The 59,281-nt window shown below is 40.8% G+C and overlaps 2 protein-coding genes across 3 annotated transcripts; one reads left to right on the top strand and one right to left on the bottom strand.

Annotated features, from left to right (window-relative positions):
* The first annotated feature begins 1,613 nt into the window (after positions 1 to 1,613).
* On the top strand, positions 1,614 to 2,478 carry LOC119894132 (C-C motif chemokine 4-like). The gene is made up of 3 exons (XM_038706678.1): positions 1,614 to 1,891; positions 1,985 to 2,105; positions 2,265 to 2,478. The coding sequence occupies exons 1-3, from the start codon at positions 1,828 to 1,830 to the stop codon at positions 2,368 to 2,370; spliced, it is 291 nt and encodes a 96-aa protein (XP_038562606.1). The 5' UTR covers positions 1,614 to 1,827; the 3' UTR covers positions 2,371 to 2,478.
* A 4,295-nt stretch (positions 2,479 to 6,773) lies between these two features.
* On the bottom strand, positions 6,774 to 58,912 carry LOC119893432 (septin-7-like). Of its 2 annotated transcripts, XM_038705566.1 has the most exons (14): positions 58,577 to 58,912; positions 52,802 to 52,901; positions 38,353 to 38,459; positions 28,322 to 28,422; positions 27,647 to 27,781; positions 22,597 to 22,714; positions 22,122 to 22,214; positions 21,512 to 21,608; positions 19,495 to 19,506; positions 14,421 to 14,472; positions 13,005 to 13,130; positions 12,701 to 12,836; positions 11,059 to 11,204; positions 6,774 to 9,180 (listed from the first exon to the last, which is right to left on the bottom strand). In XM_038705566.1, exons 1-14 carry the CDS (start codon positions 58,613 to 58,615, stop codon positions 9,141 to 9,143), a joined length of 1,302 nt encoding a protein of 433 aa, XP_038561494.1. In that variant the 5' UTR covers positions 58,616 to 58,912; the 3' UTR covers positions 6,774 to 9,140. The 2 variants fall into 2 exon arrangements, with proteins under 2 accessions (XP_038561494.1, XP_038561495.1); XM_038705567.1 differs by lacking the exon at positions 19,495 to 19,506 and having other exon boundaries at positions 58,577 to 58,909.
* Positions 58,913 to 59,281: the final 369 nt, after the last annotated feature.

Here is a 59,281-nt window from a genome sequence, read left to right as displayed (position 1 = left end):
GGAAATTGATGAGGCTGCAAAAGCATGCACATAAGTGATCTAAATAGGTCACAGATGACAACATTTCTGAAAACAGCTGTGATAAGATCTTGTGAACATGAGGCCATCTCCATCACTTAGGTCTACACCAGACAGATTTGCATAAAGGGAAGAACTGACTAGTAATGTAGTTTACCCTGGAGGAGGCAGAAACCAGTATTTTTATGTTGGTATTTTGTGTTTGTATGTATAATCCCATGGCCTCTGATACATTACTAACAAACCCAGAACTTAAAATAACCAAAATAGTAGCCTACATGTATATTGACGGTTTCTGTACAGAGAGCCCGATGACACATAATCCTGCAATTTGAAACAAAGCAACATAGACAGACCTTCTTATATACAGTCTGTGAGACAGACCCTTTTATAGCAAACAATTAGAGTAGTTAGAATGTCACTTTGTAACAAGAGCTAGTTTGTCAAATTTCAGATGAAAAGAGATCATTTTGGCTTAAAATTGGCAGGCTCTTAGATTTCAGCTTGAGCAGTCCTCCAGGACAAAAAAATCCTACAGTACTTGTTGCATTTAAAAAGCCACTAACCTCTAAACTTACTTTGGCAGTTTAGTTTTTCTGACCCTGTTTTCTTTTGTTGGTAGAACCATGACCAGATTAAACCAATATGGGGAAAAAATATGCTGTTGGGCCACAATTTACCCAACATTCCAAGTATTCTTTCTTTTCTAGAAACATGGGCTGTAGTTTTTTTGCGGGATAACTTGATGAAAAACATTAATTTATGAGTATGCCACATATAAGCACTTAAAAGCACTAAACTTAAATAATGAACTGGATTTTGACACAGGTACAAATCAAATATTGAGCTGGACATATCTTAAGGCCCGTGTCATGTCAGTTGATAGTTGGCTTTAGGGGTGCATATTCCCAATTTTTATATATTATATATATATTATATTTGTATGAAAGAAATTCTTGTCAGCTAGTCAACTCCATTTAGAGAACCTTTATTGAAGCCCGGCGTCTCACAGGCTGTCACTTTAGCTCAGCAAATGATCCTAACATGACCTGGGGAAGCACTGTGTGAACTTGTGCAAACCAGAAAGGAAGATTGGACCCCTTGGGGCCATAGCACTCTTGGGCCCCTGGGCAGTTGGTTACTTTGCCCAGTTGATTCAGGTGTGGGTGGAATATACCATTTTACAATGTGAAATGTTCAAACTTTGAAGTCATATAAATCAGTCTCGTCTTGTCATTCTGTGGTTTGAAGCCCTGCTACCACCTGTGCTGGAAATGTAAAAGGAACAATTTTAAAACCTCATTTTATGATAAAACTCAGAACAAAATGACCTTTAAACTTGAGTATAGTCTAAATAAAAATGTGTTTCTGGTCTTTGCGTGTTCTTTGTACTTCTGTTAAAAACTTTCAGTACACGTAAATGAAGAACTTATGTTATGTTTCTGACAAACTAAATATGCACATAGATGTAAAGATAAATGCTGAACAGACACTTCCCTTTTCCGTGGTTCAGATGTTTTAATCTTTACAATCATTACTGTGGCCTGTCCCTTATTGGTACTTCCTTCCCCTAACTAGACTGCAGTTGTTGCAGTTGTTTGAGTGTGTCTCCACAGTGGAAAGCTGAGGAGGTGTGTGGAAATTCTGCCCTGATGTTTCGTGGTAGGATTCAATTTTTGGATGGAAAGGCTGAGATCATACACATTTCAGCTCCACAATAAACAGTATTTATATCAGACGTAGTGCTAAGAGTCGATCACAGCAAAGACAGAAGAAGAACATCGTCATCATCTTTTGGCCGACATCATCATGAAGACTCTCTACTTCACTCTGGGGCTGCTGCTGCTCACCGCCTGCTGCTGCAACGCCATGCGTGAGTGATCTCTGTTTGTGCCTCATCATTAATTGTTTTATGATTTCTCACTGACATGTTTATAATGAAATTATCCTTTTATCTTCCTCACAGCCAAAGGTCTGCAGTTAGCACCCGGAAACTGCTGCTTCAAGTTTTACACTCGGGGGTTACCATTAAATCTCGTATCGGGCATAACCAAGACCCACAGCTCCTGTCAGCAGAAGGCATTCATGTAAGTTTGGGTTTCATTCTTTTGCTATTCTTGTCTTTTAACTGGCGATGAAATTATTAATAAAAAGAAGGCATAATCACAGCATCCATAATAATGAATTCCACTTCCTTTAAAACACAAAGTAAATTAAGTGAGTTTTCTCTTCTGTATGTTTTGCAGAGTTCAGACTGTCAAAGAAAGACAGATCTGCTACACACAAACTTTCCAGTGGGCTCTGGATACCTACAATCAGCTCCACAACACTGAAAGAAGCAGTCAGCAGTAATGAAGATGTATTATTGTACAATAATTTATTAAATGAATTCCTGGTTTTGCAGGGCTTAAAGCATACTAAATATTTGTGTTTTAATAAAACGTGCATTTCTGTAATTTACTTTATTGCTGGCTATGTGTGTTGTTGGATGGGAATTTGAATGAATGATCAGATATGGAATAGTCATTAGCTGACTACAACTACAACACAGTCTGGATAACCACAGGAATTCATTTCACCCAAATGATTGTAACTAATTTATGTATTTTAAGATCTGCAACGTCTATGCTTAAGGTGTGGTTTACTTTGGTAGGCTAACTAAAAACATTAATGTCAAGAAACCCACATTAACTGAGTTATTGATACCGCTCTCATGGCTGGATGCAAATAATGAAGCCACGACCAGAAGATGTCTAGTTTAGCTTAGCACAAGTCAAGTCAATTTTATTTCTATAGATTTTTTACTGAAGGGGCTAGAAACAACCAAAAATGACACGTTATTGTTTTGTGTCAGTGTTATTTACGAGACTATTCCTCTTATGATTGTGAGCGACCAGCAGAAACCCCATCATCTAAAAACAAGTGTTTTTGCTGTGTTTGCTAACATTTGCCACCGTAACTGGCCATATCAATAGCAGCAAAGTCCCTGGGTTCATGAGCAGTGGTGACTTTTATTGATGATAAATTCAACTTTCAACATTATAAATGTTTAATTTTGTCTTTCAAAAGTGAGCTGGTCTTACTTTAAATCACTTTCCCCAGCCCTTTGCTAAATGTTGGACTGAGGTGGTTGCATTTTGTACCTGGGCCTGTAAAAATAAGTTGTACTTGTGCTGTACATTTGCTGAAGCTTTTTTTCTTTGGTCAGAGTATTTTTATTTCTGATGTTTTGGCATACACACACACACACACACACAAATACAACCAACAGGGATAGATTTGAAGTTTTTTCACAACTTACAAGTACAGTGTGAAGTGCTTTAATGAGCATTGTTGATCTGGAATTTGTTTTGATCAGACTTACAAATTTGCAGTGTGTTACATTTTATAGTTTCAAAGAGAAATTTGTAAATCAGAATCAGTTTTATTGGTACACATACAAGGAAATTTGACTCTTGCTTGATTTGCTCTCAATGGTCTCACACAGAAATAGACATAGCAGCTAAAAACAAGGACAATAATAATAAGCTTTATATTACACACACATACAGTATATATAATATAATAATAATATATAGATAATATGTAAACGTTAAAAACATTGCATTTTAAACTGTTGTACAGGGTTTTGACACCATATAACTAATTTAACTGTTCACCAGGGTGATGGCCTGTGGAAAGAAAGTGTTTTGGTGTACAGTGGTCTGTAGCGCCTACCAGAGGAAGGGAGTTGGGCCAGGTTGTGTCCAGATTGAAATAAGTCTGCAGTCATGTGTATGTCTACAATACACATGGACATATATATGGGAGGTAAATGGAGTCAGTCGTCTACAGTTAGATTTGCAGCAGTCTGGGAGTGTTCTTCTGCACAAAATGTTGTGATATAATCAGTGAGGTTCAATCTATTATCTTCTATCGTCGCTGTGTGACCACAGCATGAAACAAGTTTGAAAACACAAAACTAGCTGAACCTTTATCTGGAAAGCATCAATAAGGGTCGCTACACTGTGGTGCATTTGCTGTATGCAAATATTCTCCCACTTATGGCAAGCAGCTGAGCAACAACAACAACAACCACCACTGCCCTAATCGCGGTTACTGAAATGATGGTGAAATTTGACTGCAGAGTTTTTATTGTATGATCTTGTAAATAACCAATCACAATCACAATGTTTATTGCCAAGTAGGTTTTCACATACAGGATTGTTTGTATTTAACCATAAACATAGCCTTGTAAGAGAAAATAAAAAGGTAAAAAAAATAAAAAAAATATTACAAAAGTCAAAAATATGTAAATGAAAATTGCATGTTCATGTGACGCATCGACACAGATGTGGAGACTGTACCATAATGTAACGTCTGGTGCAGATGTTGTGGGTGAAAGTCAGCGTCAGTGGGGGTCCGGGGCCTTGCTGATGAGGCCAGCTGCAGATGGGAAGAAACTGTTCTTGTGACTCTCCAGCCTCCTGTTAGAGTGGGGTGTCTTTGTGTCCAGGGTGGGAGGGGTCAGCCACAACCTTTCCTGCATGCCTCAGGGTCCTGGAGGTTATTTTACAATACATTTACATGGTGCAGCAAGGTTTATATAGTGTAGTCTTGTATACAGCATTTAGAGGTTTGCATGATACAATGATTTAAAGATTTTTGTCACACACATACTGAAGGTTAATATTTAAATGAATTTTTAGCACAGGTGAATTTTGACAATTTGTAAGACAGCAACCACAACCAACACAGGGACTGGCGATTGGTGTACACAACAGATAAACACTGTTTTAAATGATAACCCATACTATTTTTGTTGAATCACTAATAAATCATTACAACAGACCACGTTGTGTTGGGATAAGGGGTTTGTGGTCTCTGTTGTCAGATGTGACTGTCCTCCTTGGTCTTTCTTCAGCTGTCTGCTGTCTCCTGGTCGATGACCTTTGATCTCGTCCCTGTCCATGCTGTGGCTGGTTTTGGTCTGGCCTTCACACACAGCTGATGTTCCAGTGTACATTCAGTCCTCTGTTCAGGGTCATTGCTGTTTCAGCAATGTAAAGTTCCCAAAAGCTGTTGCATATGACGGCCTTATTACATTTCCTTCCTAAATGAATGTGCAGCATTGATTCCTCCAGGGGAGTCTTGGGACAAGCTGCTTAACTTTAAGCAGAGAGATTCATGCTAAGGCTGCCCTGTGTCTGCTGGAAGTGCGTTAAACAATAGCTTGCTAACGTGTTAGCTATAACACCTTTATAAGGCGAAAACATGTCATCTGTCAGCTTGTTGTGAACTTTTTAGGCCACAACTCAAGTAATGCAGCTTTAAATCTCAATGTGGCAAAGATGGCACCTCTGGACAAAGTATGGCTCTCGTATGTATATGCCTGTTCTGTACCTTATTCTGGTAGCCTATGTAGTCTAGCATGGTTAGCTTGAGCTTATAAGGTAAATTAAACTAGCGGGCAAACAGATAATTTAGAATGGCTACATACTGTTACACAGCATTTCTTTAAATCAATTAGCACATGGAGGGGAATGAGGGGCAGGTGATGGGTAAAGGAGCACAAGTCCAACCTTGAGACTTGTAACTTCAGATTGATCTGAGGATCTTTATTGGAAATTGTACTTCCTGAGACCTGAAATGGCAACAACATCCACTCTATTAAGCATCTGCCAGTGACTTAAGTTGTTGTAATTATATTGGGATGTCTCTTAGCATTGCTATGAATACGCAGATGAGCCTGCAGAGAGCAATAACAGAAGAACATAATACAGTGAAGACATATATACTTTAATACCCTTTTTTATGATTATAAATATTGTTTTGATAAATCCCCATCCAGAAAAATTCAAAACGTTTAACTAAGTTTTTTTCTGTCCCTACGGTACTAGTCACACAAGTATGTAGTAATATTTCGCCCTGTCAAAACATAGTGCCAGGTTAACTTAAACAAACAAAGGTACAACAAAGCAACCAGCCGTGGAGCTGGGGACCAGGAAAAAGCAAGCGGTCAAGCCCCGCAACAATCAGGAAGGGGGTGGGTTTTATGCAATCTGGAGACAGTGGCCAGCTACCTCTGATCTGCCTGATGGCCTCAGCTCCACTCCACCAGGAAGTTCACCCTGCAACAAAACACAGACACAGAGACACATACAAACCCTGGAAGAGGCCGTTACATACATGTGTGAATTGTTTATTTTGCCTGATTCGGCATCACCACCCTGAAGTGTAAGATTTTTACTATATGTGGCATCAGTGGGATTCAAACCCACAACTTACCTTTAAAACGTCAGTCATTTAGAAACACGTGTTTTACATTGTTTTGTCTTAAAAGCGGTCATTATGCTCATTTTCAGATTCATAATTTTACCAGAACAGGTTTATATGGTTTAATTTTCAAAAAATACCATATTTTGCTGCTAGGCGAGCATTATGAGGCGTATGTCAAAGTGATACACAAAAAGCATAATATGAACTCTTTAAGTGATTGTTCCAATGACTTATGTTTAGCTGTACTTTTCACCTAAAATTTCATTTCATCAAAAAAAAAAAATATATGTTTACCAAATGAAAACTAAATCAGTTGTTTCGAATGTAAGATTTAATGATTTATAAGTAGGAGTTTATACTCTTGTACTCAAGAGTTTTGAAACACTGCGCCATACTATTAATATAATTGTAATTACATAATAGTGCCAAAACAACAGAAAATAAACTATAATGGATTACTGATTTCATGAATGGGTTAGAAAAGAATACTTGCACACTTTGGGAGTTAAACCATAACTTTGTCAACTTTAATATTAACCATGTACAGTTAGAGAGAGAACACAATAAAACAAAGGAGAGAAGCAGAAAACAGTGTACATATAAAAAAAAGAAGAAAATATTACAAAAAAATCCACCTAAACTTAAGTCAATGTCAACTTGTTGTTACTGGAAGGTGAGTGGTTCACAAGCATTTCAAAGAAAAATCAGTCCCTTCTTTTAACTTGTCGGACCACAGAACTGCTTTTCTCTGCGCATAAGGAGAAAAAATATCATAACAGAGCGGTCCTGAGAAGGTGTACTCATTGGCATAGATGTATACAGTATGTGTGTGTATAAATGTATGGAAATGTATTCATGGTTCTTAAGACAGGTTTTACATAACAGGTCCCGTTCTGTTGTTAATCCTGGCAATTAATAGTCTGAAAAAACAACAACAAAACAAACAAAAACAAATTAACCCAAGAAAAAAAAAAAAAGGCCACTGAGCAGCCTCCAGTATGTACACAATATATCAATTTCCATCATGAACAAATCCATACGTAAGATTTTCTGTGCTGAAGGTACGATGTGTACCTTTAGCATTTATGTTTGCAGGCAGTCTGAAAAACTATACTTGAAATAACAGATTAACCTACGAGTCATTTAAGAAAACTACAAGGGATTTAAGGAATTGTTCTTCAACCTTACATATACTATTATTAATATCATCATCATCATACGAAAATAAAACATGATAACTCTTGGAAAGGTATATTAAAGTTTTGAATGTGTCACAGCTCACTTCTTTCTAACTCTAAATTGAATTGAAAGTCCTGCACTCAAAATATTCTGTTTGAGAGAATAGCAGAGGAGTAATGTCTTGTTGTGTGTGGAAGCATTTATTTATGTATAATTAGGTGAAGTGGAGGGTCCGGGGAGAAAGGAAGGTCAAAGGAAAATCTCTGCCCCTTTGGTGGGAAAATCTCCCAAAAAGCTGGACATTGGGGTTCAGACCAATGACAACATCCATCACTTACATCACAATATAAAACATCTGGAATCACTGTCACCTGTAAAGTTGTAGACACCAATGAGGCTTTTGCATAATATCTTCCTATTTAAACAGGAAAACACACTGTTCCACACAAGTATCTTCTCCCCCCTCGTCTGTCTGTCTGCCTCAGATCAGACAGTATCTATGACGTCAAACGCAGCATTTCATAAAACACCACCTGCTCACACTCACGCACACACACAAACACACCACACCTGCCACTGCCCTGTAAATCCTGGTTAAAGGCCCGGCCACATCAACATTCAAAGTGGTGTATTGGGTTGGGAGGGCATTTCGTTCTCATTAGCTGTGTTGCACCATGCACTCCTATTTAACCTTCTCGGTCAGAGTATAAAATAAAAGAGGAATGGTTTGTAAACAGTTACGGGGAAGGAGTCGACTTTACAAATCTGTTTTTTTGAAATGGACATGTTTGCTTACAGAAAGTATGTGTTGTTAGTGACCTGATTGTCTTATTCAAAAGAATGAGCTAACGGATTTGCAAACTAACACTTAGCGAGCTCCTTCTCAGAGTTGTTTTCCACCTTCTGTAACTGTACTGAATGAAATGATGTACAATCCCAGAAATGAAACGTGGAGTAAACTCAGGACTGAGAAAATGGAAAGAAGTTCAAAAAGCTGCTGTGATTAAATAGCACTAGCGGTTAGCTCCACATGTTTCGCTAAGACTAACTGATTAATTTTGCTGTGCCACTTTCTGCTGTGACCGGGCCTCGATCCCTCCTGACTCCTCTCTCCTCAGCTGAATCCCGATTCAGTTACCTTCACTCACATACACGTTCCCGTCTCCTAACACCCTCAATGAGGTCTTTATGACTGAGTATCATAATGCGTATCCATCTGTGTTACACTTTTGAGAACAATAAAAGAAAGAGTGTCGAGGAGAGGGATAGTACGTCTATCTGCAGATCTATGGAATATCTAGAGAACATACAACTACTACATGTGTACTAAATGGCTATGCATGGTCCCTGCCATGTGTTAACTCCGTACTGTAGCTCAGAGGGACTCGGCCTTCCCCTCATTGTCAGGAAATATAGGAAAATATAATTTCACAAAAACATGCATTCCCCATGAAAAGAAAAGGTTTCAACAGACGGAGTGAAACCCTGCAGAGAGACTAGCACGTGGGCTGCGTGGGCATTTGCATGTGTTGATGTTTGTGTGTGTGTCCATGTCACATGTGGTGCATGTTTACATGTAACACAGATGGATGTTGTGGAATGCTATATCTGTTTATTTGTGTTCTCAAGGGATGAAGAAACAATTAGTTTGTGTAAAACTGAAGGAACATGTCGCGTGTCTCTCTTCAGAAGATTTTTCCTTTCTTCTTGTTCTTTTCCATCGTCCTGTGTGAGAAACAAGAGAAGTGAGAAGGTTATTTCACTAACTTGTACAATAACATGGAAAAATCATAATTGGGCTTTACAGGCACCTTGGTCTTGCAGCTATCTGAAAAGGGTTTGGTTTGTGAAGAAGTTTGGAGATTATTGCCTCTATGCCAATACTGTAGAGATGAATTTACTGAGTAAAGGCACTGACTTGATGACTCTTTTCTGCTTGTGCTATCTGTTAGCATCTAACATTACACTGTATTGTACCTTGTGGCCAAAGTTGTCGCTGTTCAGGAAAAGTTACATTGGCTCACTTCAAAGGTGCTTCAGGTGAGATTTGTTTATTGTGTGAAAGCAAAGTGGACTGACCACAAGATTTTATGATATAAGAAATGTGACTTTTGCCTGAATTCATTAGCTAGACGACAACTAAATCTAACTGCTGACTGTAAACTGTCAATGAAACTATCTGTCTAACTGATACTGCAGGATATCCATGATCGTTTTGGATCTTCAGAAGAGGGTTAGGGCCACAATTTATTTGAGTTTAAAGTCAGAAGCCAAATAAATTTTTCACTAATCCCTAAATCCTCTTCTGTGAGTAACCATGGGAACACCACAAGAGTGCAGGGATTGTCCCTGATACATCACAAAGTGACACTGCGTTAAAACAGCAGTGTGTTGAGCTTGTATTGTGCTTTAAATAGGACTTTGGGACCAAATGGAGACCGCACACCCTTATATTCATCCGTCCATCATTATCTGAGACACAGATTGGCCTTATAATGCTAAGTTTAATAATAGATTTCTTTGTAAAGGTTCTGGTTTATTCAAGTGCCACATAACTTGCTGTCAGTCACTACAATACGGTTTCTCCATGTGGGTCCATGTAGCACTGGCTGTGCCTCCAAAACTGTCCAATCAGTGAGTTTCCTGCCACTTCATATTTACTCCTCTTTGTTGGTTTGTAAAATTGTCAGTGTGAACATGAACTGGACCAGAGCTAAAAGGCCACCATGACATTTTTTTTCTCTCTCTCTTTGGTCTGAACACTGTACCCTCTCTCCTCCAGATAATCCACAGACCTCACTGAACAGTATTCACCAGCTATTGGAGACACGGTGCCTAAGTGTTTACAGTCAGAACTCTTAATTTTTAATGTTTTGAGCAACACACAGGAAATTCCATGTACCTTTTTTTCACATTTTTATCAAAACCAGAGATTTAGAGTTTTCATGCTTTATGGAATTGTCATATATCTATTGATTGTTACTACAGTAATGTGTCACGCTTCCTTCCAGGTATTTTTAATAGGCTATTAAACTTAATATGTGAAACAACAAAAAAAAGTAATATGTACTGATCAGAATGAAACAATAAACTTGTCATGTAAATAAAGGAGGCTGTCAGGTACTCTGGTGCAGAAATATTGAACACTGCATTAAAGGAGTAAAAGTAATCACAACTTAATTCACAGCATTACTTTTTAAAGTCTCACACATCCATTGTGTGTGTGTTTGATTCTGTGACAGCCAAAAACTCTAATAAATAGCAGAAAATATCTACCAAATGGTCATTTAAGATTTTTTGCCAAATGAAGTGACTGTTAATTGTTGCTGTTTGTGATTGTAACCTCTAGAGGTCAGTGAAGGTACCAGATAATGTACGTCCATATCCCAAACAGGAAAGAGAAATGTACTGAAACTGAAAATGTGTCCCAGCACTAACAAAATATAGTTAATGTCTTATTGTAGAAAAATCCAACGATGAAATCCAATCGATTGACAATGCCAACAATATTGTCAAAGGACATTTTGTATCAGTAGACATACAGCACACTTGAAAAAATGAACCAATAGCAAATTGGCAATCAGCTTTTTGAGTGTTACTGACTTGGAGGCGTCCAGTTTCTGCTGCTCGAGGATTCTCTGCTGAGCCTCCCAGTTGGCCTTCTCATCCTCAAACACTCGTCTTTTCTCCTCCAACTCTTTATATTGCGCCTCCAGGTTCCTTTTCATCTGTTCGTGGCGTCGCTCCAGCTGAGGGTCAAAACATTAGAAAGACTCACTCTCAAAGACAGGAAACTCAAATGTACACCCACTGTAAATGTCAAAACTCAACAAAACTAGAGCTGAAGTCTTTTGTAAGGGATAAGTATGTAAGATAATGAGCCGACAAGTCCCATGTTCCCTTCAATAGCACATGCGATCACCATCAGTCTTTTATTCACTTGTTTTTGATCTTGTTTTTCAGTTAGCCTGAAATATACTTCTTTCACCATTTCTCAAGGCTAGGCTAGGAGTTACGAAAATCCCGACCAGTTCTGTCCCCGTTCCCTCTGTCACAGAAAAAAAGATGTCTGCTCTTTATCGCTGTCTCTTTTGATTTTATACTACTTCTTGTGACTCCAGTTATTTTCGATGCAGTTCTGGTCACATTTTCTCTCTCCTTTCTGTCTAGCTGTTCATCAGCTACAGATCTGATGAGCTTTACTGAGGCTAACGCTGATTCAAACAGATTCATGCAAACAACAAAAGTGTGAAATAGTTCTTTTTTAAATCTGACAAAAAGAACTGTACTAGCTTTTCCCAGAGCTTTCCATCATGTCTCACTGTCTGTGTGTGTGTTCAGTTGTCACAGAACTTGTCTATGGTTATTTTATATGACAACTGAGAAACTTCCACTGATCAAGACTGATATATGTTAAAAGCTCCAGAAAAAGATAGTAACCTTTAACCTTGAGTTGAAGCTGGAGTGCGGGATTTTTACAAATGCCCATGCCAAACAAGTTGACACAATGCTGATTAAGCCCATCACTGCCAGGTAAATCTGGCAATGTACAGGACTTTTCAAATCTGGTGTCTGTGGCAAACCGGTAGTGATGTGTTTTATTCCAACGTAGTGTAGCAGTAGCAGCAGTTCAGTATGGCAGAGCCTATACGTCATATGCATGCGACCTCTGACAAATATAACAATTGTAAGTCGCTTCGGATAAAAGCGTCAGCTCAATGAATAAATGTAATGTAAAAAGTCTCTTGGCTCAGCTCACCTACAAGGCTCACAAGATTCTGAAAACACCGGCGCAGCGTCACTGATGGCCGAATAGCTGTTTTAGATTCACAGAGAGTTTAGAATCTAAGCACGGTTACATCTCTCATGTGCGACGGGATGTCACAGGGTTTTGACGTCATTTTTGGGCCTACATGGAACCATGGTCCATGCAGGCTTTGGTCGCCTTCATTGTTTCAACTGTGGCTTACCCCCTCGGTCATATGTGCGTAGACAGTATTGTGTAATTCCTCTCACTGTCAGACGGAGGAGACAAAAGTTCCATACTACAGGTTTTGGATTATTTTTTATCAAACTGCTATTTCAAGGTAATGGACACCTGCCAGCCAATCACAATCAAAAATGTCCCATGAAAAGCGACAGTAGAGAGCTGCGGGTGAGTAGTGATAATGTGATTTTGCTGGCCGCCCTGAATGGTGACAGTGCAAAAACTGTATCATCTTTTTTATCTCTCACACAAACCCACCTCCGCCTCCGAGTCCTTCAGTTTCTGCTTCTTCTCCTTAACCTTCATTTCGAAGACTTGCTCCATTTCGGCCTCCATCTTTTTCATTTTCATGACGTGTTCTCTGCGCTCCTCCTCCATCTGTGCCAGGGGACTCCTGTTGAAAGAAAGACAGCGAGTGACCTTTACTTTCTTGTGAGCATGCCTAAGGTCACCAATAAATAAATAAAAACACAAAAGGAAAGCTGGAACAACAGGCTGCATATTCAACAAGTAGTGTGTTCTCCGTCATTAAAATGAGAGAAGTTTAGTAACTGAAGCGTACTTAGTGAGCTGTCCCTTGGTTTTGGAAGTGTCCACTCCATTACAGGTGACGGCAGCAAGCTTCTTACTGCGGTAATTCTCATAGTGGACATTGTTGGTGACATCCTTTAGATCCTGCATATGGGTCCTTTGGAAGTGGGAGGACAAAGAAAACAAATCAGGTAAAGGTAAGCAAGAAGGAGGACGAGTGGGAAAGAATAGGTATAGATAAGGGAAGAAGCTAAGGCTACAAATTAATTTTACATTTAATAAACTTTGACTATAGCCACACTAGCGTCTGAGACAATATAATGCATGTACTGTAAACTAATGTGGCCATTAAAAGAAATGTGTCAGCCTCTAGTGGCCTCTCTGTGTAAAACAGTGTCATTCATCAAAAGGTTACACTCTGAAAAGTAATTTAGGGGACCTGTTACCACCACTTGATTAATATTATTTTTATGAGTTATGTTCAAATAATTATGTTGGTAATTTCATCAACTTAATTTTGCATGCAATTTGAACTCAAATGGGTTTACAACTACTTTAGGATTTCAAGTTCACTCCCCTACCCACTTAACATGCTTGGACAAATTAAGACAGTAAGACAGCGTTAGTGAGCGAACTTGTCGGCTGAAAAGACTTGATGTAAAGCACATTTCAAGGTCAGTAACACTTTTGTTAATGTGATTCTGCCAGGTGTATGTGTATCTACTTGACATTTAGACTTTGCGTCAACAGTTGACATATAGATACTCTGTCAATCTAAGACAATTTGTTAAGTTGGCCTATATTTAAAAAGAAATGGGCTGGGTGTGAAAATTATATAAATATGAAACCTCTACAAAAACAGGGTTGCTAAAACATTACAGGTTACGCCCATGGTCATGATGGGGAATGTGCCATGTCCTCACCAAGACTGTTTTTAATACTACAAAATATGGAGTGCCTTAGATCACATCTATTAAGAAATCACCCTCAGGAAACTCAGGAAAGAGTCAGATCTGCACAAAGTGTCGCTTTCACTTGCAGATGTTGTAGCACCAGCACAATCTCCACAGAGAGGGTTACAATTGTTTTCAACTTAAATAGTGTGTTCAAGATTATGCTAATTAAGTAAAATGACTTTAAAATAATGTGGAAAAACTAGTGGGGGCAACTTAATTATAATGAGTAATAAACTTAAACACCTGACTTTAAGCTACCAAAAATTAGGTAAGTGCCAATAAAAATTGTCTTTGATTGTAGAGGAAAAGCTAATTACCCTAACTCAATAGTAGTAGTAGTAGTTTGTTTGTTCAATATAATTTCACCAGAAGTTGTCATGACAAAAAGATTGATGCAAACTGATGCGTTTTCCATTGAGACTAAACATTTGTTTCTAGAGTGCAGAAATGAAGTAGCATTCGTGAGTGTGGGAAATTAACGCGGGTCTCACCTGATCAGCATGTTGCGCAGCACAGTGAAGTCGCAGTGTTCCCCATTCTCCACTGCAACACACAGGGAGGGAGAGAGAGATAGAGAGAGCGAGACAGAGAGGGGGTGGAGAGAGACATACATACTAAAATTACTATACACAAACACTTATCATGGCAGTAATCACAATGATCATTATCTGGTCTAAAGGAAAACTGAGCTAGAAATAAATTGCAAGCATGACTATCTGAGCTTTTACAGGTATTTTTACAGGCCGTCCTACAGGTGCTAAATAACTGCACTGAACTCTTTTTACTGCATAGATAACATAGATGAACTGCTACATCGAGAGGCAGTCCCAGCAGAAACACACGTTAACGTGTTTTTAGGTGAGTAAGTTCAACACAACTGTAGTGTGTGTTATTTACATGATTAAACGTACACAGTGAAGTGGTAATATAGAAAGGTTAAGATATAAGCAGAACACCACCAAGTTAAAATGAATGTTCCTACCTCATGGTACAAACACACACATATCACCGTATGTTCAGTTCATTCATTCGTCAGTTATAAAGGGAGGGGTACACGGAGAGAAAGGTATTTTCAGGTGTAGCCAGTGTTTAAAGTACGAGGAGGCATTGTACAGTGTCAGTTGTAGTAGCACAATAACACAAAACAAAGGGCAGAGGGACATCAGGCCATGATCACATAGGACGGTTTTAATATGAGCACATGGCTTTCATTCTCTCAGGCAGGGTTGCAGCAGGTTACTCAGACAAACGTGTCTTAGCTGAGTAACAGTTGGGACAGCTGAGATGTTCAGGTGCACCTTCAACAGCAAACAATGCCTGTGCAGTTTAATATCAGAATCATTTGTTTTGTATGATAGTGTGATTTCTATAGTGTAGAACATATTGAGAAATCTTCTAAATGGTTGCAAATGCAAAGTTAAAGTGGGGCTTTAACAGATGGCTATATTTTTCTGGAAACTCCGGCCTGCGTTATTTGGATGTGTGTGAAGTTTAGGTTTTATTGTGATATACTATATATAATTTCTAATCATATGCAACAACTTTTGACAAATGTATAAAATATCCTGTTGCACCTGTAATTTTATTTATCAAAACCCTCCATGTCCTTTATATATATATTATATGTTACTGTGATAGTTTGTTTGCTTTTAAATAGGCTGTGTCACTGTGCTTATTATGAAACAGTATCACCCCATCAGCGTAACTGCAGTTAAAAAGTCACAAAGTGCAACACTTGAGAGAAAACAGTGTTTTAACATGAACACACCTGTCCGAGTATTATCGTGAGGAGGGCTGAACGATTTGGGAAAATAATCTGATTGAGATATTTCTGTCAGATATTACGATTCGATTTGCGATTTTTTATTGAAGTTTTGCTAAACTGCCAGTCTACTTTTTGACAGAAGCAGCGTAAAGCAGCACAGAGCAGATGAACCAGGCAGGAAGTCAGACAAAGAACGACAGGGAGATTTTTTAAATAAAACTCCCATTGTAGACTCCAGATCGTACATCAACAATAAACACAGTTAACAAAAGAAAGAAACAGTTTAACTACGTAGCCTACCTAACCATTGTAGAAGCACAAAAATCAAGGACAACTGAACAAATAAGCAAAATCTGAGCAAGTCAGCAAATTCAGACAGGCAAAACGCTCTTATTCTGAAATGCTCCATGTATATGTAGCGTTAGCCTGCAGAGAACGGAACGGGCTCAAAGAGAGCTGTTGTCTGTTAACAACATGCTAACAACATGTAGGCTGAACGCTCCGCTGCTGAAACACTTCAGTGTGAGTTGATGCCGGACAAAACTGTCGGTTTGGCTGCCGCCATTATCCCACGTTTCCCTCTACTTTCGTTTGTTGTTGTAAAATGTACACGCCCTGTGTCCGCGCATGGAGTGTGATATTGGGGAGCAGGTCTGTCGCACAAGACCTGCCTCGTAATCCTTTATTTTTACGTCCCTGTCTGTTACAAGGACGGATAAGAAGGTTTAATGCAACCTCTTAGTGTACAGTGGGTTTTCTGAAAACAATAGTGCAAAGACGTGTGACACTGAACAGTAAAGTTGTGGCCAAAACAATGAGCTGAAAGATGCTAAAATGCTTCATAAAGCTGGAGGATTTTTTTTTAAATCGCAGACCTGCATCTTACTACACTTCAGCATGAACTACAGTATGTAGCTTTCCACATAACTTCATAGCACTGAGATGTGACCTGCTCTGTTTTAGTAGCGGTGCTCGCAGCTAAGGTTTGTGTTTCAGCACAAGAAAAAAAGCCTCCTATCTGATCATAGCCTTTCACTGTTGGACCCCAGAGACGCCATATAGTTAGAACAAACAAGAGTTCTTGGTCAGACAACAGTTAACAGAACTGGTCTCATTTCAACATGGTACAGTTAGATGAGTTTTCATCTCAACAACAAAGACATGGTTACAGGGTCAGATGGGATTCTGGAAAAGGACTGCAGATAAACTGCTGCTGAGGATGTATGTAGTGGATCTCCAGCCTCCTCTTCATCAAATACGCTGCTCCTTATTGGTTAGCCTCCACCCCACTGGCAGTCAATCATCATCAGGGGAGCGAATAAGGAGGACACCTTACCATTGATGAAACTTAAGCAGTCCTGCCCCTTGGCCTCCAAAGCCAGCCATTGACCTCCTGTCTCTTCTAGAGGAGGGAGCTCTGACGGAGGGGAGGGGTACGGTTTTTCAGTTACTGTCTGCGCCCAGCGGGGGCTAAATCTGGGTCTGGAGCAGCTGGGTTTAGTATAGCTCAGGCTTGGCCCCGTTCGAGCCCACAATCGGCCTATGTTTGGCCCAGATTCAGCCCAGATTTGGCCCGGATCAACACCATAACCTGCATGTGTCCAAGCTGACTGGCTAAAGAGCGCAGGGCTTGTAGAGGGAGTGTGGTGGTTGGAGGGAGTGTTATATGAGGATCTATGCATGACCAGCTGGGAGTGCAAGTCTCAATGAGGGAATAAGTGGAGGAGCTAAGTGGGGTCAAGGGTCGTAGGAAAAAGAAACTTTGTAACTTATAGTATACAGATCTTATTTGTTGATGAACAGCAGAAAACACCTGATGCATACTGTATTTTTTTATCCAAATCATTTTGTTTTTTTATTTGTCAATTACTTTCATCGCAAATTGTCTCAGCTCATCAGGTGTTTTCAGCCTGAATGCTTAATCTATTAGCAGTGTGTGCATGATGGTGAACTGTGTTGGTTTAATGGATCAAGAGCCCACAACGGTTTTACTTAGAACATGCATAAGTGTGCGTATGTGCAGGATGTTTTGCACACAGTGTGTTGCGACAGTCTTACATTAAAAGTATGCCAATGAGTGAAAATTCATGATACCAAGTCACTTGTTACCTTGATGAATTAAATGAGCTGCTACATGCCCTTTTGGAAAACACTAACTCACCATTAACTGCTCATGAACCTATAAGCAATGCGTTAGGATGATGTATTCCCACTCCTTGGTCCAGTGATACAGCGAGGCCTGTACACCGTTTTCACCCTGCACCAACACAGCCAATTCAACTCTAGCATAAAACAGTGAGCTGAATCATGTGGTGAAGCAGGGCTGACATGAAACGGTACCACAGTGTGGGATACCATAGGATCAAAGAAGGGAACCACAGCGTTAGAGTGATGTTTCTATCGCAGCTGTAGCTTCAGCACCAAACAGCCTCTAGTTTTCTCCATGACTATTCACAGCATCAGACCTGGGGCAAAACATGTGAGCATATAAAAGCTTTAACCCTGCTGAGAACCCCAAACAGGTTTAAAATGTTAAGATGTGTGTCGAGTAAACCTCATCAAATGCGCCTTGCAGGATAATTCCTGTTTATTACAACCGTGGTCTTATTTTTGGATTTTTCCCATCATTGCTCTCAGTAATGAGAACATTGCTGGGATCTGGCAACGAAATGATCTTGCCCCATCAGACTCCGTCACTCTGTTCCCAGATCTCAGTAATGATTGTGGAGAGTACAGTATTGTCGTAACTGATAGAAATGTTAGTCAAAGCTATCTAAATAAGTTGTAGTGAACTGGAATAATCCTTTAAAAACATACAGTGAGGTTTTGAAAGATTGTCTTGCGGGTCGACTATCAAATTAAGGGTTAAGAACAAAGACAACAAAAATAATTATTCATGTGTGGCCCTTTTGCCTCACAGTAACAGCTAGCATACACTATAATGAGACTGTTTACTCTTCCTGAGGTATAAAGAATTTCTTTAAAATGACTCAAGGATTGAGACGATGAAGCAAATAGGTTTATGTAGTGGGGTTTTCTCTGATGTGGCGGGGTTCGTCTTTCTCCTTGGTGTGGGTGGATCAGTGGGGATTTGTTCTGTTTGATGTATTGCACACAATATCTTAATACTTATCAGCTAACATATACATATCTGTAACATTGTGTGGTGTAGGTGTGTTTGGTACAATGACACTGCTGTTCAGAAAATGGATTTGTGGCTGCTTTCTTGAAGTGTTTGTTAGATTAACCAGGGCTACTGCCATACCAATTCATGTGCAGAATCACATGTGGTGTGTATGTGTGTGTACATTGAGTTATTCTATAAAATATGAGACTCTAAATTATATACTGTATTAATAATTGCCACTAAAATCTTTTTATAAAAGTGAAGTCTTCTTACTGCAGCCATTCTCACTGTAGGGGTTCGTTCAACACAGTGTATGAAAAGTGTTAGCAGAGAGAGCAGGGACAAATGTTTTACTGGGAACACATGAATGATTTTGGTGTCTATGTTCTTTTGTATTTCAAAATATAATACGCTCACAAGTCTGTGCTCTTTGTTGTTTTCAAATGTTTCCAAAATATGGTGTATTTCAGTACTGAAGTTTTAAAAGTATTCAGCCCAAGTCTGATTAGAGCATTGGTTTGACCATCAGCCTAATGATGAGACAGCACAGCAACAGAAAAGTGGAGGGAAAGGAGGGCTGGAGAGTTTGGGGGCGGGGGGCACTCTCAGGGAGGAGGAGGAGGAGTAGGGGAGAAAATGAGGCTGAAATAAAGTGAAAGATGGTTTGGTTTACCAAAAATGCCCTCTGTCAGTCATGGAAAAGAATAGACAAAGAAAAAAGAGAGAAAAGAAAGAATGAAAAGTGAAAGACTGATAAACGGTCAACCACAGAGCAACAAATTACTTTATATAAGGATATATACAGTAAATCATCTTCCAGAGGACTTTAAAACAAATGAAAACTTACTTAACTTGCTTACTTAACTAACACACCAGTAAGAGCAACAACAGTTCATCGTGGCTAATGGTGAAAACGTGGCAGTCTCAGAAGTTGGTTGGGTCAGTCAGTGCTTGCTGCCATACTGAAACAACATATCCCATATTACACTAAATCTATCCTCCTTTTCCAGAATCCCTATCAGGGTCAGGACCAGCACTACCAAAGAGACTGTGTGCATGTGAGTTTGCTTGCACTGAGGGGAAGACAGTTGGGTGTATAAGGTAGCAATGTAATAACTGTCAGATAAGTTCATACTTGTCAAAATGTAACAACATCTTTAGGAGCACTCATTTATTTCCCATTTCCAAGAGAAAAAAGATTGTAAACCCTCTAATAAAATGTGGAGGTTCTTTCTTGACCTTGGGAACACATAAGTGATAAAATATTCTAAAGGCAAAGTTCAGTTCATTAGCTATTCCAGACGCTTTGGCAGTCCTTGTCACTGCTAACCCTCCATTCACACATACAGACTCAAAAAGTGACAAGCTGCCAGTCACTGTGAACTGACCCTCGAAAACTGAGACACTGAGACCTCAAAAGGCGTTCAGCGCGGCAACGTGGGAAAGTTCAACTTTATGCAAATGTGCACTGACCGCTGGGAGCAACTCCACCACATAGGAGTCCTGGTCAGTGGCTTCTAAACGGTCTACAATATAGTTTTAAAACACTACCTGGACATCAACAAGAAAAACAAAGAGGAACAAAGTAAAAGGCAGCCTGACTGATCAGTAGGAGTTGATACTGTTGATAACAAGGGCATGAAAACTCACAGGCTTCCCAGCTGTCAACACTCCCAATTATTGTTGTTTCATGGGGCCAAGCTAGAGGTGTGGGGTATTAAACCACGGTCCCTGTTGTCTTCTGTGACCCCACTGGATGACGCTTGGTTTAAAATCAGATGGGATTAAATCCATTAATATCCCCTTACTGCATATATTATGTACATTTCTTTGATGAGTAATAGCAGGTGCGCTGTACGACGGGCAGTGTGAAATTTGTAGGTTGGTAGCAGTCTGTGCGTGTGGACTAGTGACAGTGTGTACATGTAGGTATGCACAGTGTTATTTTGTATCTTTTAACAGCAGACACTGTATGTGTCCAAGACAAATTTCTTTCGGGACAATTAATTTTATCTTACAACACTGTACCTCTCAAGTATTGACAGAATTTTCATGGACACAAAAACCAAAATGAACCCTAGCTGAGACTAATGTTGAAGAGCATTACTTTATTAAAGTCATGGTTTAAATGTGGCTTTTAATTTTTGTTGTCCAACAATTATGAAATGAAAAAACATCTACTAAAATTAATCTATTTTAAGAAGAATCATTCAAAGCTCCAGCAGGTGTATTAGAATCATTTTGTGCCATGTGGCAGGACAACACTTTGACTTTGGTCCAGAGTACATTTTGACAAGTCATTGTATTACCTGGTAGTTAATACATTCAGTGGATACGGGGATCATTGTGGAAAACATGCACTATGTCGCACACTCTCAGGGATATCATGCTTCATTCATCATTGTAGAAATAATACTGTGACTGCTGGACAGTCTCAAACACATCAGCTTTCAAACGCCAACATGCGTCCTCCTCTCTCTCACATCTGTCATCGTCTGACCAAGGTGCAATGACACACTGTCCATCAAATGTCTTTCTTAGAAGAAAATGCTTAAACGATGCGCCTCGTGAACTTTCAAAATGTGCGTACACTTCGTTTTGTAGTTTATTTTCTAGGCCCTTTCAGTTTGGCCACAAAATGCCAAAAAGCCATGTCCTTCCTTTCCGGCAGTGGACCTGAGTGAACCTACCTTCTGCCACGCCCCACGGGTACTGGCGACCTCTGACCTTCTTGCCGTTCACCTCGATTACCACGTTGCTGCCGACTACTGCCAGTGGCATCTTCTCCTGGAGTGGAAAGACAAAAGACTTTTTTTTCTTTACTGTTCTTATGGCTCTTTCTGGAAGGACTGCTGCTTACTGCTGTTTGAAAGACTGCTCTTCCATATCTTATTGGTCACGGTTTCATTCCAGTTAATTGCGTGCATCTGGGATTACTTACTGCTAAATCTCACTGCAGTAATGATGGCCAACATCTAAATGATTGGGGGGGTTATTTCACGTGTGGTACTATTCGTGGCTGTTGCCAGAGGCAGCAGTTACTCAGGCAGGCGTGACATGGACGATGATCCCTAGTGAAAGTTCTTCAATGAGCTTGTCTATAAAGCTGGTAATCAGTTATGCAATTAGGCTGCCAGGCACGGGGGAATTGGATGGAGGCAGCTGCAGGGGCTGAACACTGACCAAAGGACAAACTGACCTTTGGCTGTCTGCGGCTCCATTTAACTGTCTTACGGCTGAGAACAATCACCGTACTTAAATCAAGTTTTAGAAGACTAACAAGATTGTGTGGTCCATTACCTTGATCTTTCGGATGAGCTTGTTGTCCTCGTCGTCCTCCGTGTCTGGGAATTCATAAATTTTGATTTTGTGCTCCTGTATCTCTTTCATAATCTGACAAAGGGAGAAAGTAATCAGAAGAAACTAATTTTAATTTGTCTTTTGGGTTTAAAATCCTTTTACACTTAAAAGGAATAATTTGACATTTAATGCTTATTTTAAAGATGTTTATTAAGAATAGAGCCAGGCGAGCTGTTTCCACCTGTTTCAAGTCTTTATGCTGAGTAGGCTAATTCCCTCTTAGCTCTAGCTCCATACATGACGCATAGAAATGAGCGATATCGATTTAACTAACTCTCTGAAAGAAAGCTAATAAGTGTACCTCCCAAAATGAGTAAAATAAGCCCCACATGTGTGACAAATTGTTCTGTCTGTTAACCTTGGTTAGACAGAGGTCTGCTTATCCCAATGATGTGACACATCCATACACAAATACCTGTTTTTTAAAAAGCTGGCACTCCTCTGGGGTCAGAGTGTCGGCTTTTGCAATAAGAGGGATGACGTTGACCTTGTCATGGAGTCTCTTCATGAACTCGATGTCCAGCGGCTTCAGACTGAAGGGTAGACAGAAAGAAAACCATAAGAACTACAAATTTCACCAAAACCATCAACAAATCAACGGAAGTCTATTTATTTTCTACATAAAGTCATTATTTCTGTGAACAAATAATTCATTGACAAGAATGAATCTAAAGAAAATGCCACAGTGGGCTTCCTCAGTGCACAGCTTTCCAAATGGAATGCAGTTCAGAGGGTCACCAGCAGGGGGCCAAACAAAACATGTACATGTAGCCCAAGAAGAAGACACAATGAGGCCAGTTGAGTGTGACTGACTTTTTGTCTTATGTGCTCTTCTTCTGTGGTGACAACTAATGCTTCTGTCTTGCTGGGCTGATGACAGATTGTCTTTGTAATACTCCCATAGGCTCTCTGTCTCTGTCTGAATGACAAGTAGGACTCGTATTTAGTTGTGTGGCCAGAAACAGAGCTCTCATATGGCATGAAGTTGGTGGGCTGTTTGCAAGTGTGGGCAGTGTATGTGGAAAGTGAGTATGTGCTGCATAATGGGAGAAATTTATGTAAAAATATAACTGTACATGGTTGAATACTTGTATCCAGTTGTACCCCTATGAATGCAGTTATCTTTATATATGTACATTCAAATGATGCCTGCTATGTGCGGACATGTGTGTCTGCGTGTAATGAGAGTGAGTAAAGGGGATGCTGAGATACTCATTCCACAAATGCAGAAAAACAAATAGGGCGACAAAACAGCTGTCAAGTGATTCACTAATTCACAGAGGGACACAGAGACCGTAAGACCAGGGTCAGGCCCGTGTATAGTGCAGGATCAGAGGAGCCCTGGAGGGAATGCAGTCCCAGAGAAAACAGGAGTCAGATTGTCTGGTCTAAGCAGGGGGAGACTGCATGAGATACTGACTGTCAACGCACTTATGTGATCTCAAAAAGTTACTCTTTTCAGTAAATCATAAATCGTCTTTACACACTGACAGTGATTTATCAACCTAGCAGCACTCACTGCTGGTTGTACTGACTGTTGGAACTTTTCCTTTATTCTCCCTTTGGTTTCTTGGGGTATAAAACACCACAGACAGGCTAAGCTTGGAAACATGAGCATGCAGTTTACTTTTAATGCAGGATTTATAGGATTTAAAATATGGAAGCAGCAGCATGCAAACTACATTTCTGCAACTGTGGGAGAAGGTTTGAATGTGTACACAGTCTGCTAGGAAACTATATAACAGCAGAGAGACAGAAAAAGAACAATTATCTGATGGATAACTAAGATTTAGTGACTTGTCAGTGCCTCAATGGTTAGACTGAATTTCTATCAACAATCTTGGAATACAAGATTGGGGCATGCCACAGCCTTTTATTGACATTTATAGAGCTGTCAAATACAGAGAAGTGTAGCAAACTGATGTTCAAACTCACTTGCACTTACTGCACTGTGCTGGGCAGAAAACTCTGATTTCCAGATTAATGTATTTTAGGTCCCTTTAAGACATGCGCCTCCTACAGCTGCAATCTAATGAGGTCTAATGAGTCTAATGAGTAGTAATATTACTCACAACTTCCAACCCGACACAAGTCTAAACTGAATGCAGTCAAATAAACATAACGACTGCAGCATCACAGCAGAGAAATTAAAGACACGTCTAAATTCACAGTAACATCTAAATTCACAGTAACATCTTCTACACTCAATGATTTTAAGTTGTTAAAATTCATAATAGTCGTTAAAAATCATTTGCCTCTTACATAAGTGGCTATGCTACAGCCATGCTAGCTAGTCTCTGTGTGAGACAGCACAGCTCTGTTTTGAGCTAAATCCTAACATGCTCGTAATGACAATGCTAACGTTTAGCATTGTAGCTTGTCATCCCGAGTGGGCGTGAATATCTGCTCCAGTCAATCCATCCTTTAGTTATGGGGATGCTTGTGGACCGAAGTGGTGGACGGACGGACCCAACGGCCGACAGGCATAACCATCCCTTGAGCCAAGGTGCGTGGCTAGAAATCCCTCCTCAAACACTTCCAATACTCTCAAAAACATTTATAGTTACTCTTTACATTTCTAAACACACTTTCGATGTCTTGTGTATTGTTCCTCTTCTTGTCCCTGGCTAAATGTGACAGTAAGTATCAGATTTTGATGTGTGCCTGTCAGAAGAAAAAAAGCAGTTTTACAGGGGGAAGCTGAAAACAGAAAAGAGGCCAACTGCCTTATCAACAGACAGCAACACGTTCATACGCTTTCTGGCTGGTACTAGTGAAGAATTTGCACATTAATGTAAGTTTAAACACTTGGCTGACTCAACTCTGCAGATTTAAACAACCCAGGGATGATTTAGATCACCATCAGTAAGCCTGATGGATCTTGGGTTTTGTGGAAACAGAGCTCCACATTTTAACTCAGTCTGGCGCTGCAGCTATATTGAGAAACAGGGGATGTTTCAGGGATGCAAACACACACACACACACACACACACAGAGACAGAGTGTGTTTGTCTGAGATGAGAGGCCTGTCTCTGTGAGCTGCTCCGAGCCTCCATTCTGATTGGGTGATTCAGTGATGGAGAGCAGAACTCTACTGAGCATGAGCAGAACTGGGTTATATAACCTTTGTGGGTCACAAGCACTGGCTGGCATAGACACACACACCCTTTTGCTTGAGCTTTAGCTTGCATATCCGGCAGAGGATCTCCAAGGCAAAGAAAGGTCATAGGTCACATAGGTTTACTGATTGGCACAGCACTGTCATTTGGACCAGTAGAGATGAATGTTGGTTATTGTTTATAACACATTTGAATACAAATAGCCTCGAAAAGGGGGCATCTTGACCAGAACAAAACCATCCGCCCACTTGCCAAATGCTGCTTCTAAAATGCTGGCTACAGAATGTCTTCCTTCTCAAGGTTGGAACTATGATACTGCATAAAATTATAGCCATGGAAGAAACTTAAAGCTGCTATACTCAATATTTTATGTTAACAATGGATCAAATGACTACTTTCTAATGTGAAAGGGGTCTCTCGTAGTGACTGACCCACAGAGAACCGTCACCCGACCGTAGTTAACCTCAACGTTTTAGCATCTTTCAGTTGATTGTTTTTTAATCACCCATAACTTTACTGCTGATTTATTCTCCTCACTGCTTGAATCAGTTTCCAGACGCAGCAGGAAGCTGTTTTCAACAAATACTCTAATAAACCCACTACCTGCTCTAGGGCTGTGCGATCGGATTTAAAATCTCATATCCTGATAGGATCATTTCATATCACAATAACGATACATATCCCGACATAGAACTTGTGCTGTCTTTACAGTTAAGTTAATAGTTGAATAAGTTAGAAAACTGAGCTTAAAAAGTTAAATTAGAGGGGTTCATGCTGGGTGCTGCCCTCTACTGGTCAGGGTAAATAATTCAGTGAAGCACACTTCAGTTGAACACAGACAGGCAAGAAAGACAGTGCTGGATTCATGTTGCTGATTGTATTTCTGATACACTTCAGCCTCTCAGACTATGTGCCTGTAAGTGATGTATAAATAATTTTCAATCATCTGTAGATGTTGTGGTAGGTAAACTGTGTTTTCATACAGTAGGCTACAGTGCTTGTTTTACACTTTGATAGGAATTGTGTAGTAACATTGTTATGTGTATCATATGTAATGTCTGTATGCATATGTTCATGTTTTGGGTACTGATTTATATTCTTATTCTGTAATGTTTCAGTTTTACAAAACAAAAGAGGAAACAACTGATAAATGAAATAAAAGTCAAGCCTTGTGTGTTTATTGGAGGACTTTTGAATGTTAACTGGCTGTCTAGCTTTGCACAAGAGATCGCATTGCAAGGGCAGCACAGAACTTATAAAAAATAACAAATTTAATGAAATATCATGAGTTACTGTTGGAATTTCCAACATAAAAGGTGAGGTATGTAATTCTGGAGAAATCCAATAACATGATGTACAGTGAACAAAAACACAGCAATGTAACTAACGTTAGCTAAGTTGTGATGTTAGCTAAACTCTCATGTTGACTGCAAAGCTAACATGAGAGGACAAGACGCTCCCAGAGAAGCGTATCAGCTTCAGACAGTGATACTCACAGCTCTCACGCTGCTATAGCTACTGTTGAGAATATTTCTTAAGGGGCATTGTTGATATAACAGGGAAAGGTAAGACAGGTCCTAGCTTAGAGAAATTTAGCTGACCCCATAAGTGTTTTTTGACATTCTAGCTTTGGGTATTTAACAGACAACAATAGACTGATCCGTGCAGACTTTTTTTGAAGTAAGGTCCCATGGTGGTCCACTGGAAGGGGAGGGGCTTAGGTTCTCTATATCCAAGTTATAACCAATTTAAAACTAACTTTACTGTGGTGCAAAGCGTCATTCCTTTGCAAAAATATTACTGTAAAGTGTAGAATTTGCAAAAACAATACAGCATATTTGTAAATGATAGACATTTTTCTATCGTCAAATGATCTATATCGCCATATGGTGCTGGGCACAGCCCTAACCTGCCCAGCACCATATGGCAGACAGACAAAGTTAGCAATTAGCTGATGAATATAGTGGAGTATTTCGCAGCTACAGCGCCAGATATTTTTCTCAGGAGTTGATTTTTGGTGACCAAAACAGAGCTAAAGTTGAGTGAATAATGGACTTCCATTCATCAGGTGGCCAAAAACACAACTCCAAATACATGCTAATGTTGCTCTTTGTGTGCAGGATGAGTAAATAAGCAAATGTTTGCTTCATCAAATTTATATATACAGGCCATTTATCATTCACCTTTGCTTTAAATACTTGAGATTGACCTGGCCTCCTCCCAAAACGATTCAGCTTGAGGTACTCAATGAGGCATTATTGGGCATTGATTTATCTCATTATAGCCTCATTTCGTCTCACCATACTTGACTCTACCTTATTACACCTTCATCTAATGCAGACCTACCCGTGTCCAGAGGGCGCAATGAAGTATAGGCAGCAGTGGACTCTGTTGTCTGGCATGGATCTGCGGTTCACCCTCGACTCTGCATTGAGGAAGTCCTCGCACTTACTGTCAATGTAATTTATGACTGGCTGCCAACTGGGAAGATGGAGAAAAGACATCAGGCAGAGAAAAGAGGACGTTGGTTAATAAAGAACATATGATCATTTGGTAAGATCAGAGACGTTTTATAGAGGAGACTCAATCACATCCTCAATACAACTCTATAGGGAAAGCCCAAAGCCCAATCGTGTGGTTGCTCTGACTTAAGGGTCTGTTTTACTTCTATTGCTCATGTGTGGTAGTAGTAACGCATGCGTACTGGAAGCATAACTGGTTCGGAAAAACGCTGTTTAAACCTTATTTTGGGGTTGTCAAAGTTGTCAAAGTTTTTCAGCGATTTTAATTAGATTTTACTGCTGATTCTATTCATGTAGTTTTTATGTCCCGGTGAGCAGTGAAAGTGCAGATCTGGCGCTCTCCCCATTCATTCAGATAGGAGCCTGGTCTTGTTAGTCTGAAATAGCTGCCCGGCGGCATTGCCAAGATGGCTGCTGAGTGGCATGACTTGCCTATATGGATTTTGGTAAGATCTAACTGTTCACATGTTAACACTTTGATTATGCCAGCACTCCTCACCAGTTGCTGTTGTCCACTGCATCTCCAAACCCTGGTGTATCGACAATGGTGAGTGTCAGTTGAACCCCTCCTTCCTTAATCAGCACTTTGGACTGCTCCACCTGAAAACACACCAACATTCACACCATTTAGTACACTATGGATTGGAGTCAAACATACGCTTTACATCTAAATCCTAGCTGTTGCAGTGTTCCAGTAATCTTTCAGTATTCGTGTGGATTCAACACTTTGTAAATGCAATTCAGAATACAATTTGGCAACACCAAAGTGCCCACCCACATTGGCCTACATGTTTAATTATGTGACACTATCCTCTCCCACTCATGACACTGATGATGCATCATACACTGCAAGTGCACCCACACAGCCTGCTGGGAGATTGAGAGATACCAGTATCTGCTAGTTGTAATGTGTGTGGAACGTTAACTCCTGAAAGAAGCTAATCCTGGAAATGACATTAGGTGGCAAAGTTCAACTTCTTAAAGAGCAGCTTCACACTAAATCTTGTATGGGAGGAAAAGCACTGCTGCACCGACCTCTATGGGTTGAAAGCTTAAGAATGATCATACACACGGCTGACACAAGTGAGTGTGAGGTATTTAAAATTATGAAAGTGATGACCTGATAAATATTACTTCAGTTGTTTAAGGTCTGAGCTGTCAAGAGTTTTTTACCCAAGCAAATGTCAGCTCAATTACATACTTTACAATCATCTGCTACTACACAACAATATTGTAAGAAATAATATAGATGACATGATATTCACTGTGATGGATTGCCTCTCAAGCTCAACTATATTTACAGTCACTTATTACACTAACAATTGATTCCACTCCAAAGCTTTCACGGCGCCAGCAGTTATTTGCCTTTTTCCAGAAGAAAATCAAGTAATGCTCTAGATCAATAAAATAACAGCACCTTCAGTGCTATTCATACTATGTCATTGTATATATTATACTATACCAATACACCTACCTCAGGTCATAAGCTCATAGCTCTTATCTATTTTTTCCAGCATCCTTTGCACTATGCTCCATCACACTGTGTACATGTATGCATGTATGTGTACATGTATATCATATCCACCTTCTACATGTACATAATGAGAATAGTTTACTCTTGCATCTTTTGCACTCTGATCACTGTACTATTTGTCAATATGTCTATATTGTTTTGTTCATTGTGTGTATATTAGTGTTGTCTATACTGTAGTTTGTGTCTCATTTTATTTTATTATATTATTATTGTGTTATGGTATTTTTGTATGAGTAAGGACATCATGAGCATTGTACAATCGTATGTGTACACATACCTGACAATAAAGCTGATTCTGATTCTGATAAAATTAATTAATTAATAACAAATCTTATGATGCCTTGTACTCCACACCCCAGAGGTACAGGGCTAGATAATGTTTACTCATCCTTTACTTATCATAGCTTAATTTTACTGATGTATAAAAAACAGTCTGAACTCACTTTTGAGTGATGTGATGTTCAGACTGAACTCACTTTTGTGTGATGTGATGTTCAGTCTGAACTCACTTTTGTGTGATGTGATGTTCAGACTGAACTCACTTTTGTGTGATGTGATGTTCAGTCTGAACTCACTTTTGTGTGATGTGATGTTCAGTCTGAACTCACTTTTGTGTGATGTGATGTTCAGTCTGAACTCACTTTTGTGTGATGTGATGTTCAGTCTGAACTCACTTTTGTGTGATGTGATGTTCAGACTGAACTCACTTTTGTGTGATGTGATGTTCAGTCTGAACTCACTTTTGTGTGATGTGATGTTCAGTCTGAACTCACTTTTGTGTGATGTGATGTTCAGACTGAACTCACTTTTGTGTGATGTGATGTTCAGACTGAACTCACTTTTGTGTGATGTGATGTTCAGTCTGAACTCACTTTTGTGTGATGTGATGTTCAGTCTGAACTCACTTTTGTGTGATGTGATGTTCAGACTGAACTCACTTTTGTGTGATGTGATGTTCAGACTGAACTCACTTTTGTGTGATGTGATGTTCAGACTGAACTCACTTTTGAGTGATGTGATTTTCAGTCTGAACTCACTTTTGAGTGATGTGATGTTCAGACTGAAATGGTGACCAATAATGTAAAGATCATTTATTACGACACATGGCTTAAAATGTGCAACCCCCTCTGTCTATTCCATCTCACTCTTCAGTCACATATATTCACTTCAGTTCTACAGATCCATCATTTCCTGCAGCTCGCCTGCTGTTCCCTCGCTTCGTCGCATACTTTCACAAGGCCATCTAGTTATTTTAGGATCACCCTTTTAACTCAAAATACAGCCCTCTCGCTCTAACACAAACATTCTTCAGCTTCCACAAACCTTTAGATAATCTGTCTGACTTTACAGCTGAGCATATATATCACACACCGCAGTCAGTTGACATATGTGAGCTTAATTGTGCGTCCAGCGTGTGTGTTAAAATGTGTGTTTGTGCTGTAAGTGTTTGTGCGTGACATGTCAGCCATCTCAAAACCGAATCTGCTATTTCCAACGTTTCTGCAAAGAAAAACAGATTGGGAGAAAACCTCAAAAATGTCGTCAGTCTCAACACCATCATTTAAAAGAAATCTGATCTGGGGGAATGTGAGTGAGCGACAAAGAATGAGAGATTGTTCTGGAATATAAATACTCTGACCCCGTCTCTTCTCCGCAGCTCCAGACCACCGCACCCGCAGCAAACACACTTACACACACTAACTGCTACTTGCAGGAGAGCATGTATGCCCACATTGCGCTCATGGGGTTCAGAGGAGGTTCGATGTGAGCGACAGACCGAGAGAGAGCTGGGAGCAAATGGTTCTTAGTGTTTTCTGTCTCGCCAAAGCAGAGTAAATTTAGCACTGTGCTGGTGTGTAGACTGGAACATAACAGAGCTGCTGTTATGTGGAGATGCAAAAGATACAGCAACCACCTGATTTGCTTCCACAATCCATCATTTAGTAGGGGTGGGAAAAAAAAAAAAAAAAATCGATACAGCTAGTATCGCGATATTTTTCACAGGAATATCGTATCGCAACACGAAGTGAAGTATTGATCTTTTATTATATAAATTGTACATGAGAAGTTTGTTTTTTGGCACTAATAAAATTGCTTTTTCAGTCTACTCGAAAAAAAAAGTTTTGCTTTGGGGACACAATTTGAAGTTGGGAAAAAGATACAATATTGCAATAAATCGCAAAAATATCGTATCGTGACATAAGTATCGTGATAATATCGTATTGTGGGGGCTCTGGTGATTCCCACCCCTATCATTTAGGTCACACTGCATGAGGGCAAGGATACATGCAGTGTGTCCCCCCCCCCCCACATCGTTACTTTGAATTTGTTTCTATAAAATCCTTACATTTACACATACAACAAATACACTTTGGTATTCTGGTGCATAACAATAAAGGTAGAAAGGTAGAAAATTATAATAAAGATAAAGAGTACAAAGTACAGCAGGTCAAGTAATCATAAATACAAAATTAAAAATAAGACATGAAAAGAAAAAAGAATAATAAAGGATTTGTAAAATATGGCTATTGTTTGAATTACAGTCAGTGCAGGGATGTGCAAAATATTTATAATGGATTTCATTTTACGATAGAAGTCAAATGTTAACTTTTCCCTAAATGCAAGAAGCTGTCTAAGAACTAACAATCTAAAATTGGCAACATTCTAATTGAAATCAGGAACTGTCCAAGTGTCAACTCAACATGGACAAGGTATTTTGACAAAATAATCTTAACTTTCTCTGGAACTTTATTTTCTGCATCCCACTCCTGAGATGAATGGATTTGGCTCAGTTGCTCATGAACGTGGTTTAGTTAGTGCCATACTTGGGTCACGTGCTGACAACTAGCTTTCAGGCAGTCATTACTACGGGGCTACGGACATGTTTCACAATCAGTACCAAAATATGCTGAGGTTCAATACTCAGCCCTAGAACTCTGGACCTGTCTTTCAGGCTTTCTTTTGCCTTACCTCAAAAATGTATCGTCACATTAAAACTGTCCTATAATGTCTTAAACATCTGACTTCAGAGACAGAAGATGAAAGATGTGTTAGAATGACTAAAGTGTCATGACAGTACACAGGATTGTACTTGACTCCAGTCTAATCTGATGTTTATAATTCAAGGTTTTACTGAAGCTGGGTGCTATGGCATCAAGTTGTCTCTGTTCACAATTGAAAGGTTAAAGGTTTGGTTCACTCAAGCTACAAAAACACATTTTCTCAATTACCTCTAGTAGGGCTGGGTGTTAAACTTCAATACTTTGTTGGTACAGGCCGAAATGTGCACCAAACTCTGTCAAGTACCTAAAGCTGGCCTGATTAATTATTGTGTGTTTATGCTGTATTTTTTAGGCAACCATTTTAAGAAACTGGCAACCAATCCTAGAACATGTTAAATTTAGGGACAGCAAACTGCAAAACGTACAAAAATAAATCCATTTTTAATATTTCATACATTAGTAATATTTAAATATTGCTGCTACACTCTGAACCATAACCGTGCATTGGTATAATGCTAATTAGTCACATTAGCTCCCAAGAGCATTTCCATTTTCTCTGTTCTGGGTGTTTAATTCCTGCCTGGGATAGTGTTTTAGAAATTGCACATTCAGTAAAGCGTTACAGCAAAAGGAAAAAATAAGTAGTTCACATAGTTTATTGAAAAGATGAATTTAGACCAGTCTCAAACAATCCCAAACCAGCAGTCTGCAAACCGTTCCTTTTTCCTATTAAGCTACAACAGCTGTGACAAACTGCAAAAACTCCAGCGAATCCATTGATAGCAGTGACTCCATGGGAACAAACCTATTTCGCTGCTAAATTTTGCCATTTTAAAAGTTGGTGTGACCTTTGGCCTTTGATATTGAAAAAATACTATCTAACCATGTTGATAGTTTAGGTTTACCTTGTCTGTTTTTGATATTTCTGCCTCCACCTCAGTACAGTGAAGGTAAAATTAAAGAAACTCCATATCTTTATCGCTGGGCCTCTTTCTGCAGCAGGAAGTCGTTTAAATAAAAACTGCTGAGAGCAAGACTGATATAGTTGCTTGAAAGATCCTCTGCTGTTCACTCCCATTGTGTTGGGGTAGAAGCAGAAATCTCAAACTTGAGGAGTTGTGTGTGTGTGTGTGTGTCTGTGGATGCGTGAATGATGCTTGTTTGTGGTAATGTGCAAAGACGACTGCTGCAGAGTGTAAGTGGGAGCCAAATACGGCTGCAAAGTGATTTGACAAATGAGTTTTAAGTGACTGTGTGAGAGCAGCTTTTATGATTATGCAAATCATTCATTAATCAAGTAAAGATATTTATTTTTTTTTGTGTGTGTGTGTGTGTGTGTGTGTGTGTGTGTGTATGTGTGAGGCTGAGTGTTAACATTTCATGAGAACATTCTTGCCCTGCTACTGACCTTATCACGTCTCAGGGGAAATACAAGGACTCTCACCCAATTGCCTGTTTTTCTTGGTCTCTCCAGTCTCTTCCTCTTACTAATCCATCCCTGCCTCAGTCCTCAGATACACTCCTAAAGCTGGGGTAGGCAACAATGGAGAAACTAGCAAGAGACTGTTAAATTTTAAAGGTATCCAATTGAAAAATCACACCCCTCCCTCCAGGCCTTGGTCCGAAGCCACTGCCCCAAAACCCATTTTAATGCCCAGTAAGTGCACGAGCAGAGTGCACAAAGATAGGCAGGTAGGTGGGCCAAATGAAATGATTGGCCTGCTTATTACAGTCCCGTCATAGCTCCAGATATTGGATATTTTTAATGTTTGTGTCAGAGCACTGGACTTATTTATTGCTGTTGGGATGTAAAGATAATTTTAACACATATAAAACAAAATGCTTCTGAAATAAATTACCTACCCGAGCTGAACTGAATTTCCAGCCCTATATTGTAGTTCTGTGACTCTTCTATGGCAGCCTTGTATGATTCAAAGTTCAAAAAAAGAATTTTCTATCTTATACTGGCCCTTCATGCAGGCCCTCATTTCAGCATCTGTCTGAAACAAGCTGTAGATGCTCCTGTCTCTTTAAGGCACGCCCCCTCCAAAGCCCACTGTCGTCTGATTGGCCATTGTCTTGTGTGTTTACCAGCTTGCAGGGATGGGGCTGCATGTCCCTTTGTGGGCGTGGCTAGCATTCTCTGCCTGGAGCAAATGACCATGTATGGAAAGTTAGTAGAAAAAGCTGTTGAAAGCAGAGCATTCAGAACAGGAGGATATCTGAGGTTTTGGCAGGGATTTCTATTAAATACTTTTTTATTTGAAGCTTTTTAACGTTATAGAAATGGCAGAAAATATGTAAAAGAATAATAGGTCCCCTTAAAGTTTTACCCTGCTGTGTCTTTTTCCTCCCCCTCACACAGCTTCTATGTCCCTCTTCTCCTGCTACCCACATCCTTCCTCTTTCCTCCGGACTACATCCTGTCCACAACCCTTTTCTTCCACCCTGTTGTACTTGCACTCGCCCTCTTCTCCAACCTCCTTCACAACCCTTCTCCAAAGCTTCTTCTCCTCCCTCCCTCTGTCCTCAGCTCCCCACCGCTGCTCCAGATGCAGCCTCTCTCCTCCTCCTCCTCAGTTTGTCATGACCATAAAAGGGCAAAACCAGGCCCTGTGGCCTCGTGGTTTCCCTCTTAGTTCCTCCATCCTTCTTTCTCACTCTCCTTTTCCACGATACTTCATCTTTTCTCTTCCTCCTCTCCAGAATACTCCCATCTTTTGCTCCCTCTCTCCGTTCTTCACTATGTGCTTTAACCTTTTACCCTCAGTGGCAGCATAACAACAAGGACTGGTTCCAGCTGGTACCAATGTGGCTTTGAAGCCTGATAATATATAGTACTGAATATGTATTCTTCTGAAATTAATTTAAATTCAGTTCAAAGAGTTTATACATACACATACCAATTAAATGGTGTTCTATTAATGAGCTCCTTCTCAGCATACGAAAATGTTTAGGTGACTGGTCCATGGTCAGATCTAAGTGACACATTGCAGACTCTGGTCCTCAATGCTAGCATTAAATCACACACAGCTTAGAGAAATCTAGCATTATCAAACGTAGGGCTGAACGATTTGGGGGAAAAAAATCTAATTGCGATTTTTCTGCCCGATATAACTTTTAGGATTTGATTTGAGATGTGTTTTTTTTTTAAGTTTTGCTAAAGTTCAATATTCACTGCCAGTATATTTCTGACGGAACCTGCGTCAAGGAGCAGAGCTGATGAACCAGACAGGAAGTCAGACAGACTGACAGAGAGAATCCTGTCGATTTCTAAAATAAAACGCCTTGTGCACACTACTGATCGTATATCAACAGCAAACACAGTCAAAACAGACAAAAAAAAGAAACAGGTCAGAAAAATCAGGCAGGCAAAACGCTCTTATTCTGAAATGCTCCATGTTGATGTTGCCGTGCAGAGAGCGCAATGGAATGGGTGCACTGAGAGCCGTTATCCACAGTTGAAGCACACAGAATGACATCACATCAACAATGTAGGGAAGCTAAACGTTCTGTTGCTGAAACACTTCAGTGTGAGTTGACGCCGTGCAAAACTGCAGCACAGCCGCTGCTTTCGTCATTTCGGCTGGCGCCATTATCTTCACTGCCGTATAATGAAAAATCTGTATGAATTTTAAGCCCGAGAAAATTATTTACAGTTACATGAATTTAATAAAACATTATAATACATTAATATTTAACACACTATAGCTTTTTGAGGTGTGTTTGTACTTTGACAAGATAAAATAAATCAAGGATGTCACTTTGTGTTGAAAAGTGGTGGGAACATAGGGGTTCAAATTAGGGGTGTGACGATAAACTTAGCTCACATGCACAATTTACAATATTGGGTTCACAAGAAGACAAGAAGATATTTTAACACTATTTTGATGAAATATTAAACGCTGAAATATATAAATGGGGGTCCCCTAGAAAATTTTGAGCACTAAACACTTAATTTCCTGCATTCTGGAGACATTTTCTGCACCAGTTTATGGTAGAATTGTCTTTATTTATATAAAGTGATTCAGATGAATATTCAAACAGAATATAATGCAGTACTCAGGAGCTTGTTTTTTTAGCTTAAACTTTTTTTGGACAATGCACATTTGTTTCTTCTATCTTTAAATAGCATTGCATGTTTTTTTATTGTGCAAATAAACCTTTCTCAAGTATTTCCATATTTTTTTTTCAACATTTCTTGTTACAAGCCATTTTTCAGAACATGTTTCACATATGCTTCAAAAGAAGTGATGGAGACATGTCCCCAGTATCCCCAGCGTAAATTACACCTATGAAATGAAAATAAAAAATACTAACAAATTGTGCAGTACAAGTTGTTACAATTAGTTACACCTTGGCTAGATAAGGTAATGTAATTTAATGTGATAATTCATCCTGTTCGGTTTGTGCATCTTAAGGCTGTTTGAAATATAGTATTGGCTTGGGGATAAGGAGTTGGGCCCCGGTTTGTTTTTTCCTTGTCCCGGTGATCGGCGCATCTGGATGATGTAAGTTTAATGTGCGTTAGCATGTCGTAGTGTGAGCTCCACTGTCCTCGGCCTCAACCGCCACTTGTCCGTACCTCTGGCTTTCTGAATTCCAAACACTTTCCCATTCTCTGGCGACGAGCTAGCGTTAGCTTGTTAGTAGCCCGTCAGAGATGTTTTGTTTTCTTTCCTAACTGACTGATATGCGCCACAGCTGGATGCCAGAGAACGTGCACCGCGAACACCCCACAGTCCAGAGCTTAAAGCAAAACACTGACGTAAACAGTAACGTTACCTGTACTGCCGTATAACATTAGAAAGGACAAAGAACAAATTTGACCTTGGTAAACAAAATTTAATACTTTGGTAATGAAATTTAATACTTTTAATGCCTTATTTTTGGAATGTGAAATTTAATACTTTTTTAATACTTTTAAGACCCCGCAGGTACCCTGTAACTGCATGACTGTTTGAAACGGGTCAGAGGCGCTGTATAATTAACCTACATTTTAATCGCCATCTTAACAATTAGTTAATAGCTAATTACCTTTTTAGGGCTTAACGATTAATCGTTCTTTCAAATCACTATTTCGATTTGAAAAGGATTAATCCTTAAGGCCTAAAAAGGTAATGATTAGGTTAATTTCTGAGTCTTAGGCCCCATCCACACTGCTGCGTTTTTGAATTAAAACGGAGACCTTTGCTACGTTTGCTCCTCCCATGCAGACTACAACGGCGAAACCGAAGACCTAAAATGGAGGACTTTAGAAATGATGATGCAGCTGCTCACGCTTGGCTCTCTGATTGGGTCTTAGAACTCATGCAAAGCAGAAACACGATGCTACTGACCGGGTTTTTGACATGCTATTTTTATTAAAATATTATGTACTGTGCAAATAACTTATTATATATATATATATATATAATAAATTATCTGCCTACACTTGTACTGTGCATGTCGCCGTATTTACTTTGCAACAACTCAGTAACAGTCCCAGCTCTTTATTGGTGCATGCAAAAAAAACTTCTTCGTCTGTGTTTATTTTTTCTTTAGCCAAATCTTCTGTAACCAGGAAGAGACCATCTGCTTCATGTTTACACTGGCGTTTTAATGTAGACGGAGATCAACTCTCCAAAGCGCAGCTAAAACGCTGGTGTGGACGGAGATCGTATTTGTTTTAATTCTCCGTTCATAAACTAAAACGGAGTAGTGTGGATGGGGCCTTAGTTCTCAGCATTTGATCAATACACTGACAAAACGACAGGAGAACACCCTTGACACGACCATGAGGGGATTTTGAACAACTGGTATGAAGAGCTGAGGAACCGTCATGTATGTAAGTCAAGTATCACAGAGATACGGTGATTTAAGAGTTGTTATTTCTGTCATATTAAACAACTTGTACAGCTGCGTCTCATTAAAAGGATATGGAAAAGGCAGGAGGAATACTAGCGTGTGTTGCCAAATTAATCTGTAATTGGGCCTGATGTTGAATAAATATACCTGCACAGTCTTCTTGATGCGCAGGGAGGGCCCAGGGTAGTCCTTGGAGTACAGGTCAGTCAGGAACAGAGAGTTGATAAGCGTCGATTTCCCGAGACCAGATTCACCTGAGGAAACACACGCAAATTTAAAAGAATTAAAACAGACAACTAGATAAGATTGTAAATTAAATGCTGTTTCCACTTTGTGGCAAAGCAATGCATATGTCTTTTTTTCTGAAATGAGCACAGCAAATGGAAAGACAGCCTGCTGACCACATGTTATGTCACACAGGGCCTGGAGGGAAGGGGCTAGAGCACAGAAAATAAAGTAGATTCATTGTCTGTGGAGGGGAAAGGCCAGGAACCTGTCTGCCAGCAAGAAAGGCTTTCAGATAGAGGGAATAAAACATTTCCTCTCCACCTCCTGCCCACTCTCTCCCTCACCATCCCCATTCATCCACTCTTCCGCCGTCCCTTTCACTCAGCGCTTCCCTTCCATATAAATCTTCCTATTTCTCTCCTTTCTGCGCCAACTTTCCATTCTCTGCTCCTGTACCGCTGTTAGAGGCAGCAGTTGCACAAACACACAGTTAACATTTACTTGACAAAGAGCACAGCCAGTCCAAACATACACACAGCATACACTCTCACACACACACAATACACTGATTAATGGCTGAGCATCTGGCTCGTGTCTCCTGAAGAGGTGTTGGGAGGGGTGTTTGGTTGAAGGGAAGTTGGGCTGCTTGTCCTAGCAAGACCTCTGACTGACTCCCACGATTACACACCTTTAAAGATTGATCTGCTGATTTTTGTTTTGTCTTCATCAAATTATTGTTTAGCCTACAAAGGTTAAAAAAAGTGAAAAAAGGTTCCCCAAAGCCAAAGTGTTTTCATAAACCAAATAATTAAAAGCAACATACTGAAGCCTTGACTTTGACCTTGAAGCGTCCTTGAAGTGTCAGTAATTATGCTTAAGCAAAATATTTTTGGACTTTTTCATAAAATGTGTTGCAAACAGGCCGCTGCATTCAGTCAAAGAAATCAAGCTGCTCTCCACAGCTAAGAAGAATGCGTGTAGTGTTGCCAAGCTGTACTGCTGCAGCATCCAGCATCTGTGTGCAGCCTAAAAGCAGAAAGCTGGAGGTTTTCCATTTCAAAATGATGTTCAGATGTTGCTCCAGTAATTCTAGATTGATGAGCAATTTCCCATAGATCTGACAGCTGACAAAGCCCAGTTTGCCATTTCTGGGCTTCTTATTAAAAGGTCTTAAGGTGCTCCAGATTGAGTTGTTTAAGTGTGAGGCTAGCATGAAGTAAAATGCCAGTTCATAGAACACACTTGGTGCAAGTCCTTGAAAAGCTTCATAATTATTTAGGAGATGTCAGAAGCACAAAAAAAGTGTTATAACATATAAATGCAACCTGACTACTGGTACTAAAGAAGGGTCACTCAGCCAACAATTTGCTGGAAAATGTTTTTCCTTTAACATAGAGATGTCCTTATATGTGCCCAAGTTGACTAAATACTGTGTAGTAGGTGTGGAGAAAATGTTGTGAAGTAAGACTGCTTTTAAAAATAGACAAACTCACCTGTCAATTTATATAGTAATGAAATGCAAAGTGAGTGAATGAAATAAAAAATCTAAATCAAATCACTATTCGGTGTTACCTTTGCCTTCAAAGCAGAATCAATTATTCTAGATACACTTGCACAGCTAAAAGTGAGAAGCTGCTTCCTGAATGTTTTGTGCGGGGAGAGCAGAGATAACAGATTCGCTATTGGCTGAGCTTATGTGTGAGAACAGAGTCAATCACCGGTGGAACCGAATCATCTTGCTCAGCTTTATTTAAGCTCATATCACTTCTACTAAAATATGCCCGGATCTGCTCAGGACATTTCTACTTCAAGCACTATTTGACAGTTCTGTTCACTCCGCTGCTGCGGGGGAACATCTGCAGGGAGAACGGATTGATTCATACTTCTCACAGGACATCTGTGTATTCTTCAGTCCACATCAACGTGGTGTGAAGCCCCGATGAATTCCAGTCTTTGCCCCTTCTTGATCCCTCGGTCCCCCCCTGTGAGTGTTTGCTCAGTTATGGATTACATTCTGGCTCTGTGTCAGTTACCAATACACTTTCCTCAGTGTCTCCCGCAGCCTGTGCCGCCAGACGACAGCTGACTCACCCGTTTGATGGACTGTTCAGAGTTATAGGTCAAGCATGTGCACACACACAGACACACACACGCTTACAAAGGCCATTTCATGACGAGATAGCACAGATGTATGAAACCTCCTCCTCCTCTTCAGTGCTGGGTAAATTGCTCCCAGCCCCGCAAAGGTTATCTAAATGTGGAGGGGAGGGGCTAAGTGAGTGTGTTTGGGTATGTTTGTCCTTCAATACCGAACCATATGTTGGCTTCTCCAGTTAGCTTTGCTCTGCTGGTGTCCTTACTGATGCAAACTCAAGAAAACAGGAAATGAAGTGAGAAGTCTAACAATGACCACACTCACACGAGGCTGCAGCTGGATCATCCACCTTAGCTAACCAAAAACTATTAAACAGATGTGATGGATTAACTGGAACCACCGGAAACCCACTCCACATTTCAGATGTGGCCAGTTGAAATATTTGCAGTCATGCACGCAGGCTTTTAGCTATAAGTAACAGCGTTTTGGAGCACTGTTTTCTTTTAAGATGATTGAAATCACATGTTCCTGCAGTACGACAGTCATTTGATATTTCTTTGTCGAATTATTGTTATGTGTTGGCATTTCAGGACAGAAAGTCATGGGTCAAAGGTTTCAGTTTCTGTTCCTGACAGGCTCTGTCTGTGGTCTTAAGAGAACCAGGCTTGCTCAGTCTTGTATGTGGAGCAGATGTGATAATAAGATCTGTCAATCCAAAAGGCCAGACCCTCAGCCAGACGGCCTGGGTCCTAATCAAACGCTGGACAAAACTCACCTAAACATCCCACTGACCAAACATCGCAGTGGATCCTCAGCAAACGTCATGCTGGCTGCCCAAATTAAATTCTACCATGTGACCTATAATTGGTTCTATTAGTATTTGCTTTGTTGGGCTGTACTTCAATGCCAATTGTCTATTGTAATTCTATAGAGAAACTAAACCCCATTCCAGGAAACAGAAATTTACTCTTGTTCACTGAGGCCCCAACCACAGTAACAAAACGGAGACCTTTTGCTACATTTGCACCTTGCGTCCAGACTAAAACAGCGAAAACAAAGAACTACAACGGAGAAATTTGAAAACACTGCTGACCCCGATTTTAGTTTTAAAACTCCGGGTAACGATTTAGTGAAGACGGGTAAAACGATGACGCAGACGCTCACACTTGGCTCTCTGATTGGGTCTTATTAGTCATGCAAAGCAGAAACAGGATGCTGCTGACAGAGTTTCTGATTTGGTATTTTTATTAAAATATTCTGTACCGTGCAAATAACACTTACAGTCTACACTTGTACTGAGCATGTAGCCGTATTTACTTTGTGACGACTCCCAGTCTGGTTTCCGCGTCACAGCAGCTTTTAACTCCCGTGTTACATTCAGTAACAGTCCCAGCTCGTTATTGGTCCATGCAAAAAAATCTGATGTGGTTCTTCATCTCTAGTTCTAGTAGTTTATTCTTTTGCCAAATCTTCTGTAACTACAGAATAGACCATCTGCTTCATGTTTACACCGGCACGCGCATGCCCAGTGTATGTGAACGACCACCAGATGGGCGTTTTCAGTCGTTTGTATAGACGGAGATCAACTCTGATACGCAGCTAAAACGCTGGCATGGACGGAGATCATATTCGCATTAAAACTCTGTTTTAAACTAAAAGGGAGCAGTGTAGATGGGTCCTAAGGTTTAACTGAATTCCACCAAACAAAACCTTGGGTAGGACTTAGAGAATCTTGCCTTATGTATGTGAAATTTACCAACTAAAATATCAGAGAACAGAGATCTGTCATGTAACAAAGATTTATTCTTACATTCAATTTAATAATAATGCTGTCTTAAGCATTTAAATGCTTTAAATGCTTTAAATGCTGCTGCCGCAAGGAACTGTGTCCTTTCATAAAGGAGGGTCCAGTGTACCCTATGCTGAAGGAGATAAGAAAGGAATTAAAGCACCTTTCCTTAGCATTTATAGACTGTCTGTCATCATTTCTCTCAGTTAGGAACCTTGCAAAGCAACGGTTGCACCCTAACCCCCCCTGAGGGCAGGTTCGTCCCAATTATCCTCCCTAGTTCAGCTTTAATTAAATATTGGTTCCACATGACAAGTGGAAGCACAGCGCCAGCTCTCTGTAAATAGACTAATGACCTGAACGTCAGTGATGGATGGCTGACCCTCCCAGCACATCCCCGCTGTCTCTCTTCCTCTTCCTCTCTCTAACTCAGTGAGCCATCACTCCACAGCTCTGTCTCTGCGTCACTCAGCCTCCAACCGTATTCCATTTTGTTCCATTCTCCTCTCCGTCCCTGCTGTCAGTTTTGTACTTCAGTTCCTCCATTGTTGGTTATTAGTATGCCCCACATTAACAGAACGTAGTCTTTGCGCACTTCTTCATATATACACCACTTGACTGTATTTTGACAAAACTTTGGGAAATAAAACTCTCACTGCTTTGTTCTAGCAGGCAAATATTACCCCTCTTTTGTTTTGTTTTTTATATGATGTGAAACACCAAGAGGGACTGAGAATTGGTGCGTGTAGGGCAACCCCATCGTGTCACAGCGGGTGTTCAATGCTTACAATCATGAGAGGATGAAGCGGAACAATCCTTCTGGTCATGAAAAGAAAAATAATAACAGCATAAGAGTGACTTATGTGAACAGTAATCAGGTTAACCCCTCTCCAAGTTTGATATCTACAATTAACAGTAACGTTAAGTCGACGTGCTAGCTGCAGTGCATCTCTATCTAGTATCTCTCTTGCTAAAGTAGCTGGGCAGCGCATCTCTTGGTCTGTCTTGCTTGCTTGTGAGCCACGATCAGTGCTGTGACTTTGTGCCTGACAAAAGTGAGAGTAAAATACAACTATAAACGCTGAGAGAGGCAACAGTGTTTATAAACTGCAGCTCAGAAAAGATGCCCGCATTGCCAGGCAGCATCGCCAAACCTCAGACTTATAATTTATTCTTTTTTGCATTTTCTACAATTTCTTATTTATGTTAATGTTAACATTCACTTATCTTAAGATTCTATAAAGGAGGGAGGGTTGTAGTGGGAGCACTGTGTTGTCAGGTGTAACTGTGTGGCGATGACAAATGGTTTACATGGCTCACAGGTCAGGACGGAGGGCCCCTTTGCAGAGTTTTGCTTATAGGGCCCCAGGGAGTTGCATGTAGATTTAAGTGGTGTTCCTAAATTTTGTGCTGGTGCTCTTAAAATGTTGAGATTGGAGCAACAGTGCTAGTGGAAAATGTTAGTCTGGAGCCCTGATAACACCATAAAAGCCTAGACCTCCATCTGGACAGCTGTTTTTAAAGATTGTTTTATCTCAATTGGTTTATTGCACAGATCAGATAGATCTGCTGAACTGGGGAACAATGGTTTCTGGTACTGAGCACCTTACTACTGCAACTACTACTTATTGGAATGAACTGCAACACAAACTGAAGACAGAGAGACTCGTTCTTCCGAAGGACTTTTAAGTTGTACTTGCTGATATTTTTAATAATAGCTGTGATTGCATGTTTCCGTGTTACATAATTTGTTCTTCAGCTTCTTTTGCAAAAGAGATCTTGACTCCCCGAATAGATAAGTAGCTCAACTATTAGCGTAACACTTAATCACTTTATTAAGTTATTGTGAGAAGTTAATAGCAACCAACGAAAGCAGAAATTAACTTAAGGGACAGTACAGCTGGTGCGCCAGGAGTCTGACTTGTTTACTGATGCTTACTCATTGTTGTGCAGTAGCATATTGCAGGATCAATGTAAAGACTGAAAACCTTGCATATTAAATACGAACATGTTGAAAGAGCTACGGCATGCTGGACTGTGAGACAGAAAAACAAACATACAAATGGTCGCAGTGGGTTTCCCATGGGATTCCTGACATTCCTCCCTCTCTTTCTCTCATTCCGGCTCTCCCGTTCTGTCTCTCAGCCCCGAGGCAGCAGCTGGCCCCCTCACATCCTGACGGGCCTACTAACTAGCACCCAACACAAACACACACACACACACCTAACAGGCATGTGTGAGGCCTGAACCAGAACGTGTGAAAGGAGACATCTGGGGAACATACAGGCATAAATGAGAGCAGAGTCACAGACAGACGTTGGATGTGAGAGCAGACTGTTGGAAAAGATAATTCTCCATTGTTAGGGCTAAGTGGGACTGGCTATAACAAGGGGCAAAGGTCAGTGTTTTGGCAAAGATAAGGATCTCCAAGTCTAGCAGAGTTTATGGAAGAGTCAGAATCTGACCTAAACTGTGTCAGCACTCGGTCTGACAGCAGCGGTCCACATGGGCTGGCTACAAGAGCCTTGAAGGGACACAACCCACTTTCCTCAAGTTTAAAAAAGAAAAAATTAGAGTGCGAGTCTGAGACTAAATCTGACAGAACTGGCACGTGCTGGGTCACAGCAGACATGTGCATCTCAAAATAGAGACGGAGAGAACCAGAGCAGAGCAGGGAGAAATAACGAGAAAGGAGAGGGAGAGACTTGCCTGCAGTGGTTTGACTGAGCATGCTTGAACATGCGCATGTGCACGACCCCATCCACATGTGCACGTAGACACAGTGTCAGGGTAGCCTGTGCTGGGTGTTGAGCCCATAGGCGATGAGGAGTCTTTGTGATGTAGGTTTGTAAACAGGCTGCTGTCCAGCAATAATGACGAGGCCTGTCCTGCTGTAACGTGGACGGCTTAATGGCTTAATAAACTAACCTGACCACAGATCTAGGGCAGAGATCAGATTGGAAAATACTGAACTAGAGACTTTCGGCAGGCTTGGTTAGGGACCAGAAACTGAGGTTTCTGGGTAGCATAACGTATATTTGGAGCCCTGAGACATTTCTCAGTACATGTTTCTGTGTCCTCGAAAGCTGGAAAATGACTGATAAAGATCTGAGAGGTTTCTAGATATTAAAGGAAGTCACCAGTGATGAAAAGTAAAAACAAACCCCAAAATTTGATGCAAGAATGTTGCATCATGTCCAAATGCAGGAGTGGGGAACTGGGCAGATGTGAGTATGAAATGACTGCATGAAGCCAGAAGTATTCAAGTGTGGGAATTTGGTTGTCTTGAAGGTGACACAGTAACATCTTCCTGAGGACACAAGTACCGACTTGTTATTCTTGGATCTGACTCTCCTAGAGTATGGCAGTTGAGAAACTGTGCACAGCCTACAACGATAACCAGCCAATGTTTTTTTATGGCCACAAAGCACAGCTGTGTGAAGCCCATAATGCATTATACAGGGCGTTGGCACAATACAAGCAACACCTGTGCTATGTAACACACTATAACAGCCTATTCATCCATCCATTCATTTCCTGCTGCAGTGGTTCTACTGCTCCTTGTCCCCTGCTCTGAGCCCAGGCACCCTGTGAAGGAAACTCATTCTGGACGCTTGTGTCTGTGATCTGTACCTGCCAAAGTATATTTGGCAACCCACTTAACTGTTTTGCAGAGAAACACAGAGAGAGATGTTATCTGATACTACGTTAACAGACACAGAGAAAATGTTATATTACAGAGCAACAGTGAATGCACCACTGCAGATGTCACTCACTAACGTTAATTTTGATTTCAATGCAGCTCTTTTGTCAAGTGTCGAGTAGGACACTGTTCAGCAACACAAGGAGAGCTAGAAGCTAGCTTGGTGTGGCTATGTAATATGAGAGAACTGAAATTATAAATGAGGAATTACAGTTAGTCACCAGTTGCCACATGTGGAACATTGTGACTGCGGGTGTGTTTGAGAGCTTCACCTGCTTCTTTGTCACACTGTATCTCGTGACGGTAGCTGAGATCCTTCATTCTGAGTCTTTATGATAAAGAGAGAGTTGGGCATAAGAATGATTAAGTAGTTGGAAAAGAAAAAGCAATGAGGCACTTTTAATGCACGTGGGTAAACAAATTGTGTGCGCTTGGTGTGTATTAACGTATCTGCTTAAGCCAGCAGATTAACTAGACCAAAGTCTTCCTTCACTCACTCCCTTCTGCAAGGTCAGTAGGCAAGGCGGTCAATCCTAAGCCTGTCAGACCCTCTTATCTGGACACACGCATGCGCGCGCACAACACACACACAAGCTTAGAGAACTATAACAACAACAACAACAGGATAGACAGCAGGACGGCTGCTGACTTAGCAGGCAGACTACAACTGGACTGTAAAAGAGATTCAAGCTCATCCAGCACTTTACAGGCTGCTTCATTCACAGACTAGTGAATCAGCACCCAAATTTCATGGACATCCAGGGCTTATTGGCCCCTTCAAAACCAACCACACCAGAGATTTAAAAAACAAAAACAAACAAACAACAGAAAATAGACATGCTTGCATAAAATCATTTTTACACAGCGCTGTATAGTTTGATGCTGGAAGTTCTATACTAATGTACAGAGGTGCTTTGAACTAAATCCTGGGTATAAATGTTTTTCACGTTTTTAGTTTAGCATGTTAGAATGTTAAAATGTTATAATTGGAAGTAAACACAAAGTACGGCTGAGGGTGATGGGATCAGTTTTGCAGATATATGTTCATAAACCAAAATATTGGACAAATACAAATGTTGGCCAAGCTGACGGTGGCACTAAATAAAAAGGTCATTACAATTCCTCCTGATGTGTATACCGAATTTCATGGACATCCATCCCATAATTGCTGAGATATTTTAGTCCGGACCAAAGTGGTGGACCAACTAACCGACACTGCCACTCCGCTAGTGTGGCTAAAAATACCACACATCTGCCTGATGCAGCCTCTCACATATGAGTGTGCTGCACATAGGATTGATGGATAAGCCATCCTGAAAAGAACCTAACTCTTGTGGAAACTCTGAATGATTGACCACGATTAAAAACCAGTGAAATCTTAAAAGTATCAGTTCTACTCTAATACAATGTCCCACATGCAACTCACAGCTCTGCTTGCAAGCTCAGGCTCATAAAAAGCTTCTGATCTGCTCTCCTCCTGAGCTGCCTTCAGAAAGCGGAGGCAGCGGAGCTGTGAAGTACTGGCCTTGTTACACATCAGAAGCAGCATGAAGCAGGCATCGCTTCCCCTCTCCTCCCAACTCCCTTCAGTACTGAGCTGACTCTCAGCTCTGTTCAGCTCTCTGCACTGGCGTTGGATCTTGCTAATCTATCCAGGAGTTTCTATTCAATATGCCAGCTGGATAAAAGGGGCAGGAAGCAGCTTTCTTCCCCCCTGAGTGAGAGGCGGATTGAGAGGGAAAAGACAGGGAGTTGGACGGAGCGCAGGAAGAAATAAGAGGCTAGGGAAGAGGAGTTTCTGGTGGTGTTCCTTCACAGGGAGTGAGCGACTGACAGCAGAACAACTAACAGAATTTCCCATGAGATATGTTAAGTAAGGATGAAAGATTTCAGAAAAAAAATCTAATTGCGATTCTTCTGCCAGATATTACGATTTGATTTTTTTAATTGAAGTTTTGCTAAAGTTCAATATTCACTGCCTATTGCGCTGTCTATTTTTGGCGGATATCGCGTCAAGCAGCACAAGGCAGATGAACCAGGCAAGAAGTCAGACAGAACGGCACAGAGGATCAATTTAACTATGTAGTTTGTCGAACCATAGTAGAAGCAAAAAAAAAAAAAAAATCAAGGACAACTAAACAAATAAGCAAAATTTGTGAAATCTGTACATCAGGCAGGCAAAATGCTCTTATTCTGAAATGCTCCATGTGGATATGTAATGGTAGCCTGCAGAGAGCGGACCTGTTATCCCAAAATTACAAACTAACAACACGCTAACAACAAGTAGGCTTAACGCTCCGCTGCTGAAACACTTCAGTGTGGTTTGGCGCCGGACAAAACCGCGGTACAGGCATCGGCTGCCGCCCTGTGCCCGCTCTGATTAGTGAGTAGGATCATAACAGGAGGCGCATGGAGCTTGAGACTGGCGAGCAGGTCTGTCGCACAAGGATGACAACGAAATGCATACGTAACTGTATGACTGCTGTATAATTAACCCACATTTTAATCGCCGTCTTCTCGGTGAGCTGATCGCGTTCTTTTCAAATTTTGATTTGAAAACGATGAGTCGTTCAGCCCTACTGTTAAGGTGGAGTTTATTTGGAAAGCTTTAGGAGGCTTAGGCTGCTTTCTCTGATTTGTGTTTTTGAGTTAAGTAAGCATGACAGTCCCAATAATGAGAATGACACCCAGGTACTTGCGACACTGGGTAAGACGGCTATGAGTATTTCACAATATGCTTTAATTTTATACAACCAGGCTTCTTGTTTTGATAACTCCAATCAACATATTAATGCCCATATTTTTAGCTTGAGAGTGCTTTGGTTATATTAACACAGTTCCCCACACAGCCTGCTGTCGTCAGAAACACAAGTGCAGCTGGATGCCGTTCCAATCTGTTAAGCTGACGTCTGGCCATGAGACATATTAGAGCTCATATTTCAGCCTGTCTGCCATTTGTTCTCTTTGTCTCTCCCTCTCAAACTCAAACACACACACACACACACACACACACACACACACACAGGTGAGTCCCCTATTTCTACTTTCACTTATTCCACTGCACATATTGGTGACCTTTTGTTGTCCAATTGCTCAGCAGGGATGCTGTTGCAGCACACCACCACTTTAGAACAAACAGTTACAACAGCTCCTCCAAGTTAGATACAGGACAGGGACAGGGTAACAGCACTACCTGCTTCACAACGTCAATCACACAGTACTCAAATACTGCCCTTGACCTCGACAACAATAATAATAATAAGAAGAAGATATACTCTATTTATGAAATTCAATGTTTTCACACCGTTATTGTTATTGTTAGTATTAAACACACAGGTCTGAAACACACACACACGCACAAACGGGACCCATAGCAACACACGGAGAGATGTCAGAGTGAGGGGGGCTGCCACTCTGTGCGGCGCCCTGAGCAGTTAGGGGTTCAGGTGCTTGCTCAAGGCCTCCTTTGGCAGTGCCCAGGAGGTGAACTGGATAGATTCGAACCATCCGCGCTACGCTGTTGGAATTTGAGTGAGTTACCTGCAGGCATCAGTCATCTCATACTTCACCATCTGTCTGTTCCAAAACTACAACAGAACAATACTGAGCCTCTGAGTCGAGCCCAGCTTTCACACTTTACTACAATGCCAAGTGCAGCAGTGCTGAGGCCAGCCCTCAGTCTTTACTTACACAGTCTGTCTAACGCTGTAGGTCCAGCTGGCTGCTTCTCCAATAAATAAAAAAAATGAATCAGCTCTTCTGTCTCTTTGGTATTTCCTTTTTTTCCCCTCTATCACTTCTCCATTACATTGGTTTGTGATCATATTTTTGAACTTGGAACAAAGTTACACAGGATACGGTGTATAAGGATGCTAAATGCCAACACCACATTTCACCATACAAACTGTAAACAGAGTTCACTTGACTTCAACTACATGCATTGGATGCTGCTTATGTTGCTAAAGTAGCTCTCCAAACTGTATCAGACTCAAACCCTTTACCCTCCTTCTCTGCAGGACCTTTATACAGTCTCTGGGCTGGACACACACTCGCTGCGGCTTTAGACAAAGTTTGGATTATACTCAAGTTTCAATTGGTCATTTCCTGTCTGTGCACACAGAGGCCAGAATTTCATTTCAGCATATTTACAGCAATTTTTTTCCAACATGATCTTTCTGACACCAGCTCACTCATTCATTCTCTACCTTAAAATTCAGATTGTCTAGACTTCCCGAAATCAGTTTCATCAAGTGTTTCGGCTATTTTTAGATTTAGTTGGCATTTAAAAGGGCAAAATTAATATACAGGGTTGGAGTAAATCTGCACAATTTATTATTTTGCATTGAGTTTAACTTTGACCAACAGCTAGTTGTCGAGACAGTGCTGACCTTAGCAGCAGAGGACACTTTAGAACTCTCTTAAGCTAAAATGCAACGGAGGAGTCGCAGTTTTAGATATGTGAAGTCTATGTCATGGAAAAAACATTAACCAATATGTTCACAGCATCATAGCTTGCAGAAAACATTTAGAGAAGGGACAAACAACATCAGCCAGGAACCCTCCCTCTGATCCTCTTCTTGTGTTGAGTGGTGAACACACTGCTATGCTCCTCACATTTGCTATGTGTGAAAGTTGGATCGTCTGGGGTATGCAGGGCTGGGAGCCAAGCAAACTGGGAAGAGAGACAGAGGGGCCCATATATGAGAAGGCCTGAAACAGGATCTAGTTGATTGTGGATCTCTCTCCCAAGTCATCACTCTGCTGTCTTTGTGGCCCTCCTGCTGTGGCTGTTTACTAAACAGGAAGCTAAAACCCCAGGCTGAAATAATAAAAGGTTGGACGCCGCTTTGTGTTAATGTCTTTTTCCTTTCACTTAGCTGATCGGGGTCACCACAAGATACACTGAGTTAGATTTATGACCTTTTAAAACATTTTAATGGTAGAACACTCAAATCCACTGTGTTGGGGTTGTGGCGGAGGGACAGGAACAAAAAATGGGTGAAACAATGTAAGACTCTTTGTTAGCGCTGATTTGTTTTGTGATGTTCTTCCAAGCAAAAAAAATTTAATTAAAAAAAGCCCTCCAGGATCCAGGATATTTTAAGGAGCAGAAAGGATCAAAGGGTTGGAAAAAAATAGCACAATGGGAAAACGACGTCTTCAGTAGGAACCAACAGTGCAGTGCAGAGCAGGGAAGTTGGAAAGTGAGACACACTGTTGGGTCATTTCATGGGATCTGTTGACGATTACAAGAAAAAAAGATCAACAGCAACCTCCTGCTTTATGTGGAAAATTACGACAATTGCGGAATTACAAGGCTGAGATGTCTTGAAGAAGTTTAATTTTTGCCATTAAATATAAAGTAAGCAAAAAATCCTCGGATTCCGAGCTTCTTATATGTGAATATGTTTCTTCCATCCTCCATGACAGCAAACTGAATCTCTTTGGTTTTTGTAGTTCAAAAAATGAATTAATTATAATTATTATTATTAATAAACTAATCGTTTAATCAAGAAAATAACCGACAGATTAATGGACAACGAAAATAATCATTAGTGGCAGATCTAGCTACCAACAAAGCCCCAATTCAATATTTAACTTTTTGTTAATAATAAAACTGTACTGTGCACACTTCAGACCCTGCACAGAGTGTGCACTGAAAGTGTGAAGATCAATTTAGACAGGATTTATTTGACAGCTCAGCAGCACTCCATAGTACAATCCATATCTGTTCATTACTCATTACAGGACCCATTCACACAGAGCACGGCTCAATATGTCAATAGAGGGCCAAGTAAAACCAGACCCTCTGGGTTACTACTGAACGTAGTAAACAGCACAGCAGATATTACAGCTAAAAAAAACACATTATACAAGAGTGTTACTGACTTTTATGGATGAAACCAAGTTACGATGGTAAAAATATCTGTGCTTGTAGTTTTTTTTAATGGAAGCTGTAGTTTTTTTTCTGTACTCACAAAGTAAGAGTTCTTTAACATTGTTCAAAAATCACAACGGTTTAAATTTCTTATAGCAAGCGCTGTGGTTGATGGTAATTTGCCTTAAATATGGAAAGTAAACCCCTGTGACACCCTTCATTTCGACGACTGATGAAAGAAATGGTGAATGACAGATTCCATTAACTTACAGAAGCAAGTAGAGTCTAGACAGGAAGTGATGACATTATTTCAGCAACGCTACTTGTGTGTTCGTGTGTGTCCATATAAAACAGCCAAAACCATCTACTCCTCTGTCCAACTCCCTCCCTTTGTAATGCTGTTAGCCACACTTTGCAACAAAGCTCATTCATACTTGAACCCGCTCACTTTCCAAATGAAAGCCTCCAACACACACAGATGTGTCATCGTGGGTCCTGGGGCAACCGAGGAAACTCCCCTGGGAAACTGTGGGAATCCAGCTTTCACAAGAAATATTTTCACATGCACACGTTCTGCGTCACTGAACAAAACTGTAAATGTTCTAAAAGCCTCGCCACACTGGGCCATCGCCGCTCTGCAGCTTTTTAAAATGTCAACTCGTCATCCTGAGCAGCTGAGTGCGCTGCATGCCACACATGCTTTACCTCCTTTCAACCTGCTCCGATGACCCACATTCACACAAAAATGAAAACACACTCAGACAAGCAGACACAGATCAGATGGGCAGGTGTGCAAACGTAGGTTTGGCTTGGGCACACACACACACACACACACACACACAGGAGAAAATATGCACGATCACATCCTCACTCACAGGTCAGATGTAGATTTTTACAACTTACCTACAACCATTAACGTAAACTCAAACCCTCTTTTGACTGACTTCCGATACACCTGGTTGGGAAGATTAGCGAAGCCCACATAGCCCTCCAGGTTCCGCTGCTGAAAGAAAACACACACACACACACGTTCTGTTAATGCAGGAAAGATTAATAAAAAACACTCACATGCTCTCAAACTTGCCTGAAATGTGTATCTTTCACATAGAATATAGGCATGTAGGAGCATAAATTATCTTATGGCAAAAGATGAGCACTTCTCAACACACAGATGCACGCATGCAACCACAGAACTCTGTTACTATGGTATTTATAAAAACGTGGGAGCTGCACAGACACACACAGCCATGATGTGCTGTGTGTAAAGTGCTGCAAAAGGTATTTCTGTGACCTGCAGCAACAGAGCCCCTTTGAAGTGAGGTGCAGCTGAGACAAATACAAGAGGAGATGGAGCTTTCCTCCATCTCCTCTTGTATTTGTCTCCTGTTTTAAAGGGACGAGGGACGAGGGGGGGGGGGGTCTGACTCACAGAAGCTGCGGTAATATGGACAATATTTCTTTAACCCAAGTGAAATACTTCTGTTTAGATGTCCCAACTTAACAGTTTGCATGGACGCTAAATAAAGTGATCCGATAAGATGTGTTTACATTTACAAGCATCAGAATATTCTTATTGTGAAAAAATATCCAATGTTTTGATTATTTTGACTGATATCACAATTGCGATAATATTTGCGACACTAGGGAGATCAATCATTTTTTACATCATTATTGAAAAACATTCACTGAAGCCTAATTGTTCAATCCACATGGTTATTAGGCTCTTATATTTTCCTGTTGAACGCATTATCAAAAGGTTTCCACCACGCCTCTCAACCCGGCCGAAAATTTCTTCCAATCTGTTTCTTCCGAGTGAGGTGGTTACAAGAGGCATTTTATTCTGATTGGACTAATATCACGATTGTTAGTGGAGTCTTATTAGAAACGCTGCGAGAGACAAATAACAGGATTTCCCAGACGAGGCTGGAAAGAGGAACTGGAGTCAACCCAGCCAAAATCCACCAAACGAGTACACTAACACAGAAAGGTAATATAAGCCAATAAAAGAAGCCAATCAGTTCCTCAAAGCACAAATGCAAAGTGAAGTGGATAAAATCAAGGCAACACAAAAACAAATGCAATCTCCTACGTGAACCACGTCCATCCTGTCCCTCACGTAGCACGGGTCGTGGTGAAGGCAGCGGGTCTCAGACCGGATCACAGCCAGGCCAGGCTCTCCAGGTGCTCTCTCTCTTCACCACCGAGGTATCTCTTCATCCCTGTCTCTCTTCCTCATCTCCCTCTGCCTCTCTCTAGCTCCCAGCCTGCTGTCAGATAACAACCCCTTCCAATCACTGTGCACTGTCCTGCACGCTACGTGAGGCAAACACAATTGATTGCTGGGCTGCCTGCCTGTGAGTGGCCTCTCGGGCTTTGTCATGCATGGTGCTGATGGAGAAGTGCAGCTCTGCGCTCATAGGTCTGCTGAAAGAGGGGGTTTAAAAGTCCCTGCAGCTGAAGTCAGGGCCAATTCAAACTCCCAAATAAAGACACAGAATGAACCTTCGTTGTGAAATCATGGAACTGTACTTGGACTACTTCTTCTGTATGATGCATCTTTTGTGCGTTATGGGTGTCACATGATGCAACACTCTGTAACTGACCATTCACAGCTAGCTTAGCCCGGGTGACAGTAGCACTCCTGATACTCCGTCCTCCCACACCCTCCAGTTCAATGCATAGAGCCTAATGTTAGCAAGCCTGCTGAGAAGAAATCATAAATAAGTGTAAATAAGACAACTTCAGAATGATCATAAAAGGTGTATTCTTCTTGTTTTGGCTGAGACTAACCGCCTCCCTACACCTCCAGCCCGCTTGCCAAGCTTATACATCCCAGACCAACATCACCTCTCTGATCTCAACCTCCCATCCAACTCTTGGTAAGGGAGTGTGGCTGGGATTAGTATCTGTTATGTACATTCTAAATTTGTAATACCTAACACTACTCACTACTGAAGAGGTTATGACCTTACTGTAACGTGTCAATAATGTGTTGCTGTCCAACACTGCTAAGGAGAACGTTTCGCTGTTTAGAAACGCTGGCTTGGTGTAAATGGAAAGTCGAACATTTTCAAATTTAGCAAATTTGTATGGGCTCTAAGAAAACGTCTGACAACAACAAGTTGAGGCCTTGTATGGCCAAGAACGTGAAGTCATTAGATAACAGGAAGTTATATTCTGTAAGCTTTAAAACAGCAGGGCTTTAAAACAACTCCAACGTCGGAGTCTTGAATGTTTCCAGCCAAGGACCCATCCGCCCAAACCAGTCTCACCCAGAGAGAGTCCACACTCACATAAACATACTTCTATCACCAGAAACATGCCACTGACCCAGCTCCAGTCCAAATCCATACTTAAAGAAAACGTCAGACTAATTTGCACTGCAAGATTTATCTATCTCGACATGTCATTTAATTTAGCACTAAAGCTTGATTTACACGCATTTACTTGTCTGTCATTCTGCAATTACACTTCCAAACTCTACGGCAGTAGCGCTACAGCATCCACTGTGTTGACCTTTGCCAGCCGAGCAGGCTAACTCCGCCTAACGCGAATGGGGGTAAAATTGTATAATTGTATTTTTTTCAAATGTTAGCAACCAAATGGATCACATTCTGATAGTGAAACGAGTCATTTCGCTCGGGTTGTGATGCTCAAATATATATTGATCCACTGTGTTACAGCCGCCGTTTTGGCCGCTAGTAAAAGTTACTACAAAGCACGGGGCACTTCCGGTCGGCTCGGAGGCATTGCGAGGCTACCCACCCGACCAATCTCAGTGCTTACGGTCCACACTGACTCGACGTGTAATTACATTTTTGAGAAGGTGCACGTCTGCGATGGACTGGTGACCTGTCCAAGGCCTTTTACCCGATGTCAGCTGGGATTGGCTCCAGCCCCCCGTGACCCTGTACGCAGGATTAGCGGTTGACGATGGATGGATGGATAGATGGAGGAGGTGCACGTCAGGCGACGGCGTAGCCTCTGCGTAGCCCCATAGCCTACGCTGTCACCTACGCCATCATACTTTTGTGAGCCTCTGTTTTCATGCTGTTTTTCGTGGTTTGGTTAGTTCCAATTAAGATGTACATTAATGCTACAGTACAATAAAATTTTAGAGAACAGTGTTCTTCCAGCTTTGCAGCAACAAGTCGGGTCTAAAAAGTAATGGTTTCCATGATCTTGTGTTAAAGAATTTGACTGGCCTGCGCAGAGCCCTGACCTCAACCCCAGCCAACATCTTGGGCTGTGATGATCTGGAATCTTATCGTCTAAAATCAGTGTTGGACCTTGTGGCTGAATGGAAGCAAATCCCTGCAGCCAGGCTCCAAATCTTGTGAAAAACGTTCCCAGCAGAGTCGAAAAGTGAGACGTTCAAAAGTCCCACATGGCTGGGATGTAATGTTTAACTGTCGGCAGATTCTTGGCCATACTGTAGGCCTATGTCTTTTGCAAGTCTGTGTATCAGCGTTGACTCATCATTCATAACAATGCTTCGCCCAATATCTTTCACAATAACAAACACAAAACGGCCTGGAAAGATGTTTCCTAGCAACACAAAACATAAAGTGGTCTAGGCCTTTAGGTTTTTGAAGGCTACAATTAATGTTGTTCTTTTAAAATAGGATATTCTGGACTATTTGGAGGGTGTCAAAGTCACCAGTATTCCATGTCACCCAGGTTTACCAACACATCTATGGAGTTCTAGGAGGACTCCTTACATTACCATTTATTACTACCATTGGACAATTAAACAAACAAGACAATAAAATGCCATGAATGTGGGAAAAGAAAAGGAAGCAATCTATTCGCCTCATCAATATTCTGCGATGCGTGCAGCTCGACAACAGAACTAAATACCCTGAACAAGCCTGAAGCACTTTCCACCATTTCCATGTTTGATCCACCCACATACAAGTTTTGTGTGTGTGAGTATGCATGTGTTACATAAACGGTGCCACCTCCGATGGTCTGTCCATCTCCCTGCAGCCGCACTGTGGGTAGCACAGGTAATGTAACTCACCGGGTTGGTTGGTTGGTTGGTTGGTTGGTTGGTACTGGGAAGAAGTTATGACTGTAGGCTGTCAGTGTTCAGCTAAAACAACAGCTGTGTGTGTGTGCAGGTGAGACTCTTGCTGCACTTCATGAGTAAAACAGTGTGTGAATACAAACACATACAGCAGGCATGTTCATGTGTGCATGGTTGAAAAACACAGTGACCGTGAGTCTGTAGAACGCAATGAGGTTTGTGTACAAAAAACAATTTGAAACATCTCATTTCCAGCTTATCAATAATTGTATCCATTACAGTATCACTATAATATTCAAAATGCGGTCTTGGCACTTGGCACTTGCCCCTTATGAAAAGCATTATGATTAATCTGGTTCTTTTTCATAAGATGTGACTAACTGAGGAAAAACAGGCATAGGACTTAAAAGAGGGAAGTAATGGGGGGATGAGAGAGAGGAGGGCTAGTCAGTCCTCTATACTGTGAATGTTAACCCCTCCCCCAGTCCAGCCAGTGGCGATAGTAGCTGCCTGGTTCACTGAGATCATCTGTATTGTGTAAGTCCACCCCCCCCATGCTTTCAGCAGCTGATGCCCTCTCACTGCTTCTATCCACTGTTTTAAACGTGCATTTATTACATATTGAATATTAATTATGTAATGAATATTGCATCCTTTAACACTACAGAAGGAGGACAGAAATCATTCGAAAACAGTGCTGCTGTAATTTCTTCTTCTTTATGTTATTTTTAGCAGCACATTGCACCCACTGCTCCTTCACTTTCTCTCACACTGATATACTGTGTATGCCCACTATGTGTGTGGTGTGGTGTGTATTGAGTAATCACTCATAGACGAATCTAAGTGTCTGTACAAAATGCCCTAAACAAAGAAAGCCAGCCAACATGTCAACTAACATCTTCTTGCGTAAGTGCGGGTGTGTGGACAGTCACACCAAACTCCATTTAACAATTGAGCAGTTTAAGGAAGACTGTTAACAGGTACATCCGTGAAATCTGGGGAACAACCACGTCATATATACAAGCAATGTTTAATTAAATACACACATTCTCGGGGGAATTTATATCGTGCGTGGTCTAACGTGGGGGATTTCTTAAGGGGATTTGGCACAGGAGTGCAAATCTCATCTGGGCCGATATTCGTAAAATTGCCAAGATCGGTGTGAAAACACGTCTAAACAGGAATTTCCCGTTGCCCATCTCTTTCCCAACGAGCTGTATCCACCAAACATCATCAATTACAACAAAAATCCAATTGATGGTATCGTTTCACCACCCACAACCTCGCTTCACCAGAACAGGATCCACAGGGGAGGGAGGAGTGACTCGTTTTTTTTTTTTTTAAACAATGGCATACTGAAATATATGTTGTTTGGTCGATCCCATCACGCCGAAGTTATCAGACCACATAGCTACATTTGAAAGAAGGAGTGAGTGATAGTGTATTCAATCATATGTCTTTGTACCGTTAGATATGCAAATGTCCTAAAAAAAAAAAAAAGGAGAGTGGTGTGCAGTTGTCTCCATATAAAGGTCAGTAACTAGGGGTGAATAGGTTACTCCGAAGGGGATTTTAGATATTATTCTATCTAAAACAATAGCAGTGTCAACAGCTGCACGTTGATGTATTTCGAAGACAAATGTACTTACAGCGATGCTGGGAACCGCAGTCTCTGGTCGCTCGATCATTGTAACGTTACTGTGCTGTCACCACCCAGCCTGCAACGGACAGTCACCGAGGCATAAACTGATAAACGTCCAAAAGAATAACGGAGCGGACACAAACACGCAGCTTTCCACCCTAAAAACCAACCGTTTGTGTAAATAAAAACAAGCAAAATGCGTCTGAAAATGAATGAATGAGGTTAAATTACATATGGCCGCTGACGGGTACTACTAGCAAATGTAGCTCTAGCACCGTGAGGGAAAACGCTCCAACGGCCGTTTTTCCCAGGCAGCGCTACGTGCGGATCCGCAGCACTGCAGGACACGCCTACTACACGACACGCCCTCGAAACGGTGGCGGTTTGGTGAGGTTTAGCACCAAAACTACTGGCTTAGGTTTAAGCACAAAGAAACTACTGGCTTAGGTTTAAGCACAAAGAAACTACTGGGTTAGGTTTAGAAAAGCGTCATTTTTTGAGTTATAATAAACACGTTAATCTAGGACGTTATCACAGGGGGCGTGTCGTGCACAAAATGTGTAGAAAGACCGTATCATACTTCCGGTTGAGAATTTCACAATAAGACGAAATGTATCGCAACAATTGTACTACAGTATAAACCATCTGACAAAAAGATACAACAACGCCGAGTGTGAAAAGATGGATAGAACAATTCCTGATCTATTTGGTT

Source organism: Micropterus salmoides, unplaced genomic scaffold (genome assembly GCF_014851395.1).
Source record: "Micropterus salmoides isolate LMB-PRFRI ecotype aquatic unplaced genomic scaffold, ASM1485139v1 Ms_hic_scaffold_8, whole genome shotgun sequence".
NCBI classification, from domain to species: domain Eukaryota; kingdom Metazoa; phylum Chordata; class Actinopteri; order Centrarchiformes; family Centrarchidae; genus Micropterus; species Micropterus salmoides.
The sequence above is the reverse complement of the archived record's forward strand: the minus strand, read 5'-3'. Positions and strand labels throughout refer to the sequence as shown.

What these genes read in the sequence shown, in the direction of transcription:
- LOC119894132 (XM_038706678.1), top strand. Translation starts at nt 1,828, where the DNA reads ATGAAGACTCTCTACTTCACTCTGGGGCTGCTGCTGCTCACCGCCTGC. An exon ending in CTGCTGCTGCAACGCCATGC is followed by an intron (nt 1,892 to 1,984) that starts GTGAGTGATCTC and finishes TCTTCCTCACAG; the next exon opens with CCAAAGGTCTGCAGTTAGCA. An exon ending in TGTCAGCAGAAGGCATTCAT is followed by an intron (nt 2,106 to 2,264) that starts GTAAGTTTGGGT and finishes TATGTTTTGCAG; the next exon opens with AGTTCAGACTGTCAAAGAAA.
- LOC119893432 (XM_038705566.1), bottom strand. Translation starts at nt 58,615, where the DNA reads ATGATCGAGCGACCAGAGACTGCGGTTCCCAGCATCGCT. An exon ending in GTTTACGTTAATGGTTGTAG is followed by an intron (nt 38,460 to 52,801) that starts GTAAGTTGTAAA and finishes GTGTTTCCTCAG; the next exon opens with GTGAATCTGGTCTCGGGAAA. An exon ending in CTGCGCAACATGCTGATCAG is followed by an intron (nt 13,131 to 14,420) that starts GTGAGACCCGCG and finishes CCACTTCCAAAG; the next exon opens with GACCCATATGCAGGATCTAA.